Genomic DNA, 67,087 nt, shown 5'->3' on the forward strand with positions numbered 1-67,087 from the left:
GACTTTCCGTTCCTCCCGAGTTTAGACAAAAATACTCCCTCTAAAATAAGTCTTTATACCCTAATACAAACAAGTTAGCACTGCCCCTCTGACATAGGTACCGTAGTTACTGCCCCCTTACATGGCTAGTTATTGCTCATCACCTTGTACCTTTTGGTTTAATCAAAATGTTTATTAAGTACAGTCATACTGACCTTATCTTTTAGGAGGAGTCAGTGTGTTCCTGTTATCCTTGGGGGAATGTTTTTGTATCATCCTTGATATTGGGATGTTCTGGTACCACTTGATATCAGGGTGTGTTTCCATGAGCACTCTGTGACTAGCACTTCTTAGGAATGTGTATTTCTGCAATATCAGCCCTGTTCTTGCCAAATTCTGTGAGCAGGTCCTGCCTTGTACCAGGCCTCTGAAACAAGGGCTTATGTCTCAGGCTCTCTTCCTGCTACAACTCTGTGTGAGGTGAGGTCAGGAAATAGATCCGTGAAGACACGGCCGTCCGGCCAATAAGTGGCTGGCACAAACAGGACGACACAAGAGTGCTCTCACTTAAAGCTAAACTTGATTTAGTCTCAAGCACTTACACGCGTCCGCAACAGGTTAGTAAGACACCCCCAACCCTCAATAGTTACAGACGCTCTTGTAACTCTCGAGTGGTCGTACAGCACCCAGGAGGACCAGAACAATCCCCCGAGCTCGTCGCTGGGGAGCAGGAGAGCAGAGTTGCAGCCGAAGCAGGGGATGACGACGGTTAGCAGTCGTACTGCACCGTCTGCTGACAGCAGCACCCAGGACACAACAGCAGGGATGACGGTGAGCTGAGGTGAGCAGGCTCCATGCTTGCCATGGGATGGCGTCTGCACGGAAAAAAGGCACGAAACGATTGTCTGCCGTTGCTTTCACGGAGGGAGGGGCGACGGACGATGTACCCAAAACCACCCGCAACGATGTTTTTGCCCCATCAGGCATTGGGAGCTGAACCCAGAATTCCAAGGGGTGGCGGAGACGGCAGGAACTGTGGGATAGCTACCCACAGTGCAACGCTCCGAAAGTCGATGCTAGCCACAGTACTGTGGACGCACTCCGCCAACTTAATGCGCTTTGTGTGGACATCAGCAATCAACTGTATAAAATCGATTTCTAAAAAGCGACTTCTATAAGATCAGCCTAATTCCATAGTGTAGACATACCCTTAGTGAGGCTGCTCAGGCCACCTGACTCGCCTTGTCCAGCGACAGGGACACTGCATGCTCCCTGCCTTCCCTCAGTAAGGCTTGCTGCCCAGAAAGGAGCCACTCATCTGTACCAGGCCTGAGCCAGCCCCCTTCAGCACATACGGGCTCCTGGTGCTGGAGGACAGGTCGCATTAGCCACAGCATGAGCCCGACCTGCCCCTCAGGGTTAGGCCGGTTACCGCTGAGCCCAGGAACTGGCCCGCTGAGCTAAGGGACCTGCTTGTTCGTTCAGCCGCTGCATCGCTGCTTGGTCCTGCAGGCTCCACTGCGCCCCCCCGGGACGCTGGGCACGCGCAGGTGCCCTCTAGTGGTGGCACGGAGCATGCACAATCACACCACACACGTTACACAAACCCTGGGGCTCCGGGACAGCCGGGCCTCACTGCCATTAGAGCCCAGGAGGGACAGTGGCCACACTTACGAGGGGCAGCCTCCCTCCAGACACCGTGAGGGACAGTAGGAGGGTTACCACCTTTGAAAGGAAAAAAGCCCAGCACCCCCTCCCCCCCAGGCAAGCCCACCGCAACCTCAGCCCCCAACCCCAAGACAACGCCACAACCCGCCTCCCTTCAACAGACGCTTCTCTAGAGTCGAGAGAGACCATCGCCCATCTCCTCACTCTCGCGCGGCTCACACGGGCGGGCGCCGGCGTGTTGCTGGGGTTTTGTCTGTTATCGCTTAACCTGTGGAAGTGGGAACACGGCAGCATCTTTAGCGGGACGCAGAAACTTTTAACGTTCGATACCCCAGCGTACTGTGAGCACAATGAAAATCTTTAGACCCATGTAAAAATCCTGGCCGATTATATTATTTTTCTAGCAACTGGCCGATCCATAAAAAATACCTGGTCCCATACCTGTCAGGTGGGAATCCTGGACAGCGGCCATGTTTACTAGGGGCAGCCTCCCTTTCCACCCACCCGCTCCCCGGCAAGGCGGTAGGGAAGCGGCAGACATTTTGACAGAGGGCAGTCTGCGGGAGGCAGTGGCTATTGTGTTTGCGGGAAGGGGATGTCTTATCAGTGACCCAGGCTCAGCGCCCATGGCCCCCCGGGACAGCTAGGCCCTGGAGATGGAGCTCCCCTCCACCAGAGGGGCTCCTGCCACTGGGGCAGGCCCAGCCCGGAGTGGGTGCCAGGTGGGGAAGGGGCGGCAGTTTGTCTTCAGGAGCACTGAGCTGGTGGGCAGCCTGGATGCCCCAACCTCTCCCACCTCTTGCCCCTCTGCCCAGCGGGGAGGAGACGCTGCCCCTCCCATCACAGCATCAGCCCCTCCCCCACAGGGGGAACAGAGCTTATGGGGGGCAGGAGGGAGGAAGGATCGGGGGGGTGAATGTGGAGGCTATTTGGAATTAGGAGCTTGTAGCAAGATGCAGCTGGGCCCCTCTTACCTCTGGCCCCACTGCCCTCCCAAACCAGTCAGGGATGCCTCAGGTCGATGCAATCACCAATGCACTTTATTTGTATCCATCCCCCCCCCCCCCCCCATGTACAGGTTTAGTTCCCAGCCAGGCTTCACATGCAGCAGACCCAAGCCTCTGGCCTCTCCCTTTCTCTTCCCCCTTCTCCCAGATTCCTCCCTCCCAGCCCTTTTATAGCCAGTGACGGGGTTAGGACTCACCACCGCTGGCGCCTCCCACTGGTTGCTCCGGGAATTCACTCTGTCCAGTCATGGGGCAGCTTTTTCGCATGGTGCCTTGCCCCTGGCCTGCTCTGCTGCTTCAGGGACCCTCATCGCTCCCCGCTCGGCAGCATCCTCTTCAGGACACTGCCATCCAGCAGTGCCCTCTGCTCCGGGCTCACCCCCTTCCGGGGGTTTGGTGTTATCAGCCATCCACAAGCTGCACCTGATGTAGTGGCCAGCTGCAGCCTCTAAGTCTAGCCCCTTATCGCAGGGCCCAGCCACAACCTGGATCAGGCCATGCTCCTCATCAGCCTAGTGTAGCACAAGGGGAAGGGGGGGAGAACCAGGCCCACCCACTACTCTGGGTCCCGACCCAGGGACCCTCCTTCTCTCCCCTTGCCCTGTTATTGTCCCTGGGCCACTTCCCCTTTGGCCCTATGCACCTGCCTGGCCTAGGCCGGCAGCCTGGGGCTTTCCTTGGCCAGAGCTCCCCAGCACTGCTCTGTCCAAGAGGCAGGCAGGCAGGCAGGCAGGCAGGCAGGCAGGCAGGCAGGCAGGCAGGCAGGCAGGCAGGCAGGCAGGCAGGCAGGCAGGCAGGCAGGCAGGCAGGCAGGCAGGCAGGCAGGCAGGCAGGCAGGCAGGCAGGCAGGCAGGCAGGCAGGCAGGCAGGCAGGCAGGCAGGCAGGCAGGCAGGCAGGCAGGCAGGCAGGCAGGCAGGCAGGCAGGCAGGCAGGCAGGCAGGCAGGCACCCTCCTCCCTTGACCACCAGGGAGAGACTGCCCACTCCCTTCCTGGGCAGCCTTTATATGTGGCTGAGTCTGGCTCCGATTGGCTGTCTCTAACTCAGCCTCTGATTGGCTCCCTAGCAGGCCTTCTCTAATTGGCCGCCTACCTGCACCGCCTCCCTGGCCTGCTGAAGCCCCATCTAGGATAGGAGTGGGGCAGCCACCCCACTACATAGCCCCTGGCTAATTTGGCGACAGCTGTTGCTAGTTCCTATTGGGATCCAGGAAGGCACAGGCCTATTCAGCCAGCTCCAACCTACTCCCCTTAATTGGGCTCACATGGCAGGGGGCTGGTACCCAGCACCCTGTCACAGGGCTGTAGGGTCTGTCACTGTGCCTCAGTGGATCACAGCTGAGGATGCCAGATTCAAGACAAAGTGCTGAGGAATAGGGGCAGACTCACCCCCAAACTAGTGGTTATTCTTTCATAGGATATACCAAGCCAGTGACGAAGTAAACTTCTGTCTCACCACACTGGCTAATAAGAAGTCAATAATGCAGCCTCCTTAGGTATTCCAGTCCTTGTTTCACCAGCCAGACACTGCACTTAATGATGAGCAGTTACTTAAAACCAATGTAATCAAACAAAGGGTCCTTCTAATCCCCAGACATCGGCCACATACCCAGGCCAACAGAACTCAGATCTTACCCAATAATCACACTGCCAATCCTTTAGTATCTAATATCCAAAGGTTTATTTATAAAAGAAGAGATAGAGGAGAGAGTTAAATGGTCAAAGCAATCGTATACGGAGAATCATTGCTAGGTTCTTGGGTCAGGTTTGCAGCGGTGATGTAACAAACTGCTGGCTTGTAACCTTTCTGGTAACTTCCAAAAGATTGGAAAGTCCTTAGCAATAGTCAAGATGCTCCTGTTAGTGTAAGTCCATAGTGCAGAGATCAGAGCAGGAAAGAGGCCCAATGGAGATGCTTCCAGGGCCTTTTATACCTTCTCCCATGTCGAGGGGATGCTCTGAGTCTTAGTCTGTGGGAAATTACAGGCACACGATGGAGTCCAGGGTCACATGAACAAGTCACATGCCGTTGCCTGCTTTGATGAGTCATAGGAGCAGCTGTTACCCATATTCTGGCTAAAACCTCCACAGGAAGGCCCATCGTGCAAGCCGAGTGTCATTTAATGGGCCGTCAACTTGAAAAGTCCATTCACAATGTGCTGGCCTGACTGGATGCAAACTGCATTGTGCGTGTTACCCCAGGAGCAAACACATTTGACATACAGGTACACAGTCCATATTCATAACTTCAGATACAAAAATGACACATGCATATAAAGAGGATAATCATATTTGATTGTAACTTTTCCATTGATACCGTACATGACATACTTCCTATAGGATTTGTTGCAATTCTGTAACAGTGGTAGCAACAATGACAAACATGGCCATATTTTAATCATACAGTGTCACAGTCTGGGGCTGTGGGAGTGAGATGGGGGCCAGGTGCCACCCTGCAGGGGGTGATGTGTCAGGAGTCACAAACAGGGAGACACCGGTTCAGTGCCAGCCAGGAGCACGGGGCCCTGGGCACCGCTCTCTGGGACAGGCTGCTCAGCTCCGGTCCATGCGCGGTGGGGAGAGGGGGGCAGGCCTGTGGGTGGTGGATAGCCGGGTAGGCAGCTCACACAGGGCATGTCTGGCCATGAGGCCCTGAGAGCTCGCCGGCCACTGAGAGCCCAGCACCCAGCGCGGAGGGGAGAGGGGAGGAGAGGGGGCAGGGGCTCACCTGTCCATCTGTCTGGGTTCGTAGCCTTGGGGATTTGAGTTCAGCCTGTGCTGGGCGCTGGTCCTGGGGCGGGGGGGCATAGCACTGCTGGGGGGAGGGGCCGTGGAAGAGGCTGGATGGGCAAATCATCCCAGGTGGTGATAGTTAAGGGAACCAACACTCCCACCCCAGTGCAGAGGGGCCCCTGAGGGACCAAGGGGGCAGGCGATAGTGCTGCTCCATCACTGCCTGGCAATTGGGGCAGCTTTGGGGCAGGAACTGGGGCAGATCTGTCCCCCAGGGGGACATGGTGTGGGTTTCCTGTAGGTCCAAGTTAGGGGGTTGGCACCACAAGGGTTTAACCCCCTTTCTGAGAACCGCCCCCCAAACACACACACACACACACACACACACACACACACCCCGCCCGCCAAGCTGTGCGATATGATGATCACACTTTTCCCTCTGGAATTGTTCTCCCATTGCTGGGAGATGGACCCACACAAGCACGAGGCGGTGACAGGCTGACTGACTGTACGGGACACCCCCAGCCAGAGCCCTCGCCCCCTCCCCTACTCCGAACCCCTCGGCCCCAGCCCAGAGCCCCCGCCTGCACCCCAAACCCCTCATCCCCAACCCCCTGCCCCAGCCCAGAGCCCCCGCTTAGGTTTATTACAATTATAAAGTTGGCAACCCTATGGCTTAGCCTAGCTGGAAGTTTGTTTTCCTTTGGGGACAGGGCTTTCTCCCCAGCCTTGACTGCCTTCCTCAGGGAGCCCTGCAGGAGCCTGCAGCCCCCCTCTGGCTCACCACCACCCCCAGCCCCTCCAGAGGCCTGGTCTAGTCACATGATCATCTATCATGTGACTGACATCATTCTCGTTGTGGCATTACGCCTCATATTCTTCATAGTGACACCATTACGATATGAGTGTGGCATAATGACGATGTCTTTTGTGCCGGATACGGCATGTGAGGTGTCACTGGCAAGGTTTCGATTTACTGAATAGGATTATCCTCCCCGTAAGCATGGATCATTTTTGTATCTGAGGTTAGGAATATTGTCTGTGCATCTATTACAAATGTGTTTACACTTGGAGAATGCCCACTGGACACAATGCAAGCCGTCTCGATGGATGGCTGGGAAGGGCCATTAGGGAGAACAATAGGTCTTAGAAGATGCTAATCTCCCACCGGATGGGGAGGGAGCCTTCCTGGGGGTGCTGCAAACAGCCTTTGAGTCATGGCTATGGTGGCCCTATGGGGACATGTGACCAAGTCACCTGGTACTGGACTCCATGAGAATACTGGTGGTTTTCCACTGACCGGGGTGGGAGACAAAGGATTCCCACCGTAAGCAAAAACTATTTAAGGCAGGGGAGTGACATCATCCTGGGTCATCCTTCGCTGGCTCCCCGCCCAAGAAAGAAGGCTGCTGGAAACACCTATGGAGAAAAAGACGGAACTAGAGGAGAAGGGCTCAACCCAGGCTAGAGGGTGTCTGGCCTGTGGACGGAATAACTGGAGATTTAAGGTGAAAGCAAGTGCAGCCGGCCTTCAAGAATCTCTGCCATCTGCCTAAAACAACAGTTTCTTCAGTATTTTAAGCTTAGTTTGTGTGTTTGTTTTATTTGCTGGGTAATCTGCTTTGATCCTTTTGCTGTCCCTTTTAATCACTTCAAATCTATCCTTTCTAGTTAATATACTTGTTTTGTTTGGTCTAAGACCAGAGTGTGGAAAATATGACGGGGCGGGGGGGGCAAAAAGCTGTTGCATTATCGTCCTGCACCCCAAGGGAGGGGGCGGATTCCATGAACCGACGCTATACAGTTCTCTATGCAGCACAAGGCGGGACAATTTTGGGTTTACACTACAGAGGGGAGTGCACTTGAGTAACTGGTGTGTGTGTGTGTATGTGTTCTCTGAAGCCTGGCAAAGGGCTTGGCTGGCTTGCGTCAGCAGTATAGCATGAAGGGAGCCCAGGCTGGTGGGTCAGGAGGGCTCAGTGGTACCCCAGTTCCAAGGGCACCCCAGGGGTAACCTGTCACACTCTTCTCCTGGGGAGGCAAATCAGCTGGGTCAGCTGGGACCTGTCTCCCCTTAGAAGGGCGGGCCAGCCAGCCTGACACATGGCAGCATCTGCAGGGAATGTGTTCTACCACCTCTGTCTGTCCAGGAGACCCTGCTCCGTCCCGCATACGGTGCCCTGGCCTCAGTTACTCACGCCTTCGTCACCTCCCAGCGGCACGGCCGCAGCGCGATACAGCTGGGCATGAAGCTGGTCGCTCTTAAATAACTCCTGCTGGCACAGAACGCTGCAGTGCATCTCCCCAACAGCGCTGGCTACCGCGAGCACGCCACACCCGCCCTCCACTCGCTACGCTGGCCTCCCAGAGACCCTTGGGCCAAGTTCAAGGTCTCGCTCCTTATCTTCAGGATGCTGCTCAGTGACCCAGGACCCAGCCAGGACAAAGACCATGGGCAACTGCCCCCCTCGTCTGGCCTCAGGGAGCTGTCTGCAGCCAGGGTAAAGATCCTCCGCCCGCTTTCTGCGGGACTGGTCCCAGGCTGGGAGAAACTCCTACAGCAATGAAGGACCATCCCAAACCTCAGCACTTACTTCTGACAACTTGGGCAGAAGGAAGGTGAGTGGAATTAGGCAGAGGAAAGAAAAATACAGTCACAAGAAATGTATCAACTGGACACCCAGCGAGGCCCAACCCTAAACCTAGCAGTGTCCGTGGGGCAAGGTGGAACATGTGGAGGTTAAGCCCCCTGGAGCTCCTCCCCGAGCAGCGCTCCCCACACTCCAGCTGCCTTGCCCAAGGCTTCCCCGTGCCCGGGTCTGCCATCCCTTCCCTTCTCCTGCCCAGCGATTCTAGCCCCACCAGTGGCCTCATTTCAGATCTACGCCCTGGTGCTGCAAACACACACACTCTGCCCGGGTGTGAGGCCATGGTACGCAGTGCCTCACGCAGGCAGGTACTCAGGGGCAGAGGCGTTTGCAGATTTGGAAGGTGAGCTTCGGAGCAGGGACCTCGGGGACGGGCCTCAAGAGGCAGGAGACAGGTGGGTCCGAGACAGGGAGTGAGCATCTGGGGGCAGGGCTTGGGTATCTCCGTCAGCGCCGGGGCGCTGCAGAAGTGCCATGCCCTAGGCACCCCACTCACTCGCTGGGCTCTGGCCAGGGGCGAGCATGAGGGCACTGGATCAGCTCTCCGCCAGAAACCCAGGGCTGCCCCCCAGTGTCGGCTCGGCGGGAGGGGGTGCCCCGAAGGAGTCTGAGGAGACGTCGATGCCACCTCTCAAATGACCCAAACTGCCCTTTGTCTGAGCAGCCAGGGCCCCATCCTGCCCCCTCACCCCACCACAGCCAGGGCCCGACCCTGCCCCAGACGCAGGGCCCGCCCTCCCCACAGCAGCCAGGGCCCCATCCTGCCCCCTCAGCACACAGCAGCCAGGGCCCGATCCTGCCCCAGACGCAGGGCCCACCCACCTCACAGCCCCCTGGGCAGCCCCCAGCTGGCAGGCAGTGACTCAGCAGCGGTAGCTCCTGCCAGGCCCCCATCGTCTCTTTGGGCAGCTTACCCCCGGCCGTGATCACAGTGGAGGTGACTGCGTGGCTCTCCCCGCAGGCTGAGTGCTGGAGCTCCAGCCGCGGGGCCCATCTCGCCTCCATTCCCAGCGCAGCAGAAGATGGTTTTGTTGCCAGTTGTCACGGAGTGTGGGGGAGTCCGGGCCCTGCACCCCTCTTCCTGGGATTCACCGTGACTCTCAGCCAGCCAGTAAAACAGAAGGTTTATTGGACAACAGGAACACAGTCCAAAACAGAGCTTGTGGGGACACCCAGGACCCCTCAGTCAAGTCCTTCTGGGGGGCAGGGAGCTCAGATCCCAGCCCTGGGGTTCCCTGCGTTCCACCGCCCAGCCCAAAACTGAAACTAACCCCCCCAGCAGGCTCCCTCCTGCAGCCTTTGTCCAGTTTCCCGGGCAGAGGTGTTACCTCCCCCTCCTGGCTCAGGTTTCCGGCTCTCAGGTCTCCCATCCCCAGTGAAACTCCCCTGCCACATTCCCAGGGCAACACTCCCCCCTCCCGGCTGCGTCACACCAGGTACCTCAGCCAGTTCCCACAAGCTGGTGACATCTGGATCGGGCTCTATGACCCTGAGCAGGTGAGTGCCCGGCGCCACCTTCCCATCGCCACTGCTCCTCCCCCGGCCCTGGATTTCATTTCCCTGCCCAAGGGGCCGTGCGGAGCCGGCAGCAATCCCTGGCCAGTGAGCCCTTCCCAGGAGCTGCCCCATCTGGGGGGCTCCCTATAATGATGCTGGTTTTGGCGGGACCCAACGGAGAGGTGCCAATTCAGGTCAAATTGCTTAGAGCAGGGCAGTGACAGCCCCAGGCTGGGGTTTCTGTGCACACCAAGGCAAACCCAACCAGCCAAACAGAGAGGACTTTGGTCTCACCCCACTGGCTAACCACACGTCACACAAGCAATTCCCTTAGACACCCCAGTTTCCCAGGATCCCCACCAGGGCCACTCGTTATGGGGACGAATGGTTATGAAAACCAATACCCCAGTAAAAGAACAAAGGTTCCCTCGATCCCAAAGGACCAAACCCCAGACCCAGGTCAATATACAAATCAGATCTTACCCACAAATCACGCTGTTGCCAACCCTTTAGAATCTAAAATCTAAAGGTTTATTCATAAAAGGAAAGAAATAGAGATGAGAGCTAGAATCGGTGAAATGGAATCAATGACATACAGTCATGGCAAAGTTCTTGGTTCAGGCTTGTAGCAGTGATGGATTAAACTGCAGGTTCAAATCAAGTCTCTGGAGGACATCCCCAGCTGGGATGGGTCCTTCAGTCCTTTGTTCAGAGCTTCAGTTTGTAGCAAGGTTCCTCCAGAGGCAAGAAGCAGAATTGAAGACAAGATGGAGATGAGACATCACCCTTTTATAGTCTCTTGCCATGTGGTCTTCGCTTTCTTTGTCCCAAGGACACGCTATCCAGCACATGGCATAGAAAAACCTTAGAGTTCTGTCCAATAGGCAGGTCCCCGCATGCCTGGCTGAGTCCCCAGGCGTATCTGCCATCTCTCAATGGGTCAGTTGTGTAGCTGATGGTCCTTAATGGGCCACCCAGCAGGCTAGGCAGAGCTGACCCCAACTTGTCTGGGGCGTCACCCAGAAGCAGAGCACAGGTTTGAAATACAGACAGTACAGAGCCAATATTCATAACTTTAACTACAAAAATGATACCCACACACAGACAGCAAAATCCTAACCAGCCAACCATAACCTTGTCTTAGACACCTTATTTTACCCCCTTTATGTAAGATTTGGTGCCACGACAGGACCTTGGTTGCAACGATGATCTACACAGTCCCAGTTCAAGTCAATAACATCACAGGCCCAACGCAAAATTGATGCAGGAGGGGATGACACAAACGTCACTGACGGCATCCCAAGAGCTCCCCATCCTGGGTTCTGTCTTACTACAGCGAGTACTGGGTTAGAAGCCGTACCGGCGTGTAACAGAAATGGTTTATCAAAGTCATGTTCAATACCATGAATGAATCTCTTTACAAACTCAAGGTAAAACTTGGTTAGAACAATAGCGGATTGGATCTGCTTTTCCAGCATGGTTCCTGTATGTCTCATGTGATCTTGCCAAGAGCTAAAGAACGTAGCTACCTTATCCATACAATCTCTGGCAAATGTTTGAAACCCAATTAACATCAAGTCAATGTAGATATTAATGTTGTCCATAGTATAGGAATCTTGGCCTATAGCCATGAAAGCAATAGGGTAGTGTGCCTCAGTTTCCCTTTTCATACAGCACATCAGGTTTGGAATGTCTTTTCCCCTGTGAAAAGTTCCAAGACTGTTTACAGGCATTAACTGTGAAACATCAGTATAACCAGGCCTTTTAACACAAAGTGTGTTCTCATGTATTCCTTTTACCATGTTCAAGGGATTTTCCAAAAGATTAGGCACATTGTACATTTTTGCAGTTTTTGGTATTAGCAACACATTAGTTACAAGAATTACCATTAGCAATAACAACAAATTCATTGCAAGTGTCCATTTACAATCATTTTTGTCATGCCATCGCTTTGGCTCAATACCACTTGGGTTTGGGCCTTTTAGGGTTAGCCTGTGGCTTCCCTTTGCAAAATTAAGGTGTCTCTTTCCTTCCTGTCCTGAAGGATCAAACCCTGATTTCTCTTGCTTAACGGAATTCACTGGGTGATTGGGCATGCTCTCTGTGCTAACAGCTATTAGCAAGTCCTTCTGCTCCCTGCCAGCCAAGTAATTTGCATTACGACAGACAGGAGCCAGTTCACCAGTTTTCAGATCCTTAACTGCTACCAATTCCAAGGCTGGACTCTGTCTTAAAGAGAAACCATCCATTTTCACTAACAAGCCAGACTCCAAGTTCTGTGGTCCTTCCCTTACCAAGCTCTGCTTCCACATGGAATCAGACGTTAAGTTCACTGAGAGACTACGAGTCCTATCCAAAGTGTCTAGAGATGAAAGTAGACCTGCCATCCCCTGCATTCTCGAGAGATTAACTACCCAGCTGTTCTGCTCGACAGACTCAGCTACCCAGTCGTCCCTCTGAACCTGGGCCACAGACTGTTCACTCATAGAACTAGTATGGAGACATTCCTCTCTCAACAACCTTGTCTCCCCAACAAGCTGGCCCAACACAGCCACTTGGTTATAGGACTCTTCAACTTTCTTAACAGCTTTCACCCCATCTGAGCCCTTCTCAAAGCTATCCACACTGGATCTTTCAACAGGAAAGTCAGTGGATCCATTCTCAACAGAAAATTTCTGGCTGTTAGGAACTGAAACTAAACACCATCCTGGCCACTATGGACGTAGAAGCCCTCTACACCAACATTCCACACAAAGATGGACTACAAGCCGTCAGGAACACTATCCCCGATAATGTCACGGCAAACCTGGTGGCTGAACTTTGTGACTTTGTCCTCACCCATAACTATTTCACATTTGGGGACAATGTATACCTTCAAACCAGCGGCACTGCTATGGTACCCGCATGGCCCCACAGTATGCCAACATTTTTATGGCTGATTTAGAACAACACTTCCTCAGCTCTCGTCCCCTAACGCCCCTACTCTACTTGCGCTACACTGATGACATCTTCATCATCTGGACCCATGGAAAAGAAGCCCTTGAGGAATTCCACCATGATTTCAACAATTTCCAATCCACCATCAACCTCAGCCTGGACCAGTCCACACAAGAGATCCACTTCCTGGACACTACGGTGCTAATAAGCGATGGTCACATCAACACCACCCTATACCGGAAACCTACTGACCGCTGTTCCTACCTACATGCCTACAGCTTTCATCCAGACCACACCACGCGATCCATCGTCTACAGCCAAGCTCTGCGATACAACCGCATTTGCTCCAACCCCTCAGACAGAGACAAACGCCTTCAAGATCTCTATCAAGCATTCTTACAACTACAATACCCACCTGCGGAAGTGAAGAAACAGATTGGCAGAGCCAGAAGACAGGTTTCAGAGTAGCAGCCGTGTTAGTCTGTATTCGCAAAAAGAAAAGGAGGACTTGTGGCACCTTAGAGACTAATCAATTTAGCCAGAAGAGTACCCAGAAGTCACTTACTACAGGACAGGCCCAACAAACTAAATAACAGAACGCCACTAGCAGTCACCTTCAGCCCCCAACTAAAACCCCTCCAACACATCATCAAGGATCTACAACCTATCCTGAAGGACGGCCCATCACTCTCACAGATCTTGGGAGACAGGCCAGTCCTTGCCTACAGACAGCCCCCCAACCTGAAGCAAATACTCACCAGCAACCCACACCACACAACATAACCACTAACCCAGGAGCCTATCCTTGCAACAAAGCCCGTTGCCAACTGTGTCCACATATCTATTCAGGGGACCCCATCGTAGGGCCTAATCACATCAGCCACACTATCAGAGGCTCGTTCACCTGCACATCTACCAATGTGATATATGCCATCATGTGCCAGCAATGCCCCTCTGCCATGTACATTGGCCAAACTGGACAGTCTCTACGTAAAAGAATAAATGGACACAAATCAGACCTCAAGAATTATTCAAAAACCAGTTGGAGAGCACTTCAATCTCTCTGGTCACTCGATAACAGATCTAAAAGTGGCAATTCTTCAACAAAAAAACTTCGAAAACAGACTCCAACGAGAGACTGCTGAATTGGAATTAATTTGCAAACTGGATACAATTAACTTAGGCTTGAATAGAGACTGGGAGTGGATGGGTCATTACACAAAGTAAAACTATTTCCCCATGTTTATTCCCCACCCCCACCCCCCACTGTTCCTCAGACGTTCTTGTCAACTACTGGAAATGGCCCACCTTGATTATCACTACAAAAGGTTTTCTTTTCTCCCCTCTCCCTCTCCCCTGCTGGTAATGGCTCATCTTAGGTGATCACTCTCCTTACAGTGTGTATGATAACACCCATTTTTTCATGGTCTGTGTGTATATAAATCTCCTCACTGTATTTTCCACTGAATGCATCCGATGAAGTGAGCTGTAGCTCACGAAAGCTTATGCTCAAATAAATTAGTTAGTCTCTAAGGTGCCACAAGTCCTCCTTTTCTTTTTGCGAATACAGACTAACCTGGCTGCTGCTCTGAAACTTGGTATGCATAGAAACCCCCACCTTGGGCTGTAACTGCCCTGCTTGAAGAATTGGCACTCTCAGTTGGGTCCCGCCTGAACCAGCTGTGACGAAGTGGGACTGTTCTTAATGTTCCCTCTGAATAATGTGGGGGTGCCTCAGTCTCCCCTATGAAGTTCTTAAGTATCTAGGGGGTGGGTGTGACGATGTGACGCAGCAGGGAGGGGGGAGTGTTGACCTGGGAATGTGCCCTGGGGACGGGAGACCTGAGAGCCTGTCACCTGAGCCAGGAGGGGGAGGGGGAGGTGACACCTCTGCCCAGGAATGTGGACGGAGGCTGCAGCAGGGAACCTGCTCGGTGGGTTTAGTTTCAGTTTGGGGCTGGGTGGAGGAACACAGGGAACCCCAGGGCTGGGGTCTAAGCTCCCTGCTCCCCCAGAAGGACTTGACTGAGGGGTCCTGGGTGTACCCACAAGCTCTGTTTTGGACTGTGTTCCTGTTGTCCAATAAACCTTCTGTTTTACTGGCTGGCTGAGAGTCTCAGTGAATCCCAGGAAGAGGGGTGCAGGGCCTGGACTCCCCCACACTCCGTGACAGTGGGGTAAGGGTGTATGATCATTGCAGAGCCCTAGAGGGCAGGTATGTGCAGGGGTCTGGACACAGAGAATGGCCAACACCCTGTTTCCTGACAACTGATGGCCTGGGCCCTTCCCCCCTGCAAGGTGAGAGCTAAAGGGCTGGAGAACAAAGGAATCAGTTGACCTCCTGGCCCGGGAAAGGAACAAAGCCCAGAGGAGGAGGGGCTGGAGGGAGTTTCAGTTTGGGGCTGGCGGGGACATGGAGTGAAGGGCAGACGTGGTTGTCTGGCTCACTGCCCCCCCAAAATGGACCCAGCTGAGGGGTCCTGTTCTCTGCACCTGCAAGCTCTGGTTTAGACCATGTTCCTGTCGTCTAATAAACCTCTGTTTTACTGGCTGGCTGAGAGTCACGTCTGACTGGGGAGTTGGGGTGCAGGACCCTCTGGCCCCCCCAGGACCCTGCCTGAGCGGACTCGCTGGGGGAAGCGCACGGAGGGGCAGAGGATGCTGAATGCTCCGAGGTCAGACCCAGGAAGGTGGAAGCCGTGTGAGCTGTGTGTCCTGCAGACAGGCTGCTCACAGAAAGGAGACTGCCCCAGAGTCCTGACTGGCTTCGCAGGGAGCAGTTCCAGAGCATCATCCAGGGACTCCGTGACACCAGCATCATTACAGTGGCGTAGTCATGCTAGGATCCACAGAACCAGGTCAATTAAACTTTGGGTCAGAACCCCACGCTATCCAAATTTGAGGACAATGTTTCTCAGGAGCAGATTAAAGTGAATGGTGAGGTTAAAGCCCTAACTGAGGAAGGAAAGGGTAGATTTTTGATGGGTGATGGATTGTTGGCTAGTACAGCTTGTAAAAGTGAACCTGGAAAAGGTAAATATGATTTGCTGGAAGTAGCTCAGGGTAGTGAGAGGAGCAGCAGTTTATCTGTGGGGAGTGGCAAGGTGCTTGGTAAGGAAAGGGGAGTGGGGTAGCTCAGTGGTTTGAGCATTGGCCTGCTAAACCCAGGGTTTGTGAGTTCAATCCTTGAGGGGGCCATTTAGGGATCTGGGGCAAAAATTGGGGATTGGTCCTGCTTTGAGCAGGGGGTTGGACTAGATGACCTCCTGAGGTCCCTTCCAACCCTGATATTCTATGAAAGTTTGGATGAGCCTAGGCAGCCTTGTGAGCTGATGGCTTTGTCTAGTCAGCAGGGTGGGAAGGCGAGGAGAGTGAAAGATGAGTGTCCCTGGACCTTACCTGTTAGCTGGGTGGAGAATTGCAACAGAGAAGGAAATGTGCCTGTGTCTGTCAGGGGTATTGACTTGCCTATGGAGGGAGCTACCCTGATCTCCAAGCAGTTGTCTGTGACCAGCCTTGTGTGCTGGGACAAGGGGAATGAGATCCCAAGCTGTGTGTCTGGGGAAGGAGAAAGTGTGTCCGGCTCTTCTTTATCTTGGAGTAGACAGAAGGGGCCTTTCAGCCTGTGACGGTTGAGGGTCGTGCAGTTGTCTCAGAGTTGGTTCTGGACTCAGCTAAAGCCCAGGAAGGGAAGGGTCCTAAGTTTGTGTCTGCTCAGGAGAATGGCCCTGTAACTAGGTCGCATCCAGTTAGTGTCTATGTAAAATCCCAGAGACCAGACAATTCTGCTGCTTGTATTTTCCCTGTTGCTAGTGTGTGGCTGGGAAAGGGTGTCGCAACTCTGTCTGATCAGGGTGAGATCCTAGCCAGGGCACAAGGAGGGCATGAAGGTGTGTGATTGTGTTACCTACTGAGGGGGTGGAAACCTGTAGCAAGAAGGAAAAGATTCCTGAACTTGTGTGTGGCAAAGGGAAGGAGAATGCTTCTGACCTTTTATCTCGGAAGTCTGTAAGTTTGCCTGAAAGGGGATTGTATAGGAATCCGCCGGATGGGCCAGAGGTAATTCTGGATGTAAGGGAGACCCAGAAAGAGTCTGTTGTTGCTCAGGAAAGTGTTCCTCTAGAGCAAGCCCTAAGTAAAGAGGGTAAGAGCAGAATTTCTGTGAGGGGTGAATTGTTGCATAGAAAAGCCCTAGGGAAAGGAATCCTCATGGAGTCTTTGCAAGCAGTTTACTGCCACTGAAGGGTGTGAAAGTGATTTAATCAAGAAAGTTTCAGGTCCTAACAGCCAGAAATTTTCTGTTGTGAATGGATCCACTGACTTTCCTGTTGAAAGATCCAGTGTGGATAGCTTTGAGAAGGTCTCAGATGAAGTGAAAGCTGTTAAGAAAGTTAAACCGTCCTCTAACCAAGTGGCTATGTTTGGCCAGCTTGTTGGGGAGAAGACCCAATCCCAGTTTGACCCCCTCGGGTTTTGGGGTGGCCAAAGGGCACGGGCTGCATAAACCTTCCCACATGCGGCCTGTGAGTGCTATCGACCACCCGCGACCTAAGGGAGGGCGTGAAACTGGAAGAGCCTGGTGTAACTCCCACCAAGGAATGGGAGAGATGCTGGGGCATCCATGGGAACGTTGGTGGCTTCGAATTTCCCCGGGTCACCGGCTAAAGTGACCCCGCTCAGTTCGATCTCGAAGGGGGGAGAGATGTAACGAAGTGGAGCTGTTCTTAATGTTTCCTCTGAATAGTGTGGGGGTGCCTCAGTTTCCCCTAGGCAGTTCTTAAGTATCTAGGTGGTGGGGTAAGGGTGTATGATCGTTGCAGAGCCCTAGAGGGCAGGTGTGTGCAGGGGTCTGGATACAGAGAATGGCCGACACCCTGTTTCCTGGCAACTGATGGCCTGGGGCCTTCCCCCGCAAGGTGAGAGCTAAAGGGTTGGAGAACAAAGGAATCCGGTGACCTCCTGGCCCGGGAAAGGGGAAAGCCCAGAGGAGGAGGGGCTGGAGGGAGTTTCAGTTTGGGGCTGGCTGGGACATGGAGTGAAGGGCAGATGTGGTTCTCTGGCTCACTGCCCCCAAAATGGACCCAGCTGAGGGGTCTGGTTCTCTGCGCCTACAAGCTCTGTGTTAGACCATTTTCCTGTCGTCCAATAAACCTTCTGTTTTACTGGCTGGCTGAGAGTCCCATCTGACTGTGGAGTTGGGGGGCAGGACCCTCTGGCTTCCCCAGGAGCCCCACCTGGGTGGACTCGCTGTGGGAAGTGCACGGAGGGGCAGAGGAGGCTGAATGCTCCGAGGTCAGACCCAGGAAGGTGGAAGCTGTGTGAGCTGTGTGTCCTGCAGACAGGGTACTTCCAGGAAGGAGACTTCCCCAGAGTCCTTCCTGGCTTCATGGGGAGCAGTTCCAGAGCATCGCCCAGTGACTCCGTGACAGTTGTCCCCAACACTCTCCAAAAACTTCCTGGATTGTCTGGGCATTGCTGTATTGCTCTCCCAGCAGATGTCAGGGTGACTGAGGTCCCCCATTAGAACCAGGGCCTGTGATCTGGAAACTTCATTTAGTTGTCCGCAGAAAGCCTCGTCCACCTCATCCTCCTGGTCCGGTGGTCTATAACAGACTTCCACCACGACATCACCCTTGTTCCTCTTGCCTCTAAACTTAACCCAAAGACTCTCAACAGGCTTTTCTCCAGTTCCATACTGGAGCTCTGAGCAGTCATACTGTTCTCTTACATACAGTGCAACTCCCCCACCTTTTCTCCCCCACCTGTCCTTCCTGAACAGTTTATATCCATCCATGACAGTACTCCAGTCATGTGAGTTATCCCACCAAGTCTCTGTTATTCCAATCACATCATAATTCCTTGACTGTGCCAGGACTTCCAGTTCTCCCTGCTTGTTTCCCAGGCTTCTTGTGTTCGTGTACACGCACCATATAAGCTAGAAGTTATGAAGCGTAAAAAAATGGATAAGAGAAGCCAAAGACATCAGGTACCAATCCATGGCTGGCAGGACTAAGGACAATGAGGAATTTTTCAAGTACATCAAGAACAAATGAAATCCTGGCAGTGGCGTAGGCCTAGTGGTCAATGTGTCTTTCAGAAGAGGCGGGATGTTGTACTCGTATCACAGGAGGAGGATGACGGAGTGTCCAATCCATTAGTAATTGAGGAGGATCAATTTTGCCAGCAGATTGAGGGACGTGATCATTCCCCTCTATTCAACATTGGTGAGGCCTCATCTGGAGTACTGTGTCCAGTTTTGGGCCCCACACTACAAGAAGGATGTGGAAAAATTGGAAAATGTCCAGCGGAGGGCAACAAAAATGATTAGGGGACTGGAACACATGACTTATGAGGAGAGGCTGAGGGAGCTGGGATTGTTTAGTCTGCAGAAGAGAAGAATGAGGGGGGATTTGATAGCTGCTTTCAACTACCTGAGAGGTGGTTCCAAAGAGGATGGCTCTAGACTGTTCTCAGTGGTAGCAGATGACAGAACAAGGAGTAATGGTCTCAAGTTGCAGTGGGGGAGATTTAGGTTGGATATTAGGAAATACTTTTTCACTAGGAGGGTGGTGGAACACTGGAATGCGTTACCTAGGGAGGTGGTGGAATCTCCTTCCTTAGAAGTTTTTAAGGTCAGGCTTGACAAGCCCTGGCTGGGGTGATTTAGTTGGTGATCGGTCCTGCTTTGAGCAGGGGGTTGGACTAGATGACCTCCTGAGGTCCCTTCCAACCCTGATATTCTATGATTCCATGATTCTATAGGATGTTAGACAACATCTATGAGGGCTAAACATTTCTAAATCAATAACTAGCACACAAAAGCCCTGAAAGAGTTGGCCGAGGAGATCTCTGGCCAGGTGCTCAAGCCAGCATCTTTCACTGGCATTCAATGCACACTGTTTTTTTAAAGGATCATATGCAAATTATTTGCAGCTAGGCCAATTACATCATGAAATAATGTGCATAAACACCCCTGGAGCCGCACAAAACTTGTCAACCATGAATGAGGCTGGTTCAGCTTCCTTGGGCTGTTGGTTTCTCTCAGGGATTTGCAGCCCTTTGACAACTGATCTGGGGTTGGGATCTCGTCTCCAACACTGGCTTTCCCTTTAACTCGGCTCCAGTGTCCAGCCCGCGGCCAATACGGCTAATCTGGGCCACAGCATCTCTCTGGGGGATGGGCCTGTCTCAGACTGGGGTGCTCAGGGCTCCATCCCACCCTCCTCTTCCTCGGGGCCACACAGGAGCTGGGATCTTCTCCGAGGGGCACGGAAGAGGCCAGGAGAGAGGTCACTGTATGTACAGCAACAGCCCGGCCTGTCCCGCTCCGGGGTCATTCGATTTCCTTGCAGGCTTCCTGAAATGGACTGCTGAGCCCTGTGACGTCCAAAGCTCATTCATCTGCCAGTACCAACGCCAGCCAGGGGAGTGACCGGGCTGAGCCTGCAGGGAGCGCTCCGCACCTGGGGTGTGAGTGAGCCGGGCCCTCGGGCAGGGAGCAGCCACTGTGTCAGCAGACACGTCCCGGCCACTCGGCGGCTGCTGTGACTGCACTGAGGGGCCATCCCCTGCTCGCCCCGGACAGCAGAGCCCCTGGCCCCAGCTGCAAAGACCCTTCTCCATCACACCCCTCTCCCCTGGGTCTCTGGGTCAGTCTCGCTTGGCCCCACCCCACCCCTTGTGCCCTCGGCAATCGTGGTGTCCTGGGCTGATGATAAACTCTCTGCAGCAGGCTGCTCTGTGCCTCTCAAATGTGCTCGTCTACATTTCTCCCCCTGCCTGGTGCCAGCCCCACTCCCTCTGAGTCGCTGTTCGGGCAGAAGCCTGGCCTGGCTTTCAGGGGATGTGAGGTCTGTATCTGTGGCTGCCATGGATTTCCCGTGTGACCGTGGGCCAGTCCTGTACCACCCTGGGCCCTATTTCTGGGGTGCTGATCACCTGGGGGGGAGTAACCCCTTCCGAGGGAGACGCCGGTCAGCTCTGCCCCAGAAGTGTCTTCTCCAGGACCTGTCCCCACAGGGATCATATGTAAGGACCTGGCCCCATTCTCAGCTGTATTGGCCTGTTCCATCCTGGACAGTTTCCTCCTCGAGGCTGAAGGGGCCCAGGACCCACAGGGTGCCTGGCCATGCAGAGGCTCATGGGAGATTCCCAGACTCCTTGGCCCTGGGCTCAGTAATTAAGGTCAGGCCAAGTCTGGTTCTATTCCCCTTAGCACCTCCATGGGGAGGGCAGGAAGAGCTGGGGGAGGAGCCCCACAGCGGAGCAGAGAGGGCAGGTTCTGCTCCCTTACACATGCCCCTATCAGCGAAGTGAAGGACCTGCCTTTCCCAGTGGCCCCAGCCTGCCCCAGTGACCCCAGCCTGCTGGGGCGGCCAGGCAAGGCTGCTTCCTGCAGGGGTTCCCGGGCCCAGAGCTGGGACAGGGGCTGACTCCCTCGCACTGTAAATGACCTAGTTCAAAACCACATTTTTGTCTCTTCAAAATTTTGTTCCAATTTTTGTCAAAATTCCCAAAGGAAACGTGTCTGGTTTTCCTCCCCCGCCCCCCGGGGGGGTGGGAACTGTGCCACTTTTGGGGTTACCCGATGGGTACAGGGTGAATCACTACCACCTGCTTACAACAGGTGGGAGACGCGTCAGTTCCCACTGGGGGAAACTCGCCCCAAACTACTGGCCAGTGGCAGCACAGACACCCCCTCTGGGCTCTGCAAGGCCCACTCCTTCCTTCCGCAAGCCGGCAATTCCCATACCCCCGTCCTCAGGCTCCCTACGAGAGGCCTGGGGCAGAGAGAGTAAGCCTGTGGCTAAGTCAATGGAGACAGTTGGCTGACACAGTTCTGCTCTGGCCCCGCGGCACAGGTCCCTCCAACCTGGTTGTGCGCCCCACTGCCTTACACGCCAGTGTCCAGTGACTTGACTTCTGGACACACGCCACACGCAGAGCCGCTGCCGCCGAGGGAGCGGAGCCCCCAGGTCGCTGGCTAAGCCTCAGTTCAGCCCCCTCCGGAGCACGCAGCACTCGGTGCTGTTTGAGTAAACAGGAAAAGGGTGGGAAACATGAGGTTACAGGTGAAAGAAAACCATAAAATGTAGCCTGGAGCCCGTACTGACTGACAAGTCCAGTCACCCAGTGGTCAGTGTGTCCAGGCCAGAGTGCAGGGACCTGCTTTTCAGGGGATGCTCCCCGGCAGAGGGCCCGTGTAGTAGTAGGATTTTATGTTTGTGTTTTGATAATTTAGAATGAAGGCTAAAGCATAATAATAATGTAGCATATATTAAAGGTATTGATTTGACCATATCCTGCCAGCCACCCTTTCTGAACAGCAGAAAGGAATGGCCTAATGGGCCATTGGTAGAGATGCATCAGCCAGAATTTGTGTGTGTCTGGACTGATTTCAAGGCAGTAACAGACCTTTGAGGGTCACCACTTTGTTGTTGGCTTAGCATTTTAAAATATGTAAAAAAAGGCCAGGATTGTTTTTCTTTTGCATTGCAATTTGATGTTCCTGATCAAAGTGTTCCGTGTAAATCAGTTCTGTGTTGTGTGTGAATGAGGAATGTGTGTTATGAGATAAGTGTGAAGGCCATCGCCGAACCAGATATTCTAGGGAGGGACCGAGAACAGACGCAAGGGCGCCAGGAGATTACAACGCGCCCCTACTGAAATGTCAGAGGAGAGCAGATTGACGACTCTAAAGATGAGACAGGCACCTATCCATGGGGACAAGGTAGCTGTGATCAAAACCAGCCTGGGGTAACTCCCTGAGAGACCTGATGAAAGAACAAGATAACGGATGAGAAGGACAATTTAAGAAAACAAGCACTCGTCAGACAACAATTGATTACAGCATGACGGTGCAAAACTCATTGGTCCCATTAAAGGAAAATCACTATAGAAACAGGGGGCCTTGCCTTGAAACTTGGGTTGGTCCTGCCAAGACTTCCCCAGAGCATCATGTCTTGACCGACAGAACCCAGCTCCTCCCTACCCGTGATCAACCTCGCTGGCCACCAGATTGATCCGGACTGTGGACCGGTAACTATAACACTGAGTGGCGGGACTGTGTGTGTGTGTGACTGAATGCATATGCTAATTGTTGTATCTTCAATAAATGCGGCATACTGCCTTTTCCCCTGAAAAAGATCCCAGGTGCTTCTTATAACCATAACACCCCCCTGTACTGGATAACAGCTTGTGCCCTTTTCACAATCAGGGCTCTTCATGAACTGCTCGGTCCGGAGGGTCCCCCGTTCAGGGTCCTGCCCCGGGGTTCTTTTAGCTTAGTTAGAGCTCAGGCCTGCATCTGGCTCCACCTGTAAACCCAGGGCTGGGCCAGGCCGAGGTTTGGCACCTGTTCTCAGTGTTGGCTGAGTGCTTCCAATGGTTTGGGAACCCAGTAGTCCACGGTACGTGGCTCTAAAGGGGTTTCCCGTACAAACCTGCCATAACCACGACAAACGGCTAGTTCTTAGCTTTTGGTGGAGACCCCACATGACCCCCTGCAGGGAAACCCTGGGAGGATGTTCGGACACAGGTGACATGTACCTGCCTGGGCATGTCTGTGCCCTTCCACCCCCTGACCCTCATGCAGTAGGGTCAGCAACTGAGCGCTCTGCAGGCCTCTGCCCTCTTGCCTGGCCAGGGCGTTGGCCACGATGCTCTCTTTGCCCTTGATGCGTTTAATCTCCACGGCATACTCTTGGAGCGCTGGACAGAGGTTTCCCTGGGGGGGCTCAACCCTCGCTCCGAGGCCCCACCCCACCCCTTCCCCCAAGGCCCCACCCTGCCCCGCCTCTTCCCGCTCTCATTCCGCCTCTTCCTGCCCCACTCCTCCCCCTCCCGCCAGTGCCTCCTGCACGCAGTGGAACAGCTGATCTGTGGCAGGTGGGAGGCACTGGGGGCGGGGGGAGCTGATCGGAGGGGCTGCCGCTGGGTGCTGAGCACCCACCACTTTTTGCCATGGATGCTCGGGGCTGGAGCAGCCGTGCGTTCAGCGCCTATGGTGCTGTGCTCAGCGCAATCATCGCGGGTCGGTGCCTTTCCCTGAGTGAGACGGCGCAATCGGGGAGCGGGACCCTGTGGCTGAAGAGGCAGGGTCCCAGCTGCGTGGCGCCCGCATTCTCTACCGGACACGTTCCCGTCACCAGTGTCAGTGTTTTACACAGAAAGGCAACACCCCCTCCCACACCCCACTGAACCCCATAGCCAGCCAGAGCCCCAACACCCCATCCCACACCCCACTGAACTCCCATACCCAGCCAGAGCCCTAACACCCCATCCCAAATCCCACTGAACCCCCATACCCAGCCAGAGCCCCAACACCCCATCCCACACCCCACTGCACCCCCATAGCCAGCCAGAGCCCCAACACCCCATCTCACACCCCACTGAACCCTCATAGCCAGCCAGAGCCCCAACACCCCATCCCAAATCCCACTGACTCCCCACTTCCCAGCCAGACCCGCATCACACCATCCCACACCCCACTGACCCCCATAACCAGCCAGAGCCCCAACACCCCATCCCACACCTCACTGAACCCCCATAGCCAGCCAGAGCCCCATCACCCCATCCCAAATGCCACTGACCACCATACCCAGCCAGAGCCCCAACACCCAATCCCCCATCCCACTGACTCTCCACTTCCCAGCCAGAGCCCCAACACCCCATCCCAAATCCCACTGACCACCATACCCAGCCAGAGCCACATTACCCCATCTCGCACCCCACTGACCCCCAATAGCCAGCCAGAGCCTGTCACCCCATCTCCCACCCCACTGACCCCCATAACCAGCCAGAGCCCCAACACCGCATCCCCCATCCCACTGACTCCCCACTTCCCAGCCAGAGCCCCAACACCCCATCTCATACCCCACTGACCCCCAATACCCAGCCAGAGCCTGTCACCCCATCTCCCACCCCACTGACCCCCATAACCAGCCAGAGCCCCATCACCCCATCCCACAAAAAACTTACCCTCATACACAGCCAGAGCCCCCTCACTCCATCCCACATGCCACTGACTCCCCCATACCCAGCCAGGGCCACATAACCCAATACCATACCCCACTGGTGCCCCCACCCCATAAACTACCCCCAGCCCAGCCAAGTCCCATTTAGACCAGACTTCCAGGGATTTCCTTCCCAAAGGCCCAGCCACCAGCCCAGCCAGAATCTGCCGCCCCCGTCCCGCCCTCTCGGACAGAGCCGGACTCCCCTTGGCCATCAGGACGTGGTAGTGAGGCCCAGCCTGGCCCTGTTCCCCGATCTGTCATTCCCCCAACCTGTGGCGTTGGGGATGCTTGCCCATCTTTCTCCAAGAGCTTTCTTCTGTCTGTCCCCCCAGTCCCGGAGTGCATCACCCGGCAGCCAGGTTGGCATTACACAAAGAGCCTTCTTTATCGGTAACATTGAGGGAGGAAATCTCCCTCACCCGCTCCCGTGGTTTTGTGCATCCCCAGGTCCCCGTGGCTGGCTCGGCGGACTCCGACAGGCACGGCCCCACTGCAGGGCGAGCGCTGGCACTGGAGGGGCAGGCCTGCCAGCTTGCCCAGTGTTCTCGTCCCTGGGGCCAGCCTCACGCGTCTCCGGCACCGTCGCCCCTCCCACGGTGCGGGGTCAGTTGGCCACCTTGTTGGCAGGAAGGTTGAAGAGGTCTGCGATGTCCAGCATGGCCTGGCGGATGTTCCTCCCGAACCGTCTGGAGTCCTGTGGTGGGAGAGGAGATGGGGTACTGGTTAACACGGGTCCCAGCTAGAGACATGGGTTAGCAGGGGGCAGGAGCAGGGGGGGCAGCTTGAGAAGCCCCAGGCGGGCACAGTTCTCAGGCCCATGGCATTGCGGGGCGGGGGGGCTGCTGGATGTGGAGGGGCCCATCCTGCTCTGGAAGTGGGGGTGCTACAGCAGGACAGGGCGGGACAGGGACGAGGGTCAGTGGAACAGGAGGGAGTCGGAGGCCCCAAAAGAGCTCCCCCTCCCCGGCACACACCTCAGCTGCAGGGTGAGGCGGGTCCTGCAACAGCTGCTTCTAAGCCCCACTCGGGGAGTGATCTGCAAACCCCTCCGACCCTCGGCCAGCGTGCATTAGTGGGGAGATCCTGACTGGCGCTCTCATGCCCCTGACGGCAGGCTTGACCCTAACCCAGCCCCCAGAGCTGCACCCACCCCATGTGCAGCACCCACAGAAGATGGGGCGTCCAGAGATAGATGTCTGCTGGGACAGCAGGGAGATCTGGCCCCCAGACGAGTCACAGGGACAATGCCCACAGACTGCAAGGCCAGGGGAAGGAGCTACATGCTCGCCCATCTGGTAGGGAACCGCAGGGATTGAGGGGCCAGGGACGGGTGGCAAGATCTCTTAGTGGCTGGAGAGTCTGGCTGTTTAGACAGGAGCCGAAGAAGAGGCAATGTGCCAGAGGTAGGAAATGCTGAAAGGACACAAATGGGCAGGGGCAGGATGCTCTCATGTGCTGTCCCAAAACAGAGGAGCCAGGGGACACACAAGGGCACAGACGGGCAGCACATTTACACAGATCAAAGGAAATGCTTTTCTTACACCATGTTATAATTAACCCATGGAACTCACTGCCACAAGATGCCAGAGAGAGTACAATTTAGTGAGATTCAAACAAGGGTCAGGCATTGGCCTGGATAACAGGAACATCCCTGCTTAGAATAGGCCTGACAAACACAGAAGGGAAGACCTGCCAACAGGTACGAGCCAGCCCACAACTGAACAGGCTGGGAGACACTTCTCCCAGGGCACATTATTCCAGAATCCTTGCCCCCCCCACCCGAAGGTCCTGGTCCTGGCCCATCAGAGACGGGGCAAGATGGGCCCCTGGGGATGATCCACACTGCCAATTCCCATGTGGCTGTGTGTGGCAGTGGAAACTGGGGATAGTGACTAGCTAAAAGACAGCATGCCCCAGGGAGGGCTCTCAGACCCTGTGTCTCCTCTCAGGGCTGCCCTCCGGCTGGCTAGGTGTACCCCAGGGCTCATCTCCTAGGGAGAGTCATGAATGCTGATGGGCCATGAGGCCCAGGAGGGGTTCCTAGCCTGGCACCTATCGGCCAGGCAGTCTGTGCGCAGCCAGGCCTGGGGGGGACTCTGACCGTTTCGGGGCTGGAGAACTTGCTGGAGATGTGGAAGGTGATCAGGTTCTCGCCAGCAATGATGTAAGAGACGCCGTATCCATCGTCAGCCACCTGCAGGGACAGTCAGAGAGAGGCGGATGGAGCACCAAGAGGGAATGCAGCCTGGAGGAAGGGGCTGGAGCCACTGACTGTGGGTGGTGCAACCTCAGTTGGGCCACCCGGCGAGCCAGATTCAGGAACAGCCTCAGGGTGGGTGCCCTGTGCCCGGCTCTGTGCTCAGCAAGCTGGAGTCATCACAGAATCAGAGAACTGGAAGGGCCCTCAAGAGGTCATCTAGTCTTGTCCCCTGCACTCCTGGCAGGACTAAGTATTAGCTAGACCGTCCCTGACAGGTTTCAGAGTAACAGCCGTGTTTGTCCAACCTGCTCTTAAACATCTCCAATGAGGGAGATTCCACAACCTCCCTGGACAATTTATTCCAGGGCGTAACCACCTTGACAGTTGGGAAGTTTTTCCTCATGTCCAACCTAAACCGGCCTTGCTGTAATTTACGCCCATTGCTTCTTGTCCCACGCTCAGAGGTTAAACGAGAACCATTTTCCTCCCTCCTCCTTGTAACAACCTTTTATGCACTTGAAAACTGTTCTCATGTGCCCGCTCTGTCTTCTCTTCTCCAGACTAAACACACCCAATTTTTATAATCTCTCCTCATAGGCCACGTTTTCTAGCCCTTTCATCATATTTGTTGCTCTGGACTTTCTCCAATTTATCTACATCTTTCCTGAAATGTGCCCCCCAGAACTGGACACAATGCTCCAGCTGAGGTCTAATCAGCACGGAGCAGAGCGGAAGAATTACTTCTCGTGTCTGGCTTACGACACTCCTGCTAATACAGCCCAGAAGGATGTTCCCTTTCTTTGCAGCAGCGTTACACTGTTGACTCAGATTTATATATGTGCCACTCAGACCCTGCCCAGTCCCAGCACAGGCAGGGGGGGCTGGTAGCTGGGTGCTGGGCTGGACAGGTGTTCTCGGGCTGACGCCCGGCGAGCTGCAGCAATGCCAGACTCCCTGAGAAACAGTAGGGTCTCGCTTGCTGCCCTCACTCGCACGGAGCAGCCTCGCTCCACCAACTATCCCAGTGGGACTCCTGCCCGCCCAGCCCCTGCAGAGACCAGAGGTGCCCCGTCCCCCCTGCTGTACCCAGGGCACCCGCCCGCCCAGCCGCTGCAGAGACCAGAGGTGCCCCGTTCCCGCTGCTGTACTCAGGGCACCTGCCCGCCCAGCCCCTGCAGAGACCAGAGGTGCCCCGTCCCCCCTGCTGTACTCAGGGCACCCGCCCGCCCAGCCCCTGCAGAGACCAGAGGTGCCCCGTCCCCCCTGCTGTACCCAGGGCACCCACCCGCCCAGCTGCTGCACCCCCTGAAGTGCCCTTCCTAGCCTACATTTGCCCACGTACCCTCCCCACCCACCCAGTTGCAGCCCCATATGCTCATACCCTGCCCAGACACAGCACGGGAGCCCCAGGGTGGGAGTAAAACTCACTGGGCCGAAGCCGCCTCCGGAGGAGACGTGATCCTGGTTCTTCTCCATATCAAACATTTTGATCTGTTGCTGGGGAGTCTGACTGGTGGAGAGACGCCAGGGCTCAGCCAGCACCTGCACAGAACCACTCTCCGGTGAGCACCATGCCCTTGCCAGCCCCACCTCCCCTCCAGCGCGGGGCTCCGAACTCTGCAGAGACCTGAGCTGGGCACGGAGCCCAGGGCCCTCCCTTCCAGAACCCAGCACTGCCCAGAGCCGAGCTGCCAGAACCCAGCACTGCCCAGAGCCGAGCTGCCAGCCCAGGGCCCAGACTGACAGCCCCGGCACACAGGGCGTTCACGCCTGGATCCCCGGCTGAGTCTCAGCACTTGGCCCTTTTCTGGCTTTTTGTAAGAGCCCCCAGTGCCACAAGGGCAGAAATGGACAAGAGCAGTTTCGCACGGGGGAGGTTGAATAGGGGCAGGCAGACGCCAGAGGGCAGCTCACAGGCCGGGCCAGCTTCTGTCTATCCCGGTCCAGAGGCAGCCTCCTGCCAGAGTACGTGAACATGGGGAGACCAACACGGCTCTGGCCCTCTCTTCCCAGCCTCCAGGAGAAGGAGCTCACTTGGTTTGTGGGGCGTTACCAGATGAGTGTGGGTGAGAGGGTGTTTGTACACTTGTCAGGTGGGGCAGGGTGTAGAGGGGGGTGTGCATGGTGCTGTGTGTAAGGCATGCTAGGGTGTGCGTGTGTGTGTTAACCAAGATTGGACCCAAGACCGATCCCTGAGGAACTCCACAGGTAACCTCCCTCCAGCCTGACAGGTCACCTTTCAGTGTGACCCCTTGTAGACGCCCCTTTAACCAGTTCCTTAGCCACCTGCCAATGCTGTATTGAAATCCAGGTTGATTAGATCTACTGCATTTCCTTTGTCTAAAAAACCAGGTGTCTTCTCACAGAAGGAGATCAGGTTGGTCTGGCATGATCTCCCTTTCGTAGAACCAGGTTGTATTTTATCCCAGTTACCATTTACCTCTATGTCCTTAACTACTTCCTCTTTCAGAATTTTTTCCGAGACCTCACATGCAGTTGACTTCCAGGCCTGTAGTTTCCCAAATCACATTTTCCCCTTTCTTAAAAATAGGAACTATCTTAGCAATTCTCCGGTCATAGGGTACAACCCCCGAGTTTATAGATTCATTAAAAATCCTTGCTACTGGGCTTGCAATTTCATGTGCCCGTTCCTTTAATATTCTTGGATGGAGATTATCTGCCCTCCGCAATTTAGTCCCATGAAGCAGTTTGCGTTTGACTTCCACCTCGGACGTGGTAATTTCTACTTCCATATCCTCCTTCCCATTAGCCAGCCTGCCACTGCCCCTAAGCTCTTCACTACCCTCATTAAAAACAGAGGCAAAGTATTTGTTAGGTGTTGGGCCAGGCCTAGATTCTCTTTAATCTCCACCCCATCCTCAGTGCTTAGCGGTCCCACTTCTTCTTCCCTTGTTTTCTTTTTATTTATATGGCTTGAGAACCTTTTACTATCGGTTTTAATTCCCTTTGCAGGGTCCAGCTCTACTTGGCTGCTGGCAGTTCTCACTTTATCCCTACACTTCCTGACCTCCAAGAGGCAGCTTTCCTTGCTGATCCCTCCCTTCTTCCACACCTTGTAGGCTTTCGGCTTTCTCTAATCACCTGTTTGAGATGCTTGGTCTGCAACTCTTCCCTACGAATGTTTTCCCCTTGCTTGGGATGCAGGCTTCAGAGAGCTTCTGCAACTTTGATTTAAAGTGATTCCAGGTCTCCTCCACATTCAGATCCTTGAGTTCTTCAGACCAGTCCACTTCCCTGACTCATTCCCTTCATATTTTTAGAGTTTGATCTTCTGAAATCAAGGACCCTGGCTGCAGATCTATTTTTGCTTATCCTTCCATTTAGTTTAAGATGAATTAGCTTGTGATCACTCGAACCAAGGTCGTCCCCTACAACCAGCTCTTCTGTGAGCCACTTCCCAGTACAAAATCTACAATGGCATCATCTCGTGTGGGTTCAGTGAGTATCTGGTGAAGACGTCTGTCAGCCATCACAGCCAGGAATATCTGGGCTCTGCCATTATCCGTAGCACTTGTCCTCCGGGCTATATCTAGAGTCTGTGGTCCTCACTCCACCGTTTCTTTGCAGCCTACTCACCATTAACACGCAGTGCCACTCCACCGTCTTTGCCCTCGTTTCTGTCTCTGCTGAACAGCACATACCCGTCAATGCCTGTGCTCCACTCCTGACTAAGGCTACGATTTAGTCACAGAAGTCACAGAAGTCACAGAATCCATGACTTCCAGCAACCTCCATGCCTTCAGCCTGTGGTGGTCGGGACCAGCGGAGGCAGGGAGCTGTGGGGTACCCCCGGCACCTCTGGCGGCCCCCAGAGCTCCAAGCTGCTGCAGATGGTGGGGGAACCCCCGAGTCCCTGGCGCCTGCGGGCAATGGGGGAACCCCCAAACCCCCACTGGCAGAGGACCCCCGGCCACCACAGGCAGCACGGGAATCCCTGATCTCCCAGCCACCGTGGGTGGCAGGAGACTCCCCGAGCCCCTGGCAGAGGGCCCCCGAGCCCCCAGCTGCCGTGGGCAGTGGGGGAATCATAGAATCATAGAATATCAGGGTTGGAAGAGACCTCAGGAGGTCATCTAGTCCAACCCCCTGCTCAAAGCAGGACCAACATCTGTGTTGCTAGAGTAGATATGGGGACAGAGTTGGCAGCGGGGTTTGTTACAGGGCTTGGTTCCTGGGTTAGTGTTTCTGTGGCGTGTAGTTGCTGGTGAGTGTTTGCAGGAGTGGTAACACACAAAAGCCAGTGGGAGAGCACTTCAATCTCCCTGGACATTCTGTAACAGATTTGAAAGTAGCTGTACTTGAACAAAAAAACTTCAGAAACAGACTTCAAAGAGAAACAGCAGAACTAAAATTCATTTTCAAACTTAACACCATCAGTCTGGGTTTGAATAGGGACTGGGAGTGGCTGGCTCACTACAAAAGCAATTTTCCCTCTCTTGGTATTAACACCTCCTCATCAATTATTGGGAGTGGACCACATCCACCCTGACTAAATTGGCCTTGTCAGCACTGGTTCTCCACTGGTAAGGTAACTCCCTTCTCTTCATGTGTCAGTATATTTATGCCTGTATCTGTAATTTTCACTCCATGCATCTGAAGAAGTGGGTTTTTCACCCATGAAAGCTTATGCCCAAATAAATCTGTTAGTCTTTAAGGTGCAACCGGACTCCTCGTTGTTTTTGTGGGAGACAGCGTCAAAAGCTTTGCTAAAGTCAAGGAACAACACGTCCACTGCTTTCCCCTCATCCACAGTGCCAGTTATCTCACCACAGAAGGCAATCAGGTTGGTCAGGCTTGACTTGCCCTTGGTGAATCTATCTTGCCTGTTCCTGATCACTTTCCTCTCCTCCAAGTTCTTCAAAATGGATTCCTTGAGGACCTGCTCCATGATTTTTCCAGGGACAGAGGTGAGGCTGACTGGCCTGTAGTTCCTCGGATCCTCCTCCTTCCCTTTTTTAAAGATGGGCACTATATTTGCCTTTTTCCAATAGTTTGGGACTTCCGCCGATCGCCACGAGTTTTCAAAGATAATGGCCAATGGCTCTGCAATCACATCCGCCAACTCCTTTAGCATTCTCGGATGCAGCGCATCTGGCCCCATTTGGACTTGTGCTCGTCCAGCTTTTCTAAATAGTCCTGAGCCACTTCTTTCTCCACAGAGGGCTGCTCACCTCCTCCCCATGCTGTGCTGCCGGGTGCAGCCACCTGGGAGCTGGCCTTGTCTGGGAAGAATACCCAAGCCCCCGGCTGCCACGGGCAGTGGAGGAAGCCCCGAGCTCCTGGACCACCACCAACGGGGTACCCCACAACTCCTGGCCAACATGGGAGGCGGGGGCACCCCACAGCTCCCGGCCCCCACGGGCAGCAGGGGACCCCCGGAGCTGCCGTTGGCAGGGTACTTCGTCGCCCCCAGCTGCTGCAGGCGGCTCCTAGCCCCCATGCAGCTGCTCCACAGGCACTGAGGGGGCCCGCAGATCCCCTCCCCCGTTTTGTCAGGGATATTTTTAGTAAAAGTCACGGACAGGTCACGGCATCTGTGAATTTTTCTTTTTTGCCCGTGACCTGTCCGTGACTTTTACTAAAAATATCCACGACAAAATCTTAGCCTTACTCATGACGACTATTCCCCCTCGTTTCTGTTACCCCTAGAATACCTGCTTTCACCGCCTGCACCAGTCGTTCTACCTCGTCCACCTGGTTACCCAGGCTCCTTGCCTTGGAGTCAGACATCTTAGTTGTTTCTGCTTGGCTTCGCTCAGATTCCTCCCCCAGCTGGGCACAGTCATTCTGGTGCCAGTGTCGCCTACCTGGCTGCTAGGTCACTGGCAGGGCAACTATCTTTCCTCTTAATGTCCCTTCCACTCCCCTCTGCTGTTCCCTTCTCCATTGCCATACCCTCTCTCCCGCTCAGGGCTGGAACCAGGCCTGGAGATTACGTCTGCCCGGACTCTGAGTTCGAAGCTGGGAATAGGTGGAAGGCAGATCACCACAGGCCCCCGCGCGGGCAGCAGATGGCACCGGCAGGGGCCATTGTTACTTGGCACCGTTTGGGAGGCACAGGGCAAGCAGGCCTGGAGCAGCCATACCCTGCCTGTCTGCCAGCCCCTGCTGCCCTGTCCCAGTGCATTCCCATCACAGCAGGCCGTGGCCTAGGGAATCCTCACCTGTGCCAGGAAGGGCGACTCCACCCGCAGGTACCTGGAGACCACGTAGAGGCAGAAGAGGTGTCGGTCAATGCCGGCGCCCGTCATGGCCAGCCGGTACATGTGTTGGTGCCTCTCTGCTGCCACCTGCAAGAGCTGCAGACGCTCCAGCTGCTGCAGTGAGAAAGGGGCGCACTCAGGGCAGAGCCGGGACACAGGGGCCAGGAGCTTCCCCTCCATAGGGCACGGGCTGGGCACTCGACCCTGGCCTATTGCAGCACCCTGTGTCCCTCTCCCCGTCCACCAAGGGCTCTGACTGAGTGCACTGGCTCTAGGGGGTGTCTTCTACTGTGCCCTGCCCTGGGGAGAGCACCCCCTTACCAGCCCCATGGGACCCACTGGACGCAGTGGAAGAAGCATAGTGTCCAGAGAATAGTGCACAGCATAGGGGGGAAGGACCCTTGCTTAGCCCAGCAGTGGGGGGGTAGGTGGGGCTGGGGGGATAGGCCCTGGGCCTCTCTGGGGGGAAACAGGGGGCACCCTGGGCCTGGCTGTTGGGGGCACAAGGAGGGCCCTGGCTCCGGCTGGAGGGGAAGCAGGGGGGGCCCTGGGACTGGTGGGGGGCAGGGGGAGGGGACTGGGCCTGGCTGAGAGGACACGGGGGGGCCCTGGGCCTGGCTTGGGGGGATGCGGGTGGGGGGCAGGGCCTGACTGGAGGGAGGCGGAGGGAGGTGGCTGGGCCTGGCTGGGTGACGCAGGGGGACCCTGGGCCTGGCTGCGGGGTGGGGGCTGGGCCTGGCTGGGGGGGACGCAGGGGGACCCTGGGCCTGGCTGGGGGGCGGGGGCTGGGCCTGGCTGGGTCACACTCACGCCCCGGGCCGGGTCCATCATGCTCCGCACGAACGCCGTGGACTCCCTGGTGCACGATCTCACTGTCTCGGTCCTGCCCTCCCGGAAGAGGCGCGTCATGGATGCCTCGTAGGTGAGACAGAAGCTGCCCTTGTCCTTGAAGGAGACGGGGCAGGTCAGAGCTGGGGACGGGGGGCAGGAGGGGGCATGGAGGAGGGGGGGAATGATGAGCGCTACCTGCCCCTCGTGCCCATGGGGGAGCCCCAGTGGAGCAGCGCACAGGGCCTGGCCGAGAGGCTCCCCTCACCCCTTTGCTCGCGCCCTGCCAGTGGGGACCGGGAGGGCTGCGGGGAGGGAGCAGCCCAGCACCAGAGCCGGACAAGCCACCGGCACCGTTGCCGGTCCCAAACAGTCCCCAGACTGTAACTCGCGCACTGGGAGCTGCTCTTTGCTCTGAGCCGACGGGGTCACGCGGGCTTTACATGGTCAACCTTTCCTCTGCAGCCACGAGGGCTAGAAACAGCCGAGACTCTGCCACCCCCAGGACTCCCGGAGCTGGGGCCTTAAGAAACACCCCAATCATTGGTAGGATGACAGTAAAATGGCGAGCCAGCTGCACCCGCCTCTGTGGGCACCAGAGACAGAGACAGCCACGGATGCAGGGAAAGGGAGAGACAGATGGGGCCACGGGGCGGCTCTTACCCTGAAGTGAGCCAGCTGCAGTGAGATCTGGATGAAGGCGTCGGGGCTGATCTTGAATCGCTTGATCAGGCCCTTCCCGAAGTTGGTGAATTGGAAAACGTGGAAATCCACGTCGTCTGCCAGTGCCTTGGCCACGCGGTAGGAACTGTCGATAACCTTCCTGCACTGCAGAGAGCACCGGCTAATGCCCTCCTGGCTAGCACGCGGGGGCCCGAGCTGGGCTATCGTGCTAACCGGGACAGGGAATGTTGGGAGTGGGGGATCTCGCAGGGCCTCTCTGGGCTCCCGGACTGCAGCTCACAAACCTTCTCCCTGGGATTTAACCCAGAGCTTTCTCAGGGCAATTCCACTAGCAATGTCTGTCTGGGCCAGGCAGAGAGTCAGGGAGAGGAGCAGCTGGGGAGCTCGGCTGCGCCACGGTTGGTGACCCAATGTGGGCAGGGGCTGCTCCCCAGGCAGGACACAGACCCCATCATGCTCCAGTCCAGGTCACCCTTCCCGGAGCACAACGGCTGAGGTGGGCAGGTGGGGGGGGGTAACCCTCACTGCCTCCTGGGTTATCCCTTCCACTGCCCAGGCCTCAGTCCCCCAGCCCCGCAGGGCACCACCTAGTGCTCGGGGTGCCCAATCCATACAACACCAGGGCTGCTGACCCCCACTGGCAGAGGAGGGAAGAGCCATCAGGAGCAGACAGAATTACACACACAAAACGAAATTAGAAGAACGTTAGCATGGCAAAGCCAAGCCCTCAAGAGTTAGAAAATGCCAGAACGAAGGTTGCCTGGTGCCCTCACCCTCCCCTTGTGCATATGTGTTATGATCCAGTAGTTAATTACATGAGCGCTGCAGAGAACCTGGGCTTCCTTGTAATATTTTTGTGGATATATGCGTGACTCAGTTTCCCCTCACTTTGTATTGTTAGCCCATGGGGGTGAAGGAGTTAACGTCTCCTCTGGGATGGGGAGGTAAGAAAAGATGGTGACTGTGACGTTGCACTCCATAATGTGTCATGGAAATATGCTAATGCGTGTGAATCTAGGAGGCAGGACTGACTGTAAAGGTGGAAAAGTGTAAGGTGGGGATGGCCGAGATGTCGTACCTGGGCCACAAGGTGGGAAGCGGCCGCGTAAGGCCAGAGCTGGCCAAGGTGGGGGCGATCAGAGATTGGCCTGCTCCCCAGACCAAGAAACAGGCCCAGGCCTTCGCTGGGATGGCGGGGCACTACCAGAGATTTGTGCCCCCGTTAGCTCTCTAGCAGCTGTACAGACAGGGTGGTCTGGACCGAGCCAGGCCAGGGGGTCTCTGCGCTCTGAAGGAGGCTCTAAGCCAGGGTCCAGCTTGGGCAAACCCAGTCTTTGACAGACCCTTCCTGGTGTTCACAGATGCCTCAGACACAGGGCGGTGCTGATGCAGGCCGATACTAAGGGGGAGAGGCACCCAACTGTAACCCTGAGCAGGAAGCCGTTCCCCGGGAAGCAGAACCATGCGGCCATAGAGGAGGAATGCCTGGCCATGGGGCTCTTCAGCCATGTGTGTTCGGGTGGCGCTTTACTGTTTGTCCTGACCAGGCTCCGCGGCCTGGCTACGTTACATGAAAGGGTTAATGCAAAACGTCTCCGCTGGCCCCTGACCCTCCAGGACTGCGCTGTGGCCGTCGTTCACGGCTTGCAGACGTTCCGGCTGATGCTTTCTGTGAAACGGGGTCCCTGGACTTCCCCGGTCACTGGTTAAAATGACCCTGCCCAGTGCAGTCGTGAGGGGAAAGAGATGTGACGACGCAGGGATTTTTTGCAATGCTGTTATGGCTCCTGTGCGTGCCTCTGTTTCCCCTACATTTTGCATGGCTCCCCAAGGGGGGAAGGACTGCTGGCTCTCAGGGCAGGCTATGAGATGTGGGTGGGAATGTGGCCTGGCTGTCTGACCCTGAATGGGTCATCACAAAGGACTGACCCCATACCAGTGGAGAATCTGAGAAGGCAATGGCAAGCCCAGTCCCCAGGACATGGCGCCCCAGCGGGAGCCGGGTTTCCCAGCTGGGAAGGGCGAATAGGAGCTGGCTGCTGGCAGGAATCTTGGCTCTGTCCTGGAAATGACTGAAGAGCCTGAAGAGTGGGGCTCACCACAGCTGGGCTGGGCTCTGGGCTAACCAGGAGGTCTCTGCTTTCACCTGCCTCTCTCTGTGCTGGCCTGAGGATGCCCTAGGCTGGGTGCTAGGTGACTGATAAACCCAGCTGTTCTGACAGAGCGGTGTGGGTGTCACTGCAAATGCTGGGTGCGGTGCTTTAATCCCTGAGGAGCGGACAAGTCTCCAGCAGGGTCTGTCTCCAGGACAAGGCTCCATCAGGGACTGAGCTCGTGGTGTGAAGCAGGACAGCTGGAGCCCCAGAGGTCCAGTCTAAGTGGTGAGGCTGCATGGCTCGCCCTGGAGGAAGCGAGAGACCCTGGGGGTCTGGCCAACGGATGAGCTCCTCCTAGAGACAGTGCCAGCAGTGGGGCACAGCACCAGTCCTGCGGATCCGGGATACGTACACAGTCCGGTCACATTCTGGAGCGGTGAGGAGAGGGAGTGTGCTCAGTGCAGACAGAATCTGGGAGAATTCAGCTGCCAGTCTCCACTGAGCGTGTGCAAACGGAGATTTTCAGAGGTCCCGAACCGGGGGATCTGCACTGGGATGACAAGAGGCGCCTGACGCAGGGTCACCCCAGGCTCTGCTCCACAACAACGAAGCAGTTCTCGGAATGTTTCATATGGACCCGACAAATAATGTCCTTTCCCCAGTCTCACCCTTGGGAACAGCCCACCTGTTTTTTCTTACCTTTTTCCAGAAGAATTCAGCCCAAGGCAGACACCCAGCCGGGGAAATTCCAGCCCAAGGCTTGAAGTTTGGTAAAATTATAAGCAGCTGAAAACAGGCTCTTGCAATGGGAAGCGTCTGGCAGCCTTATCTGTAGGTGTTGCTACCTTCACTGCCCATAACAAATCTGCCCCCAAGCCAGGGAGAGTAGAGAGGCCTGGGGGGCAATGAATCCGGGCTCTGGCAGAGCCGGGGAGCCAGCGCCCTGCTCACAGCTCCCTCCTGCTTGGGGCAAAGGGGGTCTGCTGAGCCCAGGCGGGCTTGGGGGAAAGGAATCTCCCTTGCTTGCTGCTGGGCTAAACCTACCTCCTCTGGAATGTCCCACTGCAGCCTCTGGGGAGGGGCCAGGGCTGGGCTGGGCTCCCCACAGCAGTGCCCCCCCTCGCTGTAGCCCAGGTGGAAGATGTCTGTCCCCAGCATGAACTGCAAAGAAGACAGGGAGGGGGAGCGGGAGGGGGAGGGGGACGGGGAGGGGCCTGTGTGAGTCAGGAAAACCCCCCGGACCCCTGGGGCCAGGAACCCACAGCCCTCCTGTCCCTGTGCCCATGTCCCCCCGACACCCCCCCTGGGGCCGGGAACCCACAGCCCCTCCTGTCCCTGTGCCCACATCCCCCCGACACCCCCCCTGGGGACGGGAACCCACAGCCCCTCCTGTCCCTGTGCCCACATCCCCCCGACACCCCCCCCGGGGACGGGAACCCACAGCCCCTCCTGTCCCTGTGCCCACATCCCCCTGACACCCCCCCCGGGGCCAGGAACCCACAGCCCCTCCTGTCCCTGTGCCCACGTCCCCACGACACCTCCCCCCTGGGCTGGGAACCCACAGCCCTTCCTGTCCCTCTGCCCACGTACCCCCGACACACCCCCTGGGGCCGGGAACCCACAGCCCCTCCTGTCCCTGTGCCCACATCCCCCCGACACCCCCCCCGGGGACGGGAACCCACAGCCCCTCCTGTCCCTGTGCCCACATCCCCCTGACACCCCCCCCGGGGCCAGGAACCCACAGCCCCTCCTGTCCCTGTGCCCACGTCCCCACGACACCTCCCCCCTGGGCTGGGAACCCACAGCCCTTCCTGTCCCTCTGCCCACGTACCCCCGACACACCCCCTGGGGCCGGGAACCCACAGCCCCTCCTATCCCTCTGCCCACATACCCCTGGCACCACCCTTGCACCCCAAGGGCTGGGAACTCATAAACCCTCCTGGGGGTGTCCACACACCCCTGGGGCCAAGAACTCAAAATCCCTCTGCACACAGAGCCAGACCCTCTGCCCACGTACCCCCTGGCATCACCCCCGCATCACCAGGGCTCAGACCCGCCTGCAGATGAACACCCTGAAACAGCATCTCCTGGCACTATCCTCTCTGAACTGAGGGTGGGATCTTGGCCCCTGCCCCAGGCGGGCCATGGATGGTCCCCTTCTCCCCGTTCCATTACCTCCCAGAGATGCCCGATGATGGGCGCGTCGGCCCATGAGTGCTCCGCGTTGGTGCCCACTTTGCCATTCTTATACACAACCAGGGTGAAGGATTTATCGAACCACCTGGGGGAGGGGAGCAGCATGAGACGTACTTGGCAGACACTGAGACGGGGGAGAGTGCAAGGGGCAGGGACACAGCGAGAGACGCACACAACTGGCATGGGGGGAAGGGGAGGAGGGGCACACCTGGCTGGCACTGGCGGGCGCGAGGCCACTGAGGACATGGCATGAGTTACACACAGTGGCCAGTGAGGGGGTGGAGGGCATCTTGTGAGATGCACATGGCTGGCACTGGGCCGGGACACGGCCTGAGACACCCATGGCTGGCACGGGGGGATCACAAGGGGGCGGGGGACACGGCGCGAGACCCGCGACTGGCATGGGAGGATAACAAGGGGACGAGGGACACGGCGCGAGACCCGTGACTGGCACGGGGGGGATCACAAGGGGGCGGGGGACACGGTGCGTGACCCGCGGCTGGCATGGGGAGATCACAAGGGGGTGGGGGACATGCTGTGAGACCCGCAGTTGGCATGGGGAGATCACAAGGGGGCAGGGGACATGGCGCGAGACCTGCGGTTGGCACGGGGAGATCATAGGCGGGCGGGGGAAACAGCGTGAGACCCACAGTTGGCACGGGGTGGATCACAAGGGGGCGGGGGACATGGCGCAAGACCCGTGACTGGCACGGGGTGGATCACAAGGGGGCGGGGAACACGGCGCGAGACCCGCGGCTGGCACAGGGGGATCACAAGGGGTGGGGAACACGGTGTGAGACATTCACAGCTGGCACGGGGGGATCACAAGGGGGCGGGGGACATGGCGCGAGACCCGTGACTGGCATGGGGGAGATCACAAGGGGGCAGGGGACACGGCGCGAGACCCACGGTTGGCACGGGGGGAATCACAAGGGGGCGGGGGACATGGTGTGAGACCCGCGGTTGGCACAGGGGGATCACAAGGGGGCGGGGACATGGCGCGAGACCCGCGGTTGGCACGGGGGGATCACAAGGGGGCGGGGGACATGGTGTGAGACATTCACAGCTGGAACAGGGGGATCACAAGGGGGCGGGGGACACGGCACGAGACCCGCGGCTGGCACAGGGGGATCTCAAGGGGGCGGGGGACACGGTGTGAGACATTCACAGCTGGAACAGGGGGATCACAAGGGGGCGGGGGACACGGTGTGGGACATTCACAGCTGGAACAGGGGGATCACAAGGGGGCGGGGGACACGGTGCGAGACCCGCGGCTGGCACGGGCGTGCGAGGGAACGGGGAGGGATGCAGTGACGGGAAGAGGCTGGAGTCAAGGCTGGGGAGGCCGGTGCCCAGGACAGGGCCAGGGTGGAGGTGCGGGGTGGTGGTGCTGTCCCCTACCTGTCGTAGCAGCGGCCGTGCAGCAAGGACTTGCCGTAGTGGTCCATGCTATCCTCCCTGTCCCGCTCGTACCCCTGCGCCTCCTCATCCAGCGCCAGGAAGAAGGCAGCCCGCTCGATGGCGTCCAGCGACACCTTGTTCTTCCCTTGGCTGAAGAACCGGGCCCGGGCCTCGGCCCACGGGACCCTGGCCAGATGGGAGGGGGGCATATTACTGAGGCCGATCAAGAGGCTGGGACAGACCCATGCCAGGATCCTGATGCGTCCCCCCTGGCATTCCTCTCTCCCACCACCAGCCAGGCCCAGTTCCCCTCCCCGCCCTAAGCCATGCCCGCACTTGGGCGGTCTCCCAGCTGGTGATGCCCATCTGCAGCTCGCTGGGCCAGGGCCTCCCAGCATTGGGTCCCCAAGGCTGGCAGTGCCCCATTCACCAGCCCCTGGCATTGACTCCTTGGGTACCCACCTTTCTCCAGCAGTGAGGGCCGCCAGCTTCTCCTCCCCAGGCTGCGGGGGCGACGGGTCGTCCAGAATCCTCTGGAACTGCAGCTCCAGGTCCCGCGGCTTCAGCAGCTTCCCGCCCTGGTACAGCCACAGCTTGTAGAAGCGGCCCTTGTGGTAGACGGCCAGGTGCTTGCTTTCCAACACGTGCTGCAGGGTGTCTGCGGGCAGGAGACGCACCGGCCACCGTCACCTTCTCCAATGCTCAGTGCAGCCGGGGCACTAGGCTGCGGGGATCCAGCCTGGGCATGCAGGGCAGCCCTTGGGGGTTAACGAAGGGCCCACGGAGCCCTGCACCTGGGAGCACGGGGAAAGAGCCCAGCTGCAGAGCAGAGCCGCAGAGGTACGGGCTCCGGGCGCTGCCCCGGGGGGAACAGAGCCGCTGTGCCAGGGGGGTAGGAGCTCCGGGTCCTGGCTCTGGGGGGACAGAGCCGCTGTGCCAGAGGGGTTGGAGCTCCGGGTCCTGGGTCGGGGGGGACAGAGCCGCTGTGCCGGGGGGGAAGGAGCTCCGGGTCCTGGCTCCGGGGGGACAGAGCCGCTGTGCCGGGGGGGAAGGAGCTCCGGGTCCTGGCTCCGGGGGGACAGAGCTGCTGTGCCGGGGGGGGAGGAACTCTGGGTCCTGGCTCTGGGGGAACAGAGCCATGATGCCCAGGGCAAACGGGCTCTGGGGAGAGGGAGAGGGAGCAGCCGCTCCGGGTTCCTGTTCCCGCTTCCCCCTGTGCCACGTACCCGACTTCATCCCGGGGATGCGGGTGGTGTTGAACATTCTCTCCATCTGGTAGGAGCACATTGGCACGATGCCGAGCGCCTTCACCTAGCAGCACAGCACAGAGAGGACTCACACACGGTCCCTGCCGGCCCCCCACAGCCTCAGCGCCCACCCGCCCAGCTCAGGCCGTCCCCCCGCGTGTCAGCCCCTCCCGGCATGGCAGCCGACACTCACCGGGGGGATCTCCTCGCGGTCCAGCTTCCGCCGATAGAGCAGGATGGAGTGCACGGTGTTGCCGGCCCGGGCTGCCTGCAAGGGGCTGGGTGTCACGTACAGGAAATCCTGGGCAATGGGGAGAAAGAGGAGGGTCACAGCCTGCCCCGAGCCAAGCCCCTGGAAGAGGGAGGCTGGGGCTGAGCTGGGGGCACTGCTCAGGCTCTGGGGGTGCAGGAGTGGCTGGGAGCTGCAGCCCCCAGCCCGGCAGCAGCGGTGACCCCCACACACACTGGGCCCCTCTGGGGAAGGGGGTCAGGCTCTCTGGCCCTCCACCGGGTGCCCTTTGGAGAGGACAGGCTGAAGCCCCCGCCCCCTCGCCGGCCTGCGCCCTCACCATGGCGTAGTAGTTGCTGTTGACCATGATGGGGCCTCGTCCGCGCAGGTAGACGAACTCCTCCCACCAGTCGCTCACCTGCCAACGGGAGAGCACCATGAGCGCGAGCAGCCGCCAGCGGGAAGCGCAGCCAAGGACTGCGGGAGAGGCCAGGGCTGGCAGGGGCCTCCCGACTCCGCCGTGCTGCCTCTGCCTTGCAGAAACCCCAGGGCAAGTCCCAGCGGCTGGTCCCAGGTTCCCACCCCCCCTTCTGGGACCGCTGGGCTGTGCCTGCCTCCTGCAGGAGGGGCTGGGAACAACACGCAGAGTTGTGTCCTTGCACTGCCCCCCGCAGCCCCCAAGCTCCTGAGAGGGGGGCAGGCCGGGGGTCCCTGATTCACAAGGACTTGCGTCTTGCTGCTTCCCCCCACCGCGACAGACTGGGCATGCTGCCATGCTGGTTAGGCCTGGGAGGGGCCTGCGGGCTCCCATGGACTCCGGCCGGAGCAGGCCACTTCTGAGCCTGTGCTAGCCTTTCCCCAGCCTCCGACATCCTTGTCCTCTCCGCGGCTCCCCACTGGCCCCCTCCCAGTCAAGCGGGGTGGGTGGCGGGGGCCCAACCGTCCTCGCTTCACACTGCATTGATGCTGGAGCAGCTGCTGCCCACGGCGGGGCCAGGAGCTGGGTGGGGCCAGCGCTGGTGCACACAGGCAGAGCCGAGGCAGACGGAGCCGCGTGGCTGTGTCAGGCAGACGGGCTGTAGCTCCTGTCACAGGCCTGAGAGCCACACTCCTGCCCTGGGGCTGGCAGGATGGGGGGGGTACTGCCGGGGCAAGCCCAGGGCAGCTGTCCCCCATGCAGAGCCAGCCCCTGTCAGCAGGCAGGCTCACCACGAGCTCCCACCGCAAGGTCCCCCACCCTACCATCCGCACCGGGCCAGCCTGGGCACCGCAGACCCCAGAGCCCACAGCCCGCCAGCTCTGGAGCCCGGCTGGGGGGGAGTTGGGCAGGGCCCAGGAGAAGGCAGGAGAGGCAGGAGCTGGAGCAGAGTGGAGCGGGAGGGCTGCTGGCTCCGGGCACTCGGTGACACAGGGGAACTCACATAGTTGGGTGCCCACCAGGATTTGAGGACCAGGAACTTCTGCAGCCTGGGGGCTGTGTGCTTCTGGAAGGCTTGGGCCAGGGCTTCCATCTCGCGGTACTTCTCATCCTCCAGCAGGGGGCGCACGGACTCCAGGTACTGCGGAGACACGGCCAGCCTGAGTCTGGGCTCCCTGCGGGGACCGTCTCAGCCCTCCACGGTCTTGGGGCACCATCGTCAGGGCTCAGAGCAGGTGCTCGCGTCGTTTCAGAGCAGAGAGAGGATTTCTGCCTTGTGGGTCTGAGCTGCCCCCTCACCAGCCCCGCTTCAAGCAGCAGCAGTTCTGAATGTCCCATCCCTTTCCTTGGGGACAGTTCCCAGCCAGCTCCACCCACGTCAGGAAGCAATGCCCCCCTTTGCCCCCACCCCGAAGCCCTTCTCCTGGGAGACAGTCCCCCAGCTCCCTGCCAGGACCCGCTTCTTGAAACCAGGCTTCGCATTTCCTGCATTGATTCCCCCATTTCTCCCCTTTCCACCCCCTGGAATCCCCCCCGACAGAGCCGCTCCCTCCCTGGGCCTCCCCCACTCAGCTGCCATGTCCCCATCCCATTCGAGGCCAGTTTGGCTTCTCCCATTCCCACGCCCCCAGCCAGCCCCTCCGGAGTCTGCCTTGCTGAACCCTACTGGGGTCCCCACGCTGCCCCCCGTGTGCCCACGCTGCAGGGCAGAGCTCCTGAGGGTGCCCACTGGGCTGCATTTGTTCCCCTACAGACAGCCACCCAGCCAAGAGTGACATCCAGGGGTTCCCACGGCCAGGCCAGGGGGTCTGGCTCACTCTGCTCCTGCAGCGGATGGCCCCAGGCGTGTCTGTGCGGTGCTGCTTTCCCCGTGCCCTAGCACCAAGGATCCTGCGCTGTCCAACTGCAGCTCCCTGGAGCTCTCACTCCTTTGCTGCCCCCCGCCTCAGCCTGCCAGCCCAGCTACGAGCCGCAGGCTCCCAGCGCCCCCTTACGCTGGCCCTCGCCTGGCCTCCTCGCCCTCCTGGCCCGTCTCCCTGCTCCCAGCACTGGGTGCAGACACTTCAGTCCATCCAGGCTCTTCTGCAGCGTCAGGGTCACAGCAACTCCACCTGCTGCTTCACTGCGCCCGCAGGCAGGACTGGCCCCGTTACTGGAGCCCCGCTCCATGCCCGTTTCCTTCCCAGGACAGAGCTCTTCTAACAGGCCCTGGCAGTGGGGAGCCCACGAGCCAGAGATCCTGCGGGTGCCATGCCCCGGTACCAGCCAGAGACTGGCCGCAGAGCCACCTTACGCACCCCGTAATGCCCTTTCATGCTTGGCCAGGTTTGTGTAAATAACACAGTCGCGTCTCAGAGTTACAAACTGGCCAGTCAAGCCTCGTATGGACCCAGACGCACGCAATCGGGCAGGGCGGAGGGGAGAAAAGCAAGTACTGGACAGTGCTGTGTTAAACGTGAACCGCTAACCAGGTAACGGGAGAGTTAAAAAGAGACATGACGAGGTCAGGGAGCTGCGTCTGGGCTTGTTTCGTTACAGTTACGGCGGCTACAAGCAGCATTTTTCTTCTGCAGAAGGAAGTTTCTGAGCCGCATCAAGTCCCTGTTCAGTTGTAACCGTTTGACAGAAGAGTCGTGTGAGCAGAGCCAGGAGGAGCTCCACCCTGACATCTGGTGGCGAGTGGTGGCGGGTTGTGGAAAAGAACTTCAGGGGCCGATCTCATTTGCATAGGCATATCCCCTGCCTAGATGGTCACTTTGGCTGCTGTAGGAGCCCCAGTTTCTCTGTTATTGGGGCAGGAATAAACTGTTATTATCCTGATTATGTGACTCAAGGACAGTGGAACTGTACTTGGCCTTTTGTTATGATGGAGGGGTTCACCATCAACTAAGCAGCACTCGCTAGGCAAGGGACATGGGTTCCAAAACCCAGTGAATGAAGAGAGGCTGGGGACAGGTATTAATACTTGGTGGCATAGGTCCCCTGGTGAGGGTTTTACATGCTAATTGAACTTCCCCCTCTCTCCACTGTGGAATATCAGAGCTACTTTTGATTCCAGTAGGAGTCTAGTTACAGGCTGCTGAGCTGAATTCACTCTGGGCTAATGGTGCACCAGCACTGGGGCTCCCCTTCTACAAGCTGAAATCACAAAAGAGCTAAACTGACTAAGAGCTGAAATTGCTGAGTGTTGTGTTAAGTAGTGGGGGAGCCTGAAGATATAGGGCGGAGCAGTTTGTGGAGCAGAGCAGTTTGCGGGACGGCTGGCAGAGCAGAGCATTGCAGTTTGCGGGACGATGAGCAGAGTGGCTGGTGGAGCAGAGCAGTTTGTCGGATGCCTGGAGCAGCTCATGGGGGTGGCTGGCAGAGCGGGGCCCCATGGAGAGGTGGGGCCATCAGTTTTGGACCGCATAAGGTGCCCCTTAACCCCCCCCCCCCCAATCTCCACCCAGGTTGAGAGGTAAAACTCTGCAGATAAACTTTCAAACTCTGGGGCTGCCCTGACCTGGGACAGAGACTTTTGGGTCAATGGACTTTTGGGACTTTGGGTGACCAAAGGGAAAGGACACGCCCCAATTTGCTTGGGGTGGGTTTTTTGCTCATGGGTTGTGTTATGAATCCTGTTGGTGGTGTTTCCCCAACATAATGCCACATTGTTTCTCTCTGTTATTAAAAGGCTTTTTGCTACACTCAGACTCTGTGCTTGCGAGAGGAGAAGTATTGCCTCCTGGAGGCGCCCAGCGGGGGTGGTATATATTTGTCCCAGGTCACTGGGTGGGGGCTCAAGCCGGTTTTGCATTGTGTTATTGGAATGGATCCCCTAGATACGGAATCCGGCCCTTGTTGCTGCCAATTCTGACGGGCAGAAGGGTTACAATCGTAACGCTCGGGTCAGCGTCCGGCTGGGCACAGCCTCCATCCCCGGCGCCCAGAACTCTCAGGTCCGACTGCACCATCTGGTGGCTGAACCGGCTCAGACAGTTTCGCCTTTCATCACATCGCCCTCTTTAAATGCTCCATTCCTGCCATGGACAATCTGTGGCTTTCAAGTTCAGTATGGATCAGTCTGTGTCTGAATCGTCCTGGTTTGCTAATTACACGACGCGAATGTGTAACAACTTGGTCGTCAGGCTGTCCATTAGTTACAAGGACGGGCTTTGGTCAGCTTGGCGTTGTGGAGTCGTCCTCTTCTTGTTCTGTTCATTGTTCTGAGGATCAAATTGCAGATGTCAATGGTTTCTGTTGAACTCTCCACTGTCGGTCGCGATCCCGTACGATCTGGGCGGTGAATTCTTTTTCGTTACGACAGCTGGACAGCTCTCTCTGCCTCTCCATTCGCTTGTGGGTAATGTGGGCTGCCACTAATATGATCACAATCATATTTTGTTCAAAAGGACTTAAATTCTGCTGCAGTGAATTGTGGTCCATTGTCTGTCGCTGTTTGTTCTGGAATGCCGAAGTGAGCAAAAGTGTACATCACTTTCTCTATAACACTACATGACGTTGATGTCATGTCTTTCAAGTTCGTTATTGCCAACTGCAACCCACACACCTCCTGGGCGTGGTGCTCTGTCCCATCTAGTGGCACTGAGATGACGAGAGAGAGAGAGAGAGAGAGAGAGAGAGAGAACAGCCATACGGCTTTTAGCTCATGCAGCAGAGGCTCATGCACTGAGCTCCCAAGGTCCCAGGTTCAATCCTGCCCGTCGACGACTGGGGTCTGTCGCTGTTACATGTACACCTGGAAAAATAGTCTAAGAAGATGAGGTCATGATGTCACATAAATCTGCAGCTTGTTCTTCCCAGGTTTGTCTGGTAGGGTTGTTGTTATTCATTTTCTTTGTATTGTGATGGTCTGTTAGTTCTGCAAGGTTCACATGCAGATACTTTATGTCCTCGCTGATGCCCAGCCACCACGCTGACTGCTTGGCCCATTCACAGCATTTAGTTAATCCGTGATGCCCTTCACAGATAAGGTTTAGGGTTTCTCCTCTCATTTCCTTTGGAATTACAATGCAATTGCCTTTAACCATGAGCAAGGCTATGAGTTGGTCACGCAGGTCACGGATTCCGGGTTTTGGGTGACCTCTGCAGCTTCAGCCCCGGGCGGCGGGACTCAGGCTGCGGCTTCCATCCTGGGCAGTGGGGCTCAGGCTTCCATGATTTATTGTTTATTGCCCACGACCTGTCTGTGACTTTTACTCAAAATACCCGTGACAAAATCTTAACCTTAATCATGAGTCCATTTGAGTCACTTACTTGTTCCCACACTTCAAAGTAGCCTCTCATCACTTCCTTAACGCCCTTTAGATACTCGGGCAGCCGCCCCAGTGTCACTTAGAACGTCCTGAAGGTTGTGTGTGTCTATCAGGGTTGTCTTTGTAGCTGGAGTAGTCTCCTTCCTGACACTGGTCTGTGTGTGTCCACAGCATCCTCATACGCCTTTACGTCACCTTCGAGCTCACGGGTAGCTGGGTGCGATGCCGGGCTCCATGACGGAGTGTCTGCTACTTGCAGATTGTTCCCAGGAACATATCCAGCAATTGGGTTAAATCGCATTAACCTTAGCAATAGACACTGGCATCTCAGGGGGTGCTTGACCCAGGTCTTTTCCCCGATCAGGTTTACAAGCAGTTTAGGGTCTGTTATCAATCAGTGTAAACAAATCCAGGCCACACAGGGATCTGTAAAAGTGCTCACAAGCCCACACGCTTGCCAGGCCCTCCTTGCCAAACTGTGCAGATCGACTGTCTGCTTCAGTCAGTGTGCCAGAGCCAAGTGCAGCTGGCTTCCACTCTGAGCCCAATTGTTGCAACACGACACCACGGAGGCATCCGCCCTGGCCCCATTGTGGGTTTGCTCAGATCACAGAACTCGAGAACTGGAGCTGCTGAGATAATTTCCTTTGCCTTTTTAAGGCAATGTGTTGATTTGGCCCCATAGCCATGGTGTGTTGGACTTTACAGTGCATTCAGTGCAGGGGTAAATGACTTGTAGGTATCAACCAAAGTAACTGACTATCCCCAGTACATGTCTCAGTTCTGGTATGTGACTTCGTGCTGTCGATTCTTGAATTGCTCTTACTCAGGGCTAGGACTGATCCACTCAATTTGGGGGGTGAGGCGGAAACCATTTTTCCTTGTTTTGCTTCAGCCCAGACTGACTGATCAGGCCCAGGACTGTGTTGAGAGTTTTCAAAGATCCATCAATCAGAATATCATCCATGAAACCTGCAGCTCCACTTGGTTCATTAACAGTTCTGCCATCAGTCTTTGGAAAATTTCAGGTGCACTGGTGATCCCAAAAGGTCATCTACAAAAAGCAAAATCTCCCGAAGGGTGTGACAAATGCTCTCAGTTTAGCACTTTCTTTGGCTAAAGGAATCTGCTGGAGGCAACCAGCTTGCAGAATACTGTAGCTCCTTTCACTTTGGGTAAGAAGTCAGCCAGGGGTGGGAGGATTTATTTTTCTCTTACCTTCCTCTTCTCATTAAGTCTTTTAAGATCCACAGAGATTTGTATTTTTCCATGTTTCTTTATAACCGGTGCCGTTGGGGCACACCATGCTATTGGCTCAGAGATTTTCTCAATTATGCCCATCCGCTCTATTCTCTTTAACTCAGTTTCCACTGTATGAAATACGGGGATAGGAATCCTTCAAGGTGTATGTACACTGTATGGTTCAGCATCATGTCTTAAGGTGATTTGTACTGGATCTCCTTTCAGAAGTCCAGTATCACCAAATATTCTATTGAGTTCTTCCACTTTTCTCACTAGGTCCATCCTGTTGCCACACTGCGGCTGAGAAGGCTGTTGGTCGGTGGTCCTTTGATCAAAAGCTATGTATTCAGAGTGTACGTTATTTCTGTGGTAAACTGGCCCAAGTTCAGAAAACCTTCTTTGTGAGTTTGTTTGCAGTCTGAAGTCTTGCAAACTACCATTTGCATTCTGTCCACTGGGAAGGTTTGTCAAAGCTGAAGTTCTCTGGGGCAATGAAGGGTGGTATGTTGATGCAATCCTGCAACCTTTGTTGCTTGGTTCCTTCTGTTTCTGTTCTTAGTTTACTCCTGACACCATGTCATTTACTTCTGTACCAGCTATGGACTGGCTTATATGCACCAGATGTGTTCAGCATACCATCCTTTAATAAGCTGCCAGGTATGGCAGAGGTCATTTCAATAGGGTGTTTTACACACAGTGCCACTAAGGGGCTGAACAATAGAATACAGATTAGCATTCCATTTCGCTGGGGAAGTGGCCATCATCTGCCATCTAGTGCCAGCAGGTGCTGCTCTTAGAAAAGGCAGGAGTGGTACAGCCAGTCCCATAAGAGAACTACAAGGGGCAGTTGGGGACACTGAGATATAACAGATACAAGGAAAGGCAAATGGTCAGCTCCGGACGGCGGGGCTCAGGCTGCGGCTTCTGTTCCGGGCGGTGGGGCATGGGCTGCTGCTTCTGCCCCGGGCAGCAGGGCTCGGGCTTCCATGATTTATTGTTTATTGCCCATGACCTGTCTGTGACTTTTACTCAAAATACCCATGACAAAATCTTAACCTTCATCATGAGTCCATTTGAGTCCACTCACTGTCACAGGAAGGTAGTGAGACGAGTCACTAAGTAAGATCGTGCCCCCTCTTACCCTATGGATTGTGGCCTCCACGCTGGGAACTGGCAGCTTGGGCAGAGAGGTCTGGAAGCTGTAGAGCATGGGCTTGCGGCCAGACATCACCTTCACTAGAGCCTGAAAAGCAAAGGAAGAGGCTGGAGTGAAGGAGAAGGGGACTGAGCCCCCACACTCTGCCTGGTGCATTATTAACCATACCACCCCCACACACACACACACACACAGAGCCTTGTACCCCCCTCCACAGCCATGAACCACCCTCCCACCACACCAGGGGTGAAAGTAACTTAAAGGACTTACCGGTACGCTGGAGTCTTGAGCAGTGGGCATGGCCTTAACCGGAAGAGGCGGGGCCTTTAAATACCTGGGCCCTTTAAATCAAGATTTAAGGGGCCCGGGGCTCCAGCCACTGCAAGGCGCCCCAGGCCCTTTAAATTGCCAGCCTGGGGAAGCCGGGCCGGGCCGGTATGCCAGACCGGACCAGCTTACTTTCACCTCTGCGCCACGCAGATATACCGCTGACCTCCCTGTCGCACGCATGCCCAGCAATGGGCTGCCCTGGCACACTCACCACCCAGACCCTGGTGCTCCGGCTCATCTTGCCATGGGGCTCGAACATCCAGCCGTGGTAGGAGAGCAGCAGCTTGAGAGACTGCCGGCAGAGCAGGATCCCCGAGAGCCAGACCCCCGTGGAGAAGAGCGCGGCACTCAGCAGGGTCCGGTGTTGGAAGCTCAGGTAGCGGCTGCCATGAGTGAGAAGAGGAAGCTCAGTGCCGGGGCAGCCTTCCCCACCCTGCAGGCGCCTCTACCAGGCACCGCGGAGCAGCATGGGGGCACCAGGGGCTCCGGGAATCACTGGGGGCTGCTGGGAAGGGAGCAGCAGCACCAGTGGGAAATCAGGGGAAAGGCAGGGGGGTCCCAGTGGACTTCAAGGGAAGAGTGGTCCAATGGCTCCAGTGTGGCCTGGAACTGGGGAGCCCTGGGTTCAAGTCCCTGCTCTGGCGCAGACCCCCTGTGTGACCTGGGCCAGTCACTTCGCCTCTGGGCCCCAGCTGCCCCAGGGGGTGACAGACCGGAAAGACTGGGAGGCCCGGAGGCTGCGGTGATGGGCGCCCAGGCGGGCGGAGAGGCTGACACTCACCAGCCGGGCAGGCAGCGCCTGATGTGGCAGATCAGGCCCATGGAGAGGTCAATGCGGCAGTACATGGAGCTCACCGTCGCCATGACAACCACCAGCCAGCTGGAGGGGGTGGCGGGGTACACGCCGGTCAGGACGCTGTTCTGGGGGGAGAGCGCGAGTCAGGGGCACCGGGGCGCTGCCTGCCCGGCACATCCCCGTGACCCCCAGCATGCCTCCCCGCTCCCGCCCTGTGCGCTGGCGCTGCAAGGCACCCAGCCCGATGCCACGGACCCCGCGGGGGCTGGCGCTGCACGGGGGGGCTGGCCCCACACCCGGCAGTGTCCCCGCCCACCAGCCCCAACCTTCGGCACTGCAAACCCCAAACCGGGTCCCTCCTGGCCCCGCACTCCTCTCCCAGTGCCCTCCATGACCCCCTAGCACTGCACCCCCAAGTGCCTCCTGGCCCCACCCTTTGCCATGGCACCACCCAGCCCCACCCCGTGGCACCCCCCGCCCCACCGCACCCCCCACCCAGTGTCCCCTGGCCCCCCCCACTAGAACCACAACCCCTCAGGGCCTCCCGTCAGCACACCCTGTAACCACCCCCGCACTGCACCCCCCACCCCCCCCTCTGGCCCCACACCCCCCGGGGTCCCTCCCAACACCCCCCAGCACCACACTCCCCTCCCAGTGCCCCCTGTAACCACCCCAGCACTGCACCCCCCAGGCCCCCCACCCTCTGGTGCCACACACCCCCGGGGCCCCTCCCAACACCCCCCAGCACCACACTCCCCTCCCAGTGCCCCCTGTAATCACCCCAGCACTGCACCCCCCAGCCCCCCCCACGCTCAGGCACCTAACCCCCCAGTCTGACAGCTCCCAGTACCACCTCTGCACCAACAGTCCAGCACCGCCCCCCGCCCCAGTGCCCTCCCAGACCTACCCCCCGGCACTGCATCCCCCAGACCCCTTGGGCACTGCCATCCCAACAGTGCAGCCACACACACACACTGCACCCCCCCCCGGCACTCCCCCTAGCACCACCCCCCACAATGCCCCCTGGCACCACCACCCCCAGTGCCCCCCGGCACCGCTACCCTCTGGGGCCCAGCTCACCCTGATGCGGGCAAAGCGTTTCTTCCAGGCGGCGACCCCAGACAGGTAGATCTGCTTGAGGGCCTCCCGGCTCAGCCGGACATCGACACCCTCGGGGGTCACCGTGAACTGGAAGGCCACGGCCTGGTGCGCTTCCGCCATCTTGGGGGCCCTGCGCTGCCTGCTGCGGGAGGGGCAGAGAGCAGGCATTGGGGTCCCCGCTGAGCACGGGCACTCGCCCCCCCCCTTCTCCCCGACATCAGCTCCTCCTGACACCCCTGCACGCGGCCCACAAAGCCGTGCTGCCCCCGTCTTCCCCCTGAGCAGGACCCAACAGCCACCCCCTGCCCGGGAAACAGGACCTCCCCGCCCCACGGGGAGCGCCCGACCCCAGCCCCGGGCCCGGGCCGGGGCAGACAGAGGCAGCCCTGGAGGGCGCGGAGGGAAGGGGACCCCGAGACTGGGCCACGGGGCGGTTGCGGGGCCCCTCCGGACCCTGCACACGCAGTAACAAGCCCCCAGCTCTCCCGGGGGGCCGGAAACCGAGCCCAGGAGGCCCGGCCCCACTCTCTTCGGCTCCCGGCGCCGAGACCCGCCAGGGACCAGCTTGCTCCCGGGGCCCGATGCCCCGAGCAACCCCTGCCCCCCCGGCAGCGACGGCTCCGGCCCTGACCCCCGAGAGCGACAGGGACGGGTGGAGATGGAGCGTGAGCTTCTCCGGCTGCCTGTGGGCAGCGCCCAACACGGGGGGCCCAGGCCGCTCGGGGCAGCCCCAGGGCGCCGGCCTCCTGAGCCTGGCGCCGGACGTCCTGGGGATCGATTCCGCCCCCCCGCCCCAACTGCCAGAGAACCCCCAGCCCCGGCCCCACCGCCGGCTCCGGCAGAGCCCAGACAGTGCCCCGCCCCACAGAGGGCACCCCCTGCCCCTGCCCCACCTCCCGCCCCAGGGAGGGCACCTCCTGCCCCTGCCCCACCTCCCGCCCCACAGAGAGCACCCCCTTCCCCTGCCCCTGCCCCACCTCCCGCCCCAGAGAGGGCACCCCCTTCCCCTGCCTCACCTCCCGCCCCAGAGAGGCACCCCCATCCCCTGCCCCACCTCCCGCCCCAGAGGGGGCACCCCCATCCCCTGCCCCACCTCCCGCCCCAGAGGGGGCACCCCCTGTTCCAGCCCCACCTCCTACCCCAGCCCCAACTGTAGGCCCTGCCTCTCCCACAGGGGAACCCTCCAGACCCAGAGAGGGCACCCCCTTCCCCAGCCCCACCCCCTGCCTCCCCCACAGTGGACTCCTGAGCCCCAGCCTCGGCATGAACTGGAGCCCTCCAGGGGCTTCCCCCACAGAGGACTTCCTAGAGAGGAGAACCCCAGCCCCACTGCCCCCACAGGAGACTCCCCCCGCCCAGGTTGTAGTCCCTGCTGTCCTCCCACAGGGAATCACTCCCAGGCACCCCTCCCTCAGAGGGCGGCCCTCAGCCCCAGCTCTCAGCCCCACTGCCCCCCCAACCCCAGGGCCCATTGCCCCCACAGGGGACTGACCCCCAGCTCTAGGCCCTGCTGCCCCCCCATGGGGCCATTTCCCCAGCCCCGACCCCCTACATGGGACCAGTCCCCAACTCTCAGCCCCACTGCTCCTCCACCCCAGGCCCCATTGCCCCACAGGGGACTGGCCCTCAGCCCCAACTCTAGGCCCTGCCTTCCCCCCTCCAGGGGGCCACCCCCCAGCCCCTGGTCTCAGCCCTGCCCCCCCACCCCTGTGGGGGCCATCCCCCAGCCATGGGAACTGTCTGTACCCTTCAGATGACCCAGTCGGTTGACGCTGCCCCTGTGGCCTTGGTACTGCCACCCAGCAGGTGGAGATTCGAAGGGTTCAAGTGGGGCAAACAGGAGCCATGCTGTGTTTTCTCTGGGGCACTACGAATGGGCCGTTCGGGTGCAGGAGGAGGCTCCAGGTTTGGGGGGGCTCAGGGCTGGGACAGGCTCAGGGCTGGGGCGCAGGCTTACCTCGGGCAGCTCCCTCTCAGCGGTGCAGCAGGGGCACTAAGGCAGGCTTCCCACCTGTCCTGGCACTGCGGACCGTGCTGCGCCCCAGAAGCAGCCAGCAGCAGGTCCGGCTCCTCAGCAGAGGCACTCAAGCAGCTCAGCATGGCTCTTGCCCGCAGGCCCCGCGCCCCCCCCAGTTCCCATTGGCCGAGAACCGACCAATGGGAGTGCGGAGTCGGTGCTTGGGATGGGGGCAGTGCAGAGCCCCGTGGCCCCCTCGCCTAGGAGCCAGACCTGCTGCTGGCCACTTCCGGGCCAGGTAGGGACTAGCCTGCCTTAGCCGGGCAGCACTGCCGATGGGACTTTTAACGGCCCGGTCGGCCGTGCTGACCAGAGCCGCCGCGACCCAGGGCCTTCCATTCCATGACCCAGTATTGGGGCCCGACCGGCAGTTTGAAAACCGCTGCCGGAGAAGACCCTGCAGAGACAGCGGGAAGCCCAAGGACTGAACTGACCCTTGTCGCTGGGCAGCTGCCTGCGGGCTGCACATGGCCTGGCTTGGCAGCTGGGCTGGGAACTGAGCTCACGGGGCCGGTGTCTCTGCCCTGCGGTGACACAGGGAGACCGTTCTGTACTTTTGTTATGAGTCTCCTGGCTCAGTTTCCCCCATGTGCTGCATTGTTCCCCGGGGGGGAGGGAAGGGCTGGTGGCTCTCAGGGCAGGCGAAGAGACACAGGTGTGGCCGTCACCCGGCTGTCTGGGCCTTAGTCCCCAGCTCAATGGAGCATGTGAGGAGACAATGGCAGAGCCAATCACTGTGACAGAGACCCCCAGCGCCCAAGGGCCCAGAGGGATGTGGATGCCCCCCCGCCCCGGACAACCAGCTGGAGACCAAAGGGCTGGGAGGTGGGGGTCAGAGTCGGCTGCTGGGAGGAGTCGGGGCGCTGGCCTGGAGTCTGCCCAAGGAGATCAGACAGGGAGCGCCACCCGGAGCTGGGCGGGCAGAGCAGACGAGGCTGTACCCGGCGTTCTGTCCCGCGCGGTGCCCAGCTGGCAACCCGGCTGCTCGGCCCACGCTGGGCGGGCGTCACGGCAGACGCTGGGCGAGGTGCGTTAGGCCCGGCAGCCTGGCCAAGCCTCCCTCAGGGTCTGGCTCAGCCGGAGCTCATGGCGTGCAGTGGGGGGCTGCAGGCCCAGAGGCCCCGTCTCCGGAGGCGGTGAGGCCGCGTGGCTGACCCTGGAGGAAGTGTGAGACCCCTCGGGGGTCTGGTCCACGGATGGGCCCCTCCTAGAGACTGGGCCAGAGCTGGAGCTGTAACCCCGTCCCTGTGAATCCGGGACGCCTGAGGGCAAGACAAAGGGAGGGGGCAGAGAAAAAGAAGCCCCCGCTGGTTCCTGCAGCACCCTGGCTCAAGGGGGCCTGGCGCTGGCCAGGCTGATCTCTGTCGTCCCCTTCATTTCCTCCACAGCTGCTGACCTCAGGACTTCAGACGCGGTGTCCAGATGAGTCCCAAACCCGGCTGCCTGGACGCGCTGCAGACACCGGCTGAGGTGCCGGGGCCTTGCAGAGTCACAGGCTCTGACCCAGCGTCTGGCTCAGCAGGACTCTCTGGGCAGAGCTCACGGGGTGAAGTCGGGGGGCTGGAACCCAGCGGCTCAGCCTCAGGGGTGGCGAGGCTGTGGGACCCCTTGTGGGGCTGGCGCAGGGAAGGGGTCCCTCCTACACACTGTTTGAAGGCTGGGGCAAAGCACGGAGTGCAGGCCGCTGACACACCCCACTCTAGGTCCTGCTGCCCTCACACGGCTCCCCACAGTACCCGTGTGCCCCCCCCACCCCCCACTAGGCCCTGCCAGCCAATCGCACGCCGTCCTGCGGCAGCTGTGACATTCCCTGGGCTGGGGGCCAGCGGTGCCGTCACGCCGACGGGCAGCTTGGCCACGGCTCCCAGGGTTTGTTTCCGTCACATGCAGCTGGGAATGGGCCAAGTGAGGGAAGGGTCAGAGCTACCCAGCTTCCTCGGAGCAGCAGGGAGAGGCACAGACAGACACGGCCAGCCGCGGGCACCAACTCCTCTGTGGGCTGGCACACCCAGCTGCAGACAGACACACGGACACCCCCTGGGCTGGCACACCCGGCTGCAGACAGACACAGACACGCCCTGGGCTGGCACACCCGGCTGCAGACAGACACGGACACCCCCTAGGCTGGCACACCCGGCTGCAGACAGACAAACGGACACCCCCTGGGCTGGCACACCCAGCTGCAGACAGACACACGGACACGCCCTGGGCTGACACACCCGGCTGCAGACAGACACACGGACACCCCCTGGGCTGGCACACCCGGCTGCAGACAGACACACGGACACCCCCTGGGCTGGTACACCCGGCTGCAGACATACACACGGACGGATACAGACACCCCCTGGGCTGACGCATGCAGCCAGGATCTGGGACGAGCTCACCCAAATTAGCAAGTGCTAAATGCTGGGTAAGGTCAAGGAGAGGAACAGCGTTTTTGCACTCAAAGCTCAAAGCGCAAGAGGCGAAGGGACCCCAACAAGGCAAGGCCCAGCTAGCAAGGGCCAGTGCACCCCCTGCATAGCCAGCACCTCGAGCATGTCCCCAAACCCAGCGTGTTAAGAGACCCCCGTGTGATGAAGCGGGGCTGTTCTTAATGTTTCCTCTGAATGGTGTGGGGGTGCCTCAGTTTCCCCTAGGCAGTTCTTAAGTGTCTAGGTGGTGGGGTAAGGGTGTATGATCATTGCAGAGCCCTAGAGGGCAGGTGTGTGCAGGGGTCTGGACACAGAGAATGGCCGACACCCTGTTTCCTGGCCACTGATGGCCTGGGCCCTTCCCCCCTGCAAGGTGAGAGCTAAAGGGTTGGAGAACAAAGGGATCAGGTGCCCTCCTGGCCCGGGAAAGGGACAAAGCCCAGAGGAGGAGGGGCTGGAGAGAGTTTCAGTTTGGGGCTGGCTGGGGACGAGGAGTGAAGTGCAGAGAGGGGCAGGACCCTCTGCCTGCCTGGGCGGACTCGCTGTGGGAAGCGCAGGGAGGGGCAGAGGAGGCTGGAGGCTCCGGGGTCAGACCAAGGAAGGGGGAAGCCGGGTGAGCTGTGTGTCCTGCAGACAGGCTGCTCCCAGAGAGGAGACTTCCCCAGAGTCCTGCCTGGCTTCATGGGGAGCAGTTCCAGAGCATCGCCCGGGGACCCCGTGACACCCCGACACAGGGATGGTATACCCCAAACACCAGGGAACGCAGGCTGCAAATGGGCAGGGTACCCCAGACTCCGTAGCCCCAGGTCCCCCAAAGGCCTATACAAAGGGACAGTGCACCCCTACATGTGCTGAGGACACCCCCCCACACACAGCCAAGCCCAGCCATGGTCCAAAGGGGAGTGTTCATCCAAACCCACCATCTGCACCCCAAACCCGGCAGGAGCATGTACCACACAAAGGGACAGCGCATCCCCAACACGCCAAGGACACACGGCGGGCAGGGGGCAACACACTACAGACATGTGGAGCACAGGGGTCAGCACGGCCCGAAACACGCCCAGGATGGCCAGCAGCTGCAGGCCAGCCTACGGGCACCCTAGCCAGGGCACTGGGAGGCAGTCAGCTGGACAGGCTGGGGACTTGGCTGGCGGCCAACTGAGGCAAAGCGCAGCCTTGGCCCCACAAGGCCCATCCTGGGTGGGCAGCCCCAGCCTCAGGCCCTGCCCTGCCCGGGGAGCCGAGCCGCAGACGCTGGTACCTGCTCAGAAGGTGCCGAGTCTCCGGGCGTCAGCGCCACGTCCGCCCTTGGCAGAGCCCCTAGGAACGGTGCTTCCTGCGTCCTTCAAACCCGCTGCTCTGCGTCCCCTGCCTGCCCCGCTCCACGCTGCCTGTAACAGGACACCTGGCATCCGGCCTCCCTGCGGCCCTACATGGCATCCTGAAATCGGACCCTGCCCCCGCGGGCCACCCCGCCTCCCCCTCTCACCCGCGCCCCTGCCTGCCTGCAGCCTGCCTGAGGCCCTGGCTAGCAAGGGGCCAAGGACAGCAGTGTCTCACTCCACCCCTGCCCACGATGCCCCCCCCGCCCAGCCCCCCATTCCCCTTCTCTGCCCCTCTAGGCAGCTGCCAGCTATAGCACGTGGCTGCCTGTCCTGACCCCTCCTGGCTCCGACCCAGGTGGGGCCTGGCTCTAGCACCGGCTGCTCTTCCTGGAGAATGGCGGCTTCTCACCAGAGACAGCTACTCCAGCCCCAGGGCAGCACCCAAGCCAGGCTGGGGCACAACTGGGCCTGGCCATGCTGCCCTTCCCTCCCCTGCACGGGGGGAGGTGGGGACCTAGGTGGGTGGATGTCAGAGAGCAGCCACTGCCCAGGGCACCCTCCTGCAGCAGACCGCAGCATGGCAGGCATGCCTGCCTCAGTTTCTCCTTTCCGAGTCCCCAGTAACTCCACACACACTGTCTTGCCTCACCAATACCCTCCGTGGGGATGGTTTATTATCAGGCATTGCGCGGACCGTCCCACACAGCGGTTCTTTCTCTCCTGCAAAATCACCCAACATCCCGGCCCATGACACCCCCCCCGCCACATCTCACACACCAGCACCCGGACTCCCTGGCACTCCTGCCCTGTCCTTGTACCAGCAGAGCCTCCCCAGTGTTACCCCGCTCTGCCCAGCGGGGAGCCCCCAGCCTCTCGCCTGGGAGAGCCCCTTTACCCCGCTCTGCCTTGTTCCCAGCCCCCAGCCGCCCTGGGATGGGGAGTCTGACGGTGCCCCCTGCACGCACCTCACGTGGCCCAAAACCAGCCCTGCCTGTGCCCCCCCAACCCCGGTACTGGAGGGGAGGATGTCGCGGGGGGCAGGAGGCTGGGGCCGGGCTGGACGCCCACCCAGCCAGGGGGCAGCCAGGGGCCTGCCCCTTCGCTGGTGTGCAGGGGCGTGCGGCTGCTCCAGCGCTGGGCTGAAGTGGACGAGCCGCCCTGGCCTCAAGGTGCCCCAGCCCCTGCCAACCCCACTGGCCCCGTGTCCTTCCCCCGGGCCAGAGCCCCACCGAGCCAACTCCCTGCCAGCGGCCTGGAGCCAGCCACCGGCACGCGGCCCCCTCCCTCCACCACCACACGGGCACCTGGAGGAGAGTCCCCGGCCCAGGCCTCCCCGCGCCCGGCAGGGCTCTGCCCAGGCTGCAGCCCGGGGGGGCAGCTGAGTGGGGCACGGCCCCGGGGGACGCAGTGTAGCCTCGGGGGGGGGAACCGGGGGGGATGCCAGGAGGGTGTGTGAGTGTCTGCATGTGTGTGAGCGTGCCCAGGCGTGCTCCAGGCACGGGCACTAGGGCAGAGTGGGCCAGGCCTGTCCCCTTCCCTCCCCGCACGAAGAAAGGCGACAAACTCACCAAGACACTCAGCAACCCCCGGTGCAGGGGGGTCCCCAAATCTGGGACTAATCAGAGCCCACCCCCTCCCCTGCCAGGCTGGGCCACGGGAAGGGGGGGCCAGCCAGGAAGTGGGGAGGGGCCAGGCCTGCCCCAGCACCCGGTGCCGTGCCCTGGCTTTGGGCAGGAGGAGGGAGGCGGCGCTGAGCCAGGGACGCTGTTGGGTGTGGCCTGGGACACCCCCCCCGCCCGAGGCGCACCCCATGGTGCCCCCCACCCCGCCCGGCGCCCACCCGGCAGCTGGCCCTGGGCTCAGAGCCAGCCCCAGAAATAGCAGCCGGTACGCGGGTGAAAGGGCAGCGGGACAAATAAGGCGGGAGGGAGCTGGGAGCAGGCGGAGGGGGGGGAACAGCAGCGACAGAGGAGGCACCAGGCTCAGCCCCCGCCCCCCCCCCCCGGGAACGGGCAGCGCCCGCGGGGGCCCCCCTGCAAGTTCCTCCCCCACCATTCAGCACCCCAGGGACCTGGAGGCCTGTGACAGGCGCCCAGCCCCGGCTCGGCAGGCTCCAGGCCGGCTCCCCCCGCCGGGGTTGGCACTACGGGGACCCCCCCTTCCTGCTGCAGCCTCCGATCCGGACAAAGGGTCCCCCCGGGCTGCCGCGTCGGCCTCGGTCCAGCCTTTGCCCGGGGAGAACCTGCGGCAGGTGTAAACGCCGTGTGTCCCCGAGAGCCCCGCACAGCGCCGGGGACCAGCCGCAGCCCCCGCGTGGCACCGGTCCAGGTCCCACAGTGACCTTAACGAGCCAGCGAGTCATCAGTAGGCAGACGAGCCCCCCCCCCCTCCCCCCGGCCCACGCTGCACACCACTCGTGGCAGGGGGTGAACCCCGGGCTCCCCATGACGGGGTCCTGCCAGCCGGGGGCGGGGGGGTCCCCTCACTGCCCCAACTGGCTCCTGGGCCCTCTGGCGCCCGCCTGCCCCCGCTCAGTGCCCAGCTCCCCACCCGGGGGTGGGGGCAGAGGGAAGTGCAGGAAGAAGAGGGCCTCGTAGGAGAGGGGGAAGGGCAGGGTGGGCAGCGGGCAGCAGGCCAGCGAGCCCAGCTGCAGTGCCAGCACCGCGCCCAGCTCTGGCGCCGCCATGTAGAGGCGGCTGCCCAGGGCCACGCCCTGCCCTGCCAGGCTGCACTTGGGCAGGCTCCGCGCCGGGCCTCAGCGCCGGGCCCCCGGGCTGAAGGAAATCACCACGTTCTCCTGGGCGTTGCCCCCCACCACGTGGAGGGGCTCCAAGCCCCCCAGGAAATAGAGGCCGGGCAGGTTGGCGTCGGCTCGCGTCAGCGTTGGGAGCAGCTCCTGCCATGTGTCTGCAACGAGAGAGCGTGGGGGGGCCGGGCGTCGCCCCCGCACCGGACCAGACCCTGCCCCACCCGGCCCGGACCCACCCTCACCCCGCCCACCCCCACACCCGTCCTCACCCCACCCATTCCCCTGCCCGCTCTCAGCCCAGTCCCCCCCACCCTCATCCCACCCACCCCCACACCTGTCCTCACCCCGCCCACTCCCCTGCCTGCCCTCACCCCATTCCCCCCGTCCTCACCCTGCCCACCCCCATCCTCCCTCTGCCTGCCCTCATCCTGCCCACTCCCCTGCCCACCCTCACCCCACTCCCCCCACCTATCCTCACCGCGCCCATCCTCACCCTGTGCATCTCACCCTGCCCACCCAACACCCCTCCTCACCTTCACCCAGCCCCGTCCTCGCCTCACCCTAGCCCAGCCCCATGACCATCCTCATCTGCCCACCCCCGGCCACCCCTAACCTTACTCCAGCATATCCCCACCCCTCATCCTCATCCGAGCCCACCCCCCACACACAGCTGTCCTCATCCTGCCTGGGCCTTGCCCCACCCGGCCTGGACCCACCCTCATCCCGCCCACCCCCCCCACCCATCCTCACTCGACCCATCACCCTCATCCCACCTGGCCCAGACCCACCTTCACCCCAGGTCCCACACCCACCCTCACCTCACCTCACCCTGCCCACCCCCTCAGCCCAGGCACCCCCTGTGATGTTGTGAGTGCAATGTGATATCTCACTGAAAGGTGACACCAGGCCAGAAAGAGTTAATTAACTCACAGACTGACCTGACCCATGGACAAACTTTAAAGACTTAGAGACTAACACATTTATTTGGGCACAAGTTTTCATGGGCTAGAACCCACTTCATCAGATGCATGGAGTGAAAATACAGGAGAAGGTATAAATACACGAAAGGCTGAGAGTTGCCTTACCTCGTGTGAGGTCAGGCCAACGAGACAATTCAATTGACAGCAAGATACCAAGGGAGGGAAAATAACTTCTGCAATGGTAATGAGAGTTGACAAGGTGGGAGTAACAATAGGGGGAAATTCGGTTTAGGTTTTATAATGATCCAGCCACTCCCAGTCTTTATTCAGGCCTAATCTGATGGTGTCCAGTTTGCAAATTAATCCCAGTTCTGCAGCTTCACGGTGCAGTCTGTTTTTGAAGTTTTGTTGTTGAAGAATTGCCACTTTTAGGTCTGTTATTGAGTGTCCAGGGAGGTTGAAGTGTTCTCCGACTGGTTTATGAATATTATAAATTCCTGATGTCAGATTTGTGTCCATTTATTCTTTTGCGTAGAGGCTGTCCAGGCTGGCCAATGTACATGGCAGAGGGGCATTGCTGGCACATGATGGCATAGATCACCTTGGTAAGGTGAGAGCTAAAGGGTTGGAGAACAAAGGAATCCGGTGACCTCCTGGCCCGGGAAAGGGACAAAGCCCAGGGGAGGAGGGGCTGGAGGGAGTTTCAGTTTGGGGCTGGCTGAGACATGGAGTGAAGGGCAGACGGGGTTGTCTGGCTCACTGTCCCCCAAATGGACCCAGCTGAGGGGTCCTGTTCTCTGCACCTACAAGCTCTGTGTTAGACCATGTTCCTGTCGTCTAATAAACCTCTGTTTTACTGGCTGGCCGAGAGTCCCGTCTGACTGCGGAGTTGGGGGGCAGGACCCTCTGGCTTCCCCAGGACCCCGCCTGGGCGGACTCGCTGTGGGAAGCACACGGAGGGGCAGAGGAGGCTGAATGCTCCGAGGTCAGACCCAGGAAGGTGGAAGCCGGGTGAGCTGGGTGTCCTGCAGACAGGCTGCTCCCAGAAAGGAGACTGCCCCAGAGTCCTGCCTGGCTTCATGGGGAGCAGTTCCAGAGCATCGCCCGGGGACTCCGTGACAAATACATTTTAGTTTAGTTGATAAGAATTGGCCGTAAGTGTGTATTTGGGGTAAGATCTAAGTTATAATTTGACCCGAGTCCCAGACCTTTGGGACTGAAAGAACCTTTTCTTTGATATGATGAGAGAAGATTTTCAGTGATCGTCATCGTGTCCGACAGGTGTGTCTGGAGGGAGGCCGGAGGCTGGGCACTTTAAGGGAACGGCATTATTTGGACGGCTGAGTAACCAGGGAGGGGCTATAGAAGCTGGTTTGGGCTGGCTGGGCAAATCTCAGTAGTGGAATAGCCGCCAGCGTTTGGGGTTTGTCTGCCCCGGTCTGTTTGCAGTTCACCCTGACCTCAGCGGGCTCCCACGGGCAGCACCGTTACACCCCCGCACCTCATCCTCTGCCTGCCCACCTTCACCCAGCCCGGACCTCAGCTCACCTCAGCCCACCCCCACACCCACCCTCAGCTGCCCACCCCTCTCGCCTCACCCCCATGCCCATCCTCTCCCTGCCCACCCTCACCCCAGGCCACCTCCACACCCGTCCTCACCTGCCCACCCCTCTAGCCTCACCCCGCCCACCCCCATGCCCGTCCTCACCCTGCCCACCCTCACCCCTGCCCACGCCCCCACCTGTCCTCACCCTGCCCGGACCTCACCCTACCCCAGCCCATCCCCCTCTCAACTCCCCCTACTTTCATCCCAATCCACTCCCCATGCCCAACCCATCCTCACCCCCACGCTTGCCCCATCCCCCCCGCCCCCCCCGGTCTCCTCCCCCTTCCCTCCTCACACCGCGAGGCCCATCAGCCTGGGAGCTGGAAGGCTCCCTGAGACGGCCCAGCAGACGGGGGGCGCGGGCTGGGGACTCACGTCCGTCCACAGCGTCTCTGCTCACGGCCCAGCCGCAGGGAGGAGCAGGCGGCTGGAGACGGGGCTGCGGCTCCGGGGGGCCCAGCCGGGGCCGGGGCTCTCTCCCCGGGCAGCGCCAGGTGGGGCGCTGCTCCCCTGCCCTGCCGTCGTCGTATCGCAGCAGCAGCGTCTCGCCCGTCCCCTGCACGCTGCCCAGGGCGTAGACGCTCCCGGCGTGAGCCGCGCAGAGGCCGTGGGACAGCGAGAGGGCGAAGGCGAAGTCGGTGAGGGGCGGCGAGGAGACGAGGGCCTGGGAGCCGCTCCGGGGCCGTAGGGCTCCACCGCCGCGTACAGAGCCAGCAGCGTGTCCAGGTACCAGCCCCCGATGGCGTCAATCCGCTGCCCCACCGCCGCGGAGAGCGGGGGGGTGCAGAGCGGACCCCGCCCGGAGCCCCGCACCCTGGAGCCTGGGGGCAGCAGCCCGAGCCCCGCCCCACGCCACGCGGGGGGGCAGCGCGTAGCCGGGGGTCCAGGCTGAGAGCTGGGGGTGGGAGCCTGGCCCTGGGAGGCTCGGCGCCTGGGGCAGCGGGTCCCACATCCCACCCAGCTGCACGTGCCGGGGCCCTCCCTCAGGAGGGAGCCAGCGGGTGCAGCAGGGAGAGGGTAGGGCGTGAAGCGGCGCCCCCGGGGCAAGCCGCTCTGACGGGCGGTGGGCTGCCAGCGGCGGGTGAGGGAGGGGGAGGGGGTACCAGGGCCCTGCCCGTGAGCGGGGGGGTGGGCTGCAGGACTGGGGAAGGGAGGGGGAGGGGGTACCAGGGCCCTGCCCATGAGCGGGGGGGGTGGGCTGCAGGACTGGGGAAGGAAGAGGGAGGGGTACCAGGGCCCTGCCCATGAGCGGGGGGGTGGGCTGCAGGGCTGGGGGAGGGAGGGGAAGCGGTAGGGGGAGGGGGTACCAGGGCCCTGCCCATGAGCAGGGGATGGGCTGCAGGGCTGGGGGCGGGAGGGGGAGCTGTAGGGGGAGGGGGTACCAGGGCCCTGACCATGAGCGGGGGGTGGGCTGCAGGGCTGGGGAAGGGAGGGGGAGGGGTACCAGGGCCCTGACCATGAGCGGAGGGTGGGCTGCAGGGCTGGGGAAGGGAGGGGGAGGGGTACCAGGGCCCTGACCATGAGCGGGGGGTGGGCTGCAGGGCTGGGGGAGGGGGGGGAGGGGGTACCAGGGCACTGCCCTCCAGCAGTGGGGAGTGGGCTGCAGGGCTGAGTGGGGGAGCGATAGCGGGAGGAAGGGCAGCAGGGTATGAGCCATGGACCCCCACAGCAGGGGTGGGTGGGTGGGGGAGCGGTAGCAGAGAGGTGACGGGTATCGGGGCACTGACCTGCAGCAGCGGGGCGGTGGGCTGGAAGCTGTGGGTCAAGGAGCGATAGCGGGGGGGCAGGTACCAGGGCACAGGGGTACCAGGGCAGGGGGCACTGACCTGCAGCAGCGGGGCGGTGGGCTGCCAGCAGCCAGCCAGCGGGTTGTAGCGGAAGGCCGCCATGCGGAAGGCGAACCCGCGGGCCCCGCGGCGCTCCCGTAGCCGCCGATGAGGGACAGGTCGTTCAGCAGCTGGGCAGTGCTGAAGCTCCACTTGTCGGCCCGGAAGGGCAGCCCGGTGGCCTGGCACCAGGTGCCCCCCTGGCCCGGGGGGAGGCAGTAGAGGCCGCGCAGGGGCTCCATGTCGGGGGTGGCCGGGGTCCTCAGGGTCTCCTTGCGGAGCACACACAGCTGCTGGGGCCCCGCGTCCGGAGCCATGCCAGCTCCTCCTGCAGCGCCGGGGCCAGCTGCCCCGTGACGGGCGCCAGCTCCAGGAGCTGGGCGCTCAGGAACTGGCACAGCACGGCCAGCATCGCCGGGCGGCCGATGGCCTCGGCAAAGCGCAGGTAGGACAGGCAGTTGCCGGGGCGCAGGGCCAGCCAGCACTGCTCCAGGAAGGAGGGCACCAGCAAGTAGCTGGCAGCCTGGACGGCGGGCAGCAGCTCCTCCTCACCCAGCCCGAAGTGCCCCAGGAAGACAAACTCCAGGATGGCGCGGAAGGCGCCCGATGGGACGTGCTCCAGCACCAGCCGCCCCTCCGCAGCCTCCTGCATCTGGGATCGTGCCAGCGCCCCGAAATACACGCTCTCCTCAGCCAGCCGGGCCAGCTCCACCTGCGGGCCCCAAGAGACCCGGGGCTGCTAAGCAGGGCCTGGCCCAGCTCGGGCAGGGAGGAGTCAGGGCCCAGGGCAGGGGGACGACAGCTCCCTCGGGGCAACGCGTGTAGAGACTCCTGGCCATGTTATGCCCAGCTGGTGCCAGGCCCCCGTAGGGCTCGGCCTGCCCCAGCTTCCTCCCGCAGGGAACCTGTCTGCTGGGCAGGGGCTCCCCTCATCCCTGCCCCTGGCGCTACAGGCTCTGGGCACGGGGAGCTGTTCCCAGGTGGGAGGGGGTAGCTCCGGGGTACCAGGGCCCTTAGCCCTGGTCTCATCACCCCAGACCAGCGCCCCAACCCGACACTGCACTGGACGTAGCCACTGAGCGCAGCCCAGGCCTCGCCCCACAGCGCTGCTGGGCAGCTGCCACCTCCCGCAAGGGGGCATCTCCGGGCCAGGGTCTGCAGACCCACCCATGCTGCTAGTCTGGCCAGAGACAGGCCTCCGTGGTCCCAGCCAGGCCCGGGCTGGAACGAGCCCACGGCCACAGGGCTGTGGGGCTGCAGAAGTGACCCGGCCCGCACCAGTGGAGACCCAGGCCTGGCCCATGGGGGCGACAGCCAGCAGGAATCGCTGGGGGTGGAGGCTGGGACCTGCAGCCTGAGGGCACCTTGGCTCACCCAGGGACAGGGGCGGAGGGGACCCAAGGGGTGCTTTGGGCTGCAAGCTGCTGGGCACAGAGCCCCGGAGGGAGACCCAGCCCCTTCGTGCCAATGGGGAGGGGCTCGCGGGACGCTCTGCTCCACCGGGCGCAGGCAGATGGCGGGCTGCATGCACCCACAGGGCAGGGCTCGGCTCACGGGTGAGAGGCCCGTGGCCCCAGACTGCACCCAGCCCAGCAGGACGCCCAGACCCCCAAGCAGTAACACGCAGCCTGTGCAATGGCATTTAGGGGGGTGCCCCCACCTGGCTCCGCAGGGCCCCATGGGGGAGCTAGGGGGGTGCCCCCACCTGGCTCCGCAGGGCCCCATGGGGGAGCAGGCTCTGGGAGCGACGGGCACAGCCCTCCAGGAAGGTGGCGTTTTCAGCAGCATACCTGGAAGGCACAGGGATCTGTCTGGATGGTCATGAGGGGCAGCCCTGCCACTCGGCTCCCGTAGACCCTCTGCTCAGGGCTGCTCTCCCAGGGCTCTGCCCGTGGCGCCCGGCCGTCCGGCCCCTTGCTGGGCAGCAGGAAGAAGCTGGTCAGGGTGCAAAGGAAGCTCAGGAGGCAGCTCAGAGCCCAGCCAGCCACAGCCCTCGGGGGGCGAGTCACGGCGTGCCAGGCTGCAGCCCAGAAGCCTTCACCCCCCCACCTCCGGCTGGGCAGAGTAGCACAGAGAGCCCCGCGGGGCATGGCCCATGGCAGCTCCTGCAGGCCCGTCCCGGGGCCGCCGGCTGCGCGGGGAGTTCTGGGCAGCGCAGGCCCGGGCCGGGGCCGCCACAGGAATCTCGGAGCAGGCAGGAGGGCAGAGCTATCTTTAACCTGCTGCCAGCCAGCGAGCGGGAAAGCTGAGCCCGCCTAGGCCCCAGCCCATCGGCCCCGGGGCCAGCTCAGCCAAGCTGAGGGCGGAGGCAGCAGGGCCCCTGGCCAAGCAGAGCAGCAGAG

The 67,087-nt window shown here is 59.5% G+C and overlaps 1 protein-coding gene across 1 annotated transcript; it reads right to left on the bottom strand.

The window, feature by feature from the left end:
* Window positions 1–24,840: 24,840 nt before the first annotated feature.
* On the bottom strand, window positions 24,841–57,686 carry CPT1B (carnitine palmitoyltransferase 1B). Its single transcript, XM_074942803.1, has 19 exons — window positions 57,581–57,686; window positions 51,868–52,030; window positions 50,773–50,912; window positions 50,203–50,374; window positions 49,647–49,748; window positions 43,012–43,149; window positions 41,931–42,008; window positions 41,555–41,662; window positions 41,341–41,425; window positions 40,577–40,772; window positions 40,115–40,300; window positions 38,693–38,798; window positions 37,562–37,678; window positions 34,401–34,565; window positions 33,720–33,854; window positions 32,871–33,023; window positions 28,114–28,227; window positions 26,587–26,679; window positions 24,841–25,179 (listed from the first exon to the last, which is right to left on the bottom strand). The coding sequence occupies exons 2-19, from the start codon at window positions 52,006–52,008 to the stop codon at window positions 25,090–25,092; spliced, it is 2,319 nt and encodes a 772-aa protein (XP_074798904.1). The 5' UTR covers window positions 52,009–52,030; window positions 57,581–57,686; the 3' UTR covers window positions 24,841–25,089.
* Window positions 57,687–67,087: the final 9,401 nt, after the last annotated feature.

The sequence above is a fragment of the Natator depressus genome, chromosome 1 (genome assembly GCF_965152275.1).
Source record: "Natator depressus isolate rNatDep1 chromosome 1, rNatDep2.hap1, whole genome shotgun sequence".
NCBI classification, from domain to species: Eukaryota; Metazoa; Chordata; order Testudines; family Cheloniidae; genus Natator; species Natator depressus.

What these genes read in the sequence shown, in the direction of transcription:
- CPT1B (XM_074942803.1), bottom strand. Translation starts at nt 52,008, where the DNA reads ATGGCGGAAGCGCACCAGGCCGTGGCCTTCCAGTTCACGGTGACCCCC. An exon ending in CATCCCCGGGATGAAGTCGG is followed by an intron (nt 40,773 to 41,340) that starts GTACGTGGCACA and finishes TCCTGCCCGCAG; the next exon opens with ACACCCTGCAGCACGTGTTG. An exon ending in AGTCGCCCTTCCTGGCACAG is followed by an intron (nt 28,228 to 32,870) that starts GTGAGGATTCCC and finishes GGTTCTGTGCAG; the next exon opens with GTGCTGGCTGAGCCCTGGCG.